At 38.7% G+C, this 71728-nt stretch overlaps 4 protein-coding genes and 3 pseudogenes across 5 annotated transcripts; 2 read left to right on the plus strand and 5 right to left on the minus strand.

Annotated features, from left to right (window-relative positions):
• Nucleotides 1-4353: 4353 nt before the first annotated feature.
• Nucleotides 4354-4986, minus strand: LOC148728874 (uncharacterized). The gene has a single exon (XM_088725049.1). The coding sequence runs from the start codon at nucleotides 4984-4986 to the stop codon at nucleotides 4354-4356; it is 633 nt and encodes a 210-aa protein (XP_088581175.1).
• Nucleotides 4987-13504: 8518 nt separating this feature from the next.
• LOC148728875 (uncharacterized) lies at nucleotides 13505-21443 on the minus strand. The gene is made up of 3 exons (XM_088725448.1): nucleotides 21181-21443; nucleotides 14489-14775; nucleotides 13505-13875 (listed from the first exon to the last, which is right to left on the minus strand). Exons 1-3 carry the CDS (start codon nucleotides 21308-21310, stop codon nucleotides 13738-13740), a joined length of 555 nt encoding a protein of 184 aa, XP_088581574.1. The 5' UTR covers nucleotides 21311-21443; the 3' UTR covers nucleotides 13505-13737.
• A 13025-nt stretch (nucleotides 21444-34468) lies between these two features.
• On the plus strand, nucleotides 34469-37512 carry LOC111346746 (uncharacterized; annotated as a pseudogene). The gene is made up of 5 exons (XR_015988673.1): nucleotides 34469-35159; nucleotides 35253-35744; nucleotides 35897-36438; nucleotides 36554-36725; nucleotides 37297-37512. The product of XR_015988673.1 is annotated as an uncharacterized LOC111346746 (transcript).
• A 486-nt stretch (nucleotides 37513-37998) lies between these two features.
• On the minus strand, nucleotides 37999-39553 carry LOC111346744 (P2X purinoceptor 7-like; annotated as a pseudogene).
• Nucleotides 39554-41003: 1450 nt separating this feature from the next.
• LOC111346745 (uncharacterized) lies at nucleotides 41004-54655 on the minus strand. The gene is made up of 7 exons (XM_088725293.1): nucleotides 54532-54655; nucleotides 52911-53188; nucleotides 52536-52650; nucleotides 47906-48028; nucleotides 47406-47448; nucleotides 43653-43785; nucleotides 41004-42683 (listed from the first exon to the last, which is right to left on the minus strand). The coding sequence occupies exons 1-7, from the start codon at nucleotides 54602-54604 to the stop codon at nucleotides 42165-42167; spliced, it is 1284 nt and encodes a 427-aa protein (XP_088581419.1). The 5' UTR covers nucleotides 54605-54655; the 3' UTR covers nucleotides 41004-42164.
• On the plus strand, nucleotides 44152-46938 carry LOC148728876 (uncharacterized). The gene is made up of 2 exons (XM_088725327.1): nucleotides 44152-44433; nucleotides 44519-46938. Exons 1-2 carry the CDS (start codon nucleotides 44320-44322, stop codon nucleotides 45536-45538), a joined length of 1134 nt encoding a protein of 377 aa, XP_088581453.1. The 5' UTR covers nucleotides 44152-44319; the 3' UTR covers nucleotides 45539-46938.
• Nucleotides 54656-62080: 7425 nt separating the features above from the next.
• On the minus strand, nucleotides 62081-64359 carry LOC148728877 (putative skeletal organic matrix protein 5; annotated as a pseudogene).
• Nucleotides 64360-71728: the final 7369 nt, after the last annotated feature.

Genomic DNA, 71728 nt, shown 5'->3' on the forward strand with positions numbered 1-71728 from the left:
AACTAAGACTCAAGTAGCCCCCGTGCTCAACCAATATGGTACTGTCATTGGCCATAACTATTCCTTTGGCAAAAACATTTATCACAGCAGCTGTTACCGGGGCACCTTTTAGTCGCAGGGCTTGTATCGTTTGCATGGTCTTTTTCATAAGGTCTTCAGGCAGTAATGCAAGTCGCCCATGCTTTGTGAAGCTAATTTCGCTAACAGGCCCATCTGTTGTTTGTTTGGCTTGAATGAGAGCTTTCTTGAAATCACTGACCATTTGCTTAGTAGGTCGAGAATATTTTCCTTTCAATAGACGCTCTGTCTGATTGACTCCGTGCCTTAATAGCAATAAAAATAATAATAATAATAATAATAATAATAATAATAGTAATAATAATAGTCTAGTGACTACCAGGCTGGAGGATGAGAGTTTGAGTGCCGATGGGTGTTTCTGGTGGCTCACAGAGTGGAAGAACTGCCCATGTTAAGGACATTAGCCAGAAGGCTCATTTTTTGATTGATTATTGATTAGTTCACTAATTTCAGAATGATCTTAGATAGCCACATAGTTACAATGCTTATCTGTTTTTCTGTATTTCTATTGGTTTTGTAATCGGACCTTTCAGCGTCACCACGCGCATATAAAAGGCAAATTTAGCGTCCCTTTAATCAGTTCTTCGTAAGTTTTGATTAGCCTTGGTGAACTTTCGCCCTTTCGTTTTCTCAACCTCTGGCACAAGCGGGACCGATATGTGAGTACCTTTGTAACTTTGTTTTTCCCTCTCCAGTCTTTTCAGTGTTGGGCGACAATATACAAACAAATATTGCAATGATCTGTATAGATTTAAGATTTAAAGGCCAAATTCGTGCCAATTTGCGAGTCAGTCAGCCCATCATTTAGATAGAACAATGGGCTGTTTATCAGTCATCAAAACTCTTTTAATTTGTTTCCAAACTTTTGTTCTGTTTCACTTGTATTGTTAATCTCGTTATAGACTTTAGAGCCCAGTATTTAACATGCGATTCTTTGATCATGTATTCCGCGGCTTTTCGTTAGATTGATAGAACTTCGTTGTATTGTTGTTTCAGTTTACGATCGATCGTTCGATAGATTGATTGACTGTCAGAATAATCGTTATTTTCGTCATTGCTTGTGGTTCGTGGTCGATTGCCTTTCAAGAATAAAGATTCGTGCAAACAGTCAACTTTGGGTTGTCATTTCGATCAGTAAAATAGTCCCAAACACCTCGCTAACCGCGTTTTGGAGCGACACGCCCTTGAACTTGAGAATTTAGATTTTGGTCGCCGTAAACGCTACAGCACATCACACACAATTGCTGGACTCGTCGAGCCATACGAGCAGCTATAGCCAACGCGAGTATACACGAGTCAGAAGACCCACACAAGCGGGGAAAGCGAGGTGAGGTGCAGATTATGCGGCAAGGCTCCAGAGAACGTGGCTCATATCTTGTCAGGATGCAGTGCGCTGGCCCAGAGCAAGTATCTCTCCAGACACGACGCTGCACTGAAGGTACTGTTTTACGAACTGTTATATGATGAGGGAGTTATAGACGAGATACCACCCTGGTACTCACCCGACAAGCCGAAGCCCGTGTATGAGTCAGAGAATGTTAAAGCTTATTGGGATGTCCCCATATATGCTGATCAACAAGAGATCAGATGCAATAGGGTGGATGCACGCATTGTAAATAATATGTGCTAGAGAGTTCTGCCGCTGGAAATGAGCTGCCCGTGGGTTAACAATCGGACAAGAAAGGATAAAGAGAAGACACTGAAGTACGGACCCCTTCGCTGGGAACTAATGCAGCAGTTCCCAGGCTACGAGGTGAAGCAATATAAAATCATTATGGATGCCCTCGGGGGGTGGTCACGGGAGCTGGATGTCATGATGCGCGAGCTGGTGGGAGGCAGAAGCACAGACGTACTGCGAAAGATGCAGAGGGCAGTGGTCTCAGGCACGCTGAATATTGCCCGGACTTTCAAGGTGGCAGTTTGAGTTCCTGTTAGAAGGAGGACCGTAGACACAACGGAAAAGCTTTTAAGGATTTGTCAATGTACATTTAGTTTTTAATCCATGGCTCACAGGCTACGGTTTTCGCCCTGTGCTGCCCGATTAGAATGTAGCATTCAGTTGATTTCTCTACGATAATAATAATAACCTTTATTTATATAGCGCTCATACCCTGACGGACAGAAGAGCTCGCTCGAGTTTTAACGTCCGGGAGGAGAAACTGTCGCTGGAGTGTAAAGTGTCTGTAGATTCCGCTTACATTTGCAGAAATTGCCTGTCGACTTTAAAGAAACGAAGGGCTCTTCTGAGGCTTACTGTACTTTGCGAAACCAAACCAAACCAAACCAAACCAAACCAAACCAAACCAAACTAAACGAAACCAAACAAAACGAAACCAAACAAAACGAGACCAAACAAAACGAAACCAAACAAAACGAAACCAAACGAAACCAAACAAAACGAAACCAAACAAAACGAGACCAAATAAAACGAAACCAAACAAAACGAAACCAAACGAAACAAAACAAAACGAAACAAAACAAAACGAAACCAAACAAAATGAAACCAAACAAAACGAAACCAAAACAAAACGAAATCAAACAAAACGAAACCAAACAAAACGAAACCAAACAAAATGAAACCAAACAAAACGCAATATATGATTTAAAAATCTTTCTTACCCCGCTGGATCTCTGAAGAAACCTCTTTTCCGTTCTCACCCCCTCTATCGAAGTTTTCTACTGTAAGAAGGAAAATGGCATGAGATTGAGGGCACTACACAAGTGGCAGTAATCCTTTCCTGCCGAGGGAGAATGCGTGACGCTTTCGATATCTGGTCACATGTTCTACTTTTGGCGGGAAACTTGTAGGCGCTGCCAAGTCAAGGCAACATGGCGATAAAGTTGCCACCGTTTGGGTTGCTTGAGCGCACGAAGAGAAGTTCGGCGTTCAGTGATTTCCCTCAGTTTTCGTGGAGCGATCTTACTGACAAGGAGGAGATCGGCAGAGGAAGTTTTGGGTGTGTGTTCACTGCGAAAAGAAGTGATGGAGAGTCATTCGCTGTAAAGCAACTTCTCCGACAACACGCGGAGCGGGAGACACCTTTATTTTTAAAGGAAGCTCGAATCCTGAAATCGCTGCGCCACTGCACTTTGTGAAACGAAACCAAACCAAACCAAATCAAACCAAACCAAACCAAACGAGATCAAACGAAACCAAACCGAAACTAGCCGAAAGAAATTGAAACATAACCTATGTTGTTACCTTGTTATCAATTTCTTTTTCAAGTGCTGGGAAGCCTGTACCTCACTAGGGAGGAAATAATTCGCCAAGTTCGCGAGCTTCCGAAAGCTCCTACATAATGTGCGCTTTAGCGGAATCATTGTTTCAAATTCCTATGTTTACTTTTTGCTCGTATATTATCCATTTAGCGAATCGTGGGGAGGTTAAGAAGTATATGTGGATCTGACCTTTTTTGTGAATGAATTGTGAAAGTTTGCGACTACAACCTACCCAAAAAGACTTATAATCTTTGTAATCAGTCTTTTATTAATACTTAAGACAAACAGTAACAAAACGGATCATAGCATCAACAATTGCAACCTCAAGCATGACGTTTACGCCAAACGGAAGAAACTGATTTCAATGTAGATTAAGCCTGTAGGAAAAATATCTCCTAAAAAGTGTAAAAACGGCTAAATCTAGACAGAAAATGGTTGAATTTTTACCGTTTGACGTAAAGGTCATGTTTTGCTACTTCTTTGGTGATGAATACATTAAATAGGCATTCCGCGGTTACACGTATCCTGGCTTAAACAAATGGTATCGGGGTACCGGGAATATACCTTCAATCTTTATTGTTAACAGTAATAGCAAAACGTAAATAACTGTTCTGCCAGGATGTCGCGGCCTGTCGGCCTCAAGTGTTTGACATCCTGAAACAACTGTACTATTTCCACAACTTTTGGTCTGTTCGCAGGACAACACGTGACACACTCGTTCAGAATTCTTTCCATTTCCCACCAGACTGTTGACTGTAACTTGCTATACTTAACAGACCAAGCAGGCAACATGTTTTTCCTTAATTTGCGGGCCACCTCGTTTTTTAAACTGTCAAGCTTTTTTTGCGGAAGCTGATCAAGTTCATATAGATAGGGACATTCTAAATCTGGATTTAAAAGCAAAAAAATTATCATACCGAGTGCCCAAACATCATAAGCCTTTCACTGAACAAGAGACATGGGTTCACCCTCGGAAGCGGACAACTCAGGTGCCATATAAACAATAGTTCCTCGGTCCACGTTTGTGGTTCTTGTGTGACACATTGTCTCAGTCTGCTATAAAGCTGCTCTGCTTCCTCCAAAGTCAACAAGTTTGCATGTAATTGGATTTCTGGCCCAAGCTTCTTCAACTTCTCTCTCGTCATCAAAATGGTAATGTTGATTAGAAATTAACACAATTCCTGGCTTCAAATCTCTGTGAGAAAAGCTCTGATCGTGCAAATACTGTAAACCGAGAGCTGTGTCCTCTGCGATCTTGATGTGTAAACAGGCGAAAGATGATACTATTTCTTCCTTGGTAGAAATGTAATCTAAATAATCTTGCAGAGAGCTTACCCGACCTTCCAGGCCAAAAGGCGCAAAATCAAAAAGCAGATACTCTAGCATCATGGCAAGAGGGTTTTCACAAACAGCTTTCATTTCGACGATATATTTGTGGCGCAGCGATTTCAGGATTCGAGCTTCCTTCAAAAATAAACGTGTCTCCCGCTCCGGGTGTTGTCGGAGAAGTTTCTTTACAACGACTGACTCTCCATCACTTCTTTTCGCAGTGAACACACACCCAAAACTTCCTCGGCCGATCTCCTCCTTATCAGTAAGATCACTCCAGGAAAATTGAGGGAAATCATTAAACGCCGAACTTCTCTTCGTACGCTCAAGCAACCCAAACAATGGCAAGTTTAACGCCATGCTGCCTTGACTTGGCAGCACGTACAAGTTTTTCGCCAAAAGTAGAACATGTCACCGGATATCGAAAGCGACACGCATTCTTCCTTGGCAGGAAAGGGGATGAGTACGGAAGAGAGGTTTCTTCAGAGATCCAGCGGGGTAAGAACGATTAAAAAAATAAAGTTTTTTAAAATTGTTTAGATTGAATCATATCTTGCGTTTTGTTTGGTTTCGTTTTGTTTGGTTTCGTTTTGTTTTGTTTCGTTTTGTTTGGTTTCGTTTTGTTTGGTTTCGTTTTGTTTGGTTTCGTTTTGTTTGGTTTCGTTTTGTTTGGTTTCGTTTGGTTTCGTTTTGTTTGGTTTCGTTTTGTTTGGTTTCGTTGTGTTGGTTTCGTTTTGTTTGGTTTGGTTTCGTTTGGTTTCGTTTGGTTTGGTTTGGTTTGGTTTGGTTTGGTTTGATTTCGTTTGTTTTTGTTTGGTTTGGTTTGGTTTGTTTTGATTTCGTTTGGTTTCGTTTCGCGAAGTACAGTGAGCCCTCTTCTGACGAATCTTTGTATTGTAAACTCCACGATTGAAAGACTATTAGGCTTTTGTACATTATGCTAGCATTTTTTCGAGCATTTTAGTGAGGCAAAAGCATTGAGCATTATTCGAGCATTTTAGTGGCATTTTCCCGGAAAATTATTTTTTTGCGAGAAAATAAAATAGAAATTAACTTTTTTCAGTCCCGCTTTTAATTTACGAAAAAACCTAATACAGCTGAGTGGAGCTGGAGACTGAGGACAAGTCAGCGGTTTTACTTTTCGAGACTCAAAAGGCGGCCATGTTTGTTTTCTTCGTGACCCGTGTAAGTTACACGGGTCACGAAGAAAACATAAACTTGTATACGTTGTCGTTGCTTGCAACACTTGTACGTAAGTGTAAACTTTCAAATAAATTTAAAAAAATGTTTGTGTAATGAGCATTATCCGAGCATTTTAGTTACTTTTTTAGGGGAGACCGAGCATTTTAGTGGGAAAAACGGAGCATTAAGGTGGAGCATTTTAGTGAGGAAACAAAAGCATAATGTACGAAAGCCTAAAGACTATCAGCTCGAAATCCTCTTCTTCTTCCGTTTTCCTGTCACTCGTCAAAGCGAATGCTACTCCTCGTTCAACTATCACGTTTGAAGCGGTGAAATCATAATTATTTTACTACTGCCACGTGGATGGGAGAGCAGCTCATCGGTGACGATTGGGGCTGCATAAAAGATTGTCGGAAACAGGATAATTAGTATTGTAATGATCAAAATTATCTGCCGGAAATCGAGTGTCACGATCTGTCCGCTCCGATAAATCAGTTTGTTTATCTTTATTGGAAGAACTTTAAAGCCAATCAAATTACGTTTTGATCAAGGTGTGTTCATGAGATAATAATATTGTTCTGTCTGCGTTTTGAAAATAAATTCTGGGAGAGAACAGTGACAGTGTGGGCCCCTCACTAGTTCCCCACAAGATTAATGATTTCCCGTATCCAGTGGGAAGACTTGCATACACGTCTTTTCCTTCAAAAAGGGCTTGGAGACATTTTTCTTGCGCGGTATAGAGTGAAGCAATTTTGAAAACGTCGCAAACACTCTAAATTGCTCGATGAAAAGTAGTCACATTGAACGCCATTTTGAAAATCAGAATGAGTTCAGATAAACCACGAAAATGTTGGTCAGCGGAAACCAGTTATTTAATTTATGCAAAGTTATTCTCACACACGGTAAATCACAGACGCTCCCTCCCCGACTTTTTCGAGGGGATGTGGCGGCTGTACACAGGCTAAGTTATTTTAAAACCTTGAGTGTTGGTCTGGCCGGGGCTTGAACCCTGGACATCTCGCACAACAGTACGGCGCTCAACCAATTGAGCTAACCGGAAGGCCTTACAGCATGCTGACCTATTTCTGCTCTTTCCTCGGCTGACCCCTTGATGTATTTTCCTCGCTTTGTACTTTTGTTTTCTAGCACAGTGATTTCTTTTGTTAGTTCTTCGGTTTCTCTTGCAGTGAGGTTTACAACGTCTATTCTATCTTCTTTCAGTGCTTGTAGAGGGGTTTTCGGTGCCTTTTGAAAATAATTTAAAATAGGCATCTCTGAAATAAAACTGATCAAGGAAAACTTTCGAACAATAGGAAATAAGGTTCGCTCAAACCTACTGACACAGTCGTGAATTGCGCCAAGACGTGAAAAGACGGGGGGAACGTCCTCAGAGAATGTTATTTCGCAATTAGTCTGTGAATGTATTCAGCCAGGCGTTAACGACATTAAAACGAGCGAGATTCAAGAATTTTGAATTATTCAAACTTTAAAGACAAATGGAAATTGTCTTCAAGCCCCTGATTGCTTGCCGAGGTTGGCATGTTTATGGTAAAACTGTCTGGCCAAACCCAAAGAAAGGTCAGAGATTGTATGGCCAAAGAGAAGGAGACGGAGACGCACTTCTTGTTGATCAGCACGCTGTCGGCTGGATGATGAAGAGCAAAGAAAAACTTGTAGCTGATGTTGTCGGCCACGTTCCACAAGAAATATCACGTTTTATGTACTTTTTTCTACATCACGGTGGCAGCGTCGATGCAACAGTCGCGGATAAAAGATACAGGCCTTCTCCAATTGCAAAGGGAGTGCTTGAGATAGTCCTCCGAGCTACGTTTAAAATTGAAGATAGCAAGCGGTTTCTTCTTCTTCGTCTCTAAGAGCTTATTCAAAAGAACTATGAGCTTCTTGATCTATCACCTCGGTCCCCGACAGCTACAGATGAAGAACGACACGCTAGCGACAATGAAGAGGACCTTTCAATTGTGTTGATTGATGATGATGAATTACTATCATAAAACTGGGCTAGGGTCGAAGATTAAAATATAAACTGCAAAATGGAATTTATCGATGTTTTTGTCTTTCATGTCTTTCTTTGTGTTTCTTAAAAGAAAAAAATATTTTCCTTTCCAGTGATAAAAAGAACGACTGAGCAAAGCCGCCTAATCCGAATTCTAGTCATATCATGTATATTGGCGTTGATTATGTGATGACGTCGCCCAGATAGTAATAGGGAGCTTAAGCAATCACGACGACGAACGGAGGACGACGACCGGAAGTAGCAAGAACGTCACTACGTAAGCGCGAACCAAGAATTCCGTCGTCGTCTTGTCGTCGACGACTTGAGAAGGACCTGTTTCACGTCGTCGTGAACTTCCAAACTTCAAAGCAGTTTTTCTCATCAAAAGGTGCGGGTTTATTGTCAGTTTTTAGACAGTCTATGGCCGGTTGGAGTTTTTATTCGCTTCTTCGTTTGATTTAAACCACCCTGTTCGGTTTTCTAAGCAAATAAAATTCGAAAACCCACCAACTCATATTCCTTCCTCCGCACACAGACGTCAAGTCAAGCGGTGAAAGCGGCCACGTAAATTTATTTGAGTATATTTTATGAAAGAGTGCTGTTTATTATTTTTATTGAATGAAAAGTTTTAAATGGCAGTGTAATACACCTCTGCGTTCGGTCAAAAGTTGTGTATGGAACTGCCGGATTATTGCTACTTAAAAATTTTGCGTGTTGCTGTTCTTCAATCGAGACGCTTTAAACAACAAAGAATTCTTCAGATCGGTGTGTTAACATGAGCTTGAATACCTGTCAGGTTTTCCGAATCTATTTTCAAAATGTTTGATATAGATTTACAGCCATAAAAATTATTCCGACAAAATCACACGGGAAAAAATAGTATTCTTGGGTGAAGCGCGACGACTGCTATCTGTGCCGATCGCTAGCTAGCATTGATTAAATTGACAGACTTACGTCGTTTGCTCGCCAAAGGAAGGAGCATCAAAGGTAGAACATATCAGGCTAAAGCATGTTGAAAATCAGACAAACCTTGTGCAAAATACGTTTGTTTATATCAGCAACACTTAGAACTGAATTTAAATCTCAAACAACTTGCGTAAAATTTAATATTTTAAACTTTTTCGATGCGTAAATTATTGTAAATAAAGCTAAAGCTTAATAGTTCCTTGGACTGTTGATGTTCAAGAATTGAATAACCTACTCTCGAACTTTCGATACATATGTGGAAATTTGATCCATGAGTGAGAAGAAGGTTTTGGACGTCTATGAACGATGTCATTTCTTAAACTGACGAAGCAAGAATAAACAAAAATTTCAGACGTCGTCGTCCTTGAGCAACTTCACTGCTTAAGTTTCATTTTCCCGCTAAAAACGACGTCCTCGTTCCAGACCCTCCGCGATTACTTGACGTCGTCGTCGTCCCTTTCGTCGTGGTTGCTCAAGCTCCCTAATAGCGAGCTTAAGGTGGCTCGTACCGGTTTTCGTCTTTTTAATGGTTTGTAACTTTGAAAGAATACAACAAAAAGACTGACCAAGGCCAGTTGAACACTTTTACGGAGTTGAATTATATAATCATTGGTTATCCAAAAATAGGTGTCATTTCGTCACTAGCAGTTTCCATAGCAACGTTTTCATAGGCTTATTCTGACCCATTTTTTAGCTTGTGGCTTAAATAATTCGAAAACGAACCCGGTGACCCCATGATCTTTTTCAGTGATTGCTTTTGGCACTTGAAAAGGAATATGCACAAATATTTTTAAAAAATTCTACGGAGCGGAATTTCAGAAAATCTAGAAAAAAGGCAATTTTCAGACATCGCAAATTTCCTTCCGTAGAATTTTCTAGTTTTTTTTCTGATGATTCTTTTCGACGTTATTATCATATTGGAACAATAAAAAGAAGGGGTCACCGGACTTGTTTTCATGCAATAGCTTTCGTGAGTTTAGCAATTTTCACGCGCGTTCTCGTGCATTTAAAAATCTGGATTCTATAAGATCGACATTTGCTCATGATCTGTTATAGCTACCGCTGACAATTGCGTGTGCTCGCGCGCTCGCCTACGATCTGATGTTTACAGACGTTTACTGCTAATTAAGAAAATCATTAAACAGCTGTCAAAGAGAACCTCCCGGGCTCATCTTAAAAATTCTACACACGACTTCTGGCTATATTATATTATTTTCCTTTAAGTTTCAAAGTCTTCTTCCACTTCAGGTAGATTATCCTTCATTTGAGTTCTTCTTTTTTCGCCGTCGCAAGATTTCATATCGGTTGTTTATTTCTTCTAAATGTGAAGTGAAGCAACCTTTACTTCTCCGAAAATCGTCTTCTTTATCTTAGTTTCTATCTCCTGCATTCACAGTAGCCGCTCAACACATCAAATACAAGCTCTTAGGTAAACTTCTCACAAAAGTAGAAAAAATTCCACGCACCGCCATCTTTGTTTTGAATTTTCATCTTTTGATCTCGCGCTTCTTTCGCACGTTTCTCTCGCGCGGGTCACGCGAGAGTGACCTGTTCCCCGCGCGAGGAAACTGGTACGAGCCACCTTAAGATCCGACGACGGCAAACATCTGGCACGGTAAGCGGAAGTGAAGTTACCGCCAGAATTACTTCCGTTTGCCGTCGTTGTGAGGTTTCCCGCCGTAGCGGCCTTGTCTGTGACGTGAAGAAAGCCATTTTGCCGTCGCGGCTAAAACGTGAGTAAACCTTAGCAAAATAACGCCATTTTAACTTACTTTGGGCGAAAATTGTTGGCAATTTTAACAGTTTACTGTTATGAGAGGATGTCTGTGAAATGGCTGAGCAAAAATAAACGATTTGTTTATGGAAATTTTAAATAATTCGTTTGCCTTTCTCATAAATAGTCCGTCACTAAAACTAGCTCGATGTCAATCAAGCAACCCAGTAAGTTTTACAATCTCACCATTTCTCTTTATTTCGATGGAAAATTCGTAGACTAGTTCGGACATAAATTGATGGCCATGATATTATTCCAGGAGTCTTTTCTGGAGTCTAACCGACCACCGTGAACTATGGTTCATCTGAGAAAATTTTCATAGTCAACAGTTTCGGTAATGTTTTTCAGCCATAAAAAACGTCCTTGATTAAGCGTGAAAAGTTTACTTCAGGAAATTGGTTTAACATTTATCATCATGATAAGATTATACCTGTATTATGCTGCTTTGCATACATGTCTATGCGGTGATTCAGACTTTTCCTGTGTTTAAAAAGGTCACTTGCGAGTACCAACGAGGGTACGCTATCTTCTCAACAAAAGAGAAGGGAATTCAATTCTATCACACAGAGTCCCTTGTTCACATGTATACGAATCAAGTAGCCCCATTACGTCTGCGAGAATAGGTATGTCCCTTTTTCGGTAACGAATTTCTGCCAAGCACTCACTTCCGTCGAGTCCTTCTTAGTCAAAATGTTTGAATTCTGGTAGGGATAATCGAGATTAATTGAAATGCTGGCATCATTCAACAGTAAAAATTCATCTTCTGAATGTCACCATCATCGAGGCTTACGATCGACAATCCACGAACCTTTCTATAGGTAGCCATTGCTTTTCCTAAGCTTTGAAGAGGAAAGCGAGTCAAGCCGCTGTCGCGCGCTTTATCTTAAGCCTATTTTTCGTGCCATTGCGACTGCGATCTCTCTCCAAGCCCCCTCGACCAAGTCTGCCGTCCCAGATGTCTGCCGTCGTCGGATCTTAAGCTTGTTAATTTTAAAGTTTTATACTATACTGTAAAAATTTCGGACGGTTTTATTTTCGGACACTACTTTTGTCCGAAATTAAAATCGTTCGAAATTTTTTGCAACATTTGACTCACGAATAATATTGAAGAGAGACAAGATACCTTGTTGCCGTCCATTTTCATTACCATCGTCCATCCACCGTCCCCGCAGCCGTCCAGGTTAGTCATGTGACAGTAAACGTTCAACTTCCCATGATCCACTAGAAGTTGATAAGCTCCATTCTCTTTTGATCTAAAGTAAAGCCCACGTGTTAATTTATTTATTAGTTTAGTTTTGATTGCGTGGAGTAATAAGAGTAACAGCTATGTTCCTATGAACTGGTTGGTAAGGCCGCACGGGAAAATATTTGGCTCGAGTCATAGTTTAGGGACCGAGCGTCGTTCTTTCTACGAGTTAATTATTTGTTTCATAGATATAATAATATAGTGGTAGCGTCGGACTGGAAAATATTTGGCTCCAGATTATGGCGAAGGGACCGAGCGTCGTCCCTTCTCAATTTTTTTCCTTTTTTCAAATAAATCACAGCGCAGGACTGTGTGGCTTCCTCCAATCCTAGTAATGGTAAGTATTTGATATGTTTTCACAAAGCATAAGTATCCATTATTTCGTAACAAAGCTTCTCAAGGTCTCCTTGGTAAACCTGATATCTGGGAAATGATTAACAAATTTACAAAATGGGTAAAGGGGCTCGCACAGGAAAATTGGACAGATTCATTTAGCTTACGAGAAAATACATCATGGTTGTAGGTTATTTTAGCTAAATGCATTACATGGCTCGTTCTTTCTTTAATGGTAACAATTTTCTTCTAAACGTCAATTTTGGGTTTAATTATTTTCATAGAAACAAAATATTTTGCAAGAAAAAAGTATCTCTCTTTTGTAAAAGAACAGATGCAATGTTACACCACTGGCTAGCGTTTTTCTAACCTAACCCTTACCCTAAGCTTAAAAAAATGATCAATTTTGATGTACCTTCGACTTTTGTAGATTTCTGAACACGAATGAAACAGACCTGTAATAAGATGAAGTACAGAATTACAAAGGCATTTCACATATTGTTAAAGTATATTTAACAATTATTCCACCAGCGCGCGTTGGATATGGGTGATAGATAGCCAACGAGGCGTATAGCGCCGAGTTGGCTATAATCATCTCATATCCAACAAGCGCGAGTGGAATAATTGTTTTATTAAAAACGCCCCCAAGATATTAGACAAATCTTACCAAGTCTTAAATTTTTTAGCTCCCTTTTAATTTTAACCCAACGAGTACGCTTACCATATTTGTAGATTATGGTATATTGGCTCATATACCATAATGGCTAAGCCAATAAAAAGTCTTGAATTGCATTATACAATGATCCAGTTTTTAATAATTGCATAAATACCACCCCAATCTGATGATATACATGCCTGCTTAGGACATATTAAGTAGGCGTCATTAGTTCAAAACTTACGAAGAGCTGTTATTCAGAAAATGTCAACTATTTGATTGACATTATGCAGTAAAGCTTGTAGCTTGAGAAGCTATCTTAATAAATTTGTTACAATATGTTACTTATTACATAAAAAAGAAGTTGAGCGGAGCGAGGAAAGGCAAAAAAGGAACACTTTGGGTGCGCAGTGAACAAAATACTAGACAAAAGCTCGGAATGGTATTCTCAAAGCAAAATCCTCGCTATTCGTTTCAAACAAATTTTTAATTGATAATCTTCCTGCTGGCTCAATTGGATTAGATAGGATCAGCGCTCGAGCTATGTCATCATATCACTCATACTTTGAAAATTTTACCTTCGCACGTCAATCCATCTCCATGGTATCCAGGTTTACAGGTACAATTGTAGGATCCCTTGGTATTGTTACACACAGCATTTACGCTGCAGTTGTGTGATCCCTCAGCACACTCATCGATGTCTGAAAATAATTCTCCTCATTTTATCTGTCAATAGCATATGTAATAGTTTCCAACCTCATGATCGCGTAAGTTTTTTTTTTAACTTTTCTTCAGCCTTACCAAACCCAGGATATAGAAGTCCTCCCTAAACTTGTTTACGACCTTAAAATTCGGATTTCCGTGTATTTCGTCACGAACTGAGATTTGTGCGAGTTCTTGTTTGTTTTTTTTTCTTCGTATTTGTATTTGTATTTTTTTTTTTAGTATTGAAAACGTGTCATACCTTCTTCACAAGTCTGGCCCCTGAACCCATTAGAACACAGGTAGTGGTAACGTTTCTTGGTAACATCGCTTTGACAAGCGGAGTTGTTCTTGCACGGATTTTTCACATAAGCACTCTGAAGGAAAAAAAAGAAATATGAATTCTTCACGCAATAGTTAACCAAGTAACTTCTATCCTTTAAGCCTTCACCTTTCTGAAAATATAAGATTTTTGTGAGACCCCTCCTCCAAAACGCAACAACTCTAAATCAAAACTAAAACGCCGGAAAAAAAAAAAAGAATCCTTTTATTGTGAAATGCATTCAGTTATACTTACGTCTTGATTTTTGTAAGTGGTTAAGTACATTTGTACAACTTTTGTGGTCATTTTTCTCCATACTAATTTCTCTCATAATAAGTTGACGGCAAACCGACAAAATCAAGCAGCCACCAGAATAAGGAAGAACAGTAGGACTGGGATGCAATGGATAAAAGAAAAACAACAACAACAACAACAAAAACAATTTTATTGATTTTACAACAATAGAATGATATTTAATAGGTTGTGAACGTTTTTACCACGTGCTCGTGTTCTTTGTATGTAACATGCGCTACTTCATTTGTATTTGTATTTTCTAACTGCATCTTTCCCGCCTAAACTGTAATACATGGTCTGGAAAATTCTTTATTGGGACTTCAGTGATGCAAATAAGCTATCATTATGAGTTAAAGGTAAAGATAGCCCCTCACCTTAAAGTGAATATGATGCGAATTCTTGTGTTCCTTGTACTCGTTAGGATTGTTGTATTTAGAAGATGACAGTAACTCGCACCACAGTTCATCTTCAGCAGCCAAGTTTACGGAAACACACAGAGGATGGTAAAGGCATTTAAAAACACATTCAAAGTCGTCGTAGGTAATAATTCCTTCAAGTTTAGGTACATGGAGGTAGTGAAACTTGTCTAACGAAAGCAAACTCTGTCTGAACAGCTGTAGTGAAGTTTCTTTATTATCCTCGGGCTGCACGCTGACTGCTTCTGTCGGTTTAGGGGAAAAACAGATACATTGACACTTACCCGGGAAATTTGATTAGGATGCTTTGATGATAATATCACAGCTTAAGCGATGTAAGCACGTATACGAGAGGGTTTCACTAGGGTTAGCCGTCAGCCGTCAGCAGTCAGCCGTAAAACAGCAGTTTAGCCGTTAGGCGTAATACTCGACCAATCTTAACCTATAATCGTAGGAAAGTAATCCGTAAAAATACTTCTTTTAAAACAATGGAAAGAAACGAATCCTTAGCCATTAAATGGCAAAAATTTTAACCGTTAGCCTTTAAAGCCATAATTCTCCTAAAAGCATCATATATAGCGTGTATGCTGATCCAAAGAAGGAATGCGATATGTCAAATTTAGATTTGTCAACTTAACATTTTGGATTTGAGGCACGATATTGGTGGGCGCTTTTCAAAAGGGTTGTAGAGAGGTGAAATGTTTGCGCCTAATGCGAACTTTGAAACATGGAAAGAGGCAACGTGATGTATTTCAAATAAACAAAAACTACGCTGTGAAACAGAATAATGGCACAGTGTTTTAAATGCGCAATTCTTTTTTTGAAAGCTGGGAAAATTATGTTTAGTCTAAAGAATCCTCACAACGCTTTGTTTGAAAAGTTTTAAGTGCTTCTTTTTCCATTATCAGGCGTCTTCCAGATGATTCCATGAATGATTTCATTTTTCTTTCTTTATTTTCGCAAAACACCAGTTGTTTTTCGTGCCTTCCTTTGGCTTTTGGGAGGGAAAATGAAGCGTGCCTGAGCAATATTTTATTCATGAGTGCATGTGCGACTTTTGACTGTATTATTTTATCCATTCAAGACGTCCTTGCCATCTTAATTAGAATTACCTCCTGAGATGAATTTTCCTCAGAAATATCTTTATTATAAAAATAGCGAGGTGAAGTTCAAAGACAGATTAGGAATTGCTTACAAGCGGTACAAAGTGCGAACTTGATCGAACTGAGCTAATGATTCACGAATATTCCATTAAGTGCGGAAACAATGTTTTTGCTTCCTGCTTCATTTTTCGAATGCGATCGCCTGTTCTAGGTATTTATCCTCCAGGAAACATCTACAGCATTTCTAATCATTTTAGCTTTTAAAACCCCATATTCGTATTCTGTTCTGTACTTCCACCAGAGTAAGACTTAGAGGATTCATTCGCTTCATTTAATGGAAAAACCTACCAAAGTATACAAGAATCATATATTTCATAGCCACAAAATTAAAAAAAAAAATAAAGGAGAATTTCAAACTACGAAGTTCTACTTTTGCTCTGCTAAACGCTTAAGCTCTAAATTTTAATAAAGGGGACTGAAGAGAAAAGTTATTAAAACTAATAGTGAGTGCACTATGGTGGCACCAGCTAGTATGGCTGCCTGTGGGGCAGCACCTTTCAGTTTCAGTTCACTTTCATTTCACGCAGTTAAACTGAGTCTCGTAGTAAAGTAGGTGCAAGAATTTACCAATGGGTCAACCGATACATAAGACCACATATTAGAGGAGCGGTCCAACAAAGGGTGCGTCCTTTTAGCAGTTTAGGCGACAACATCCACAAATATGAACCTTTCTCTTTATACGAATCCAAAAGAATCCAATACATACTGAAAAAGATAGACTGGATGACAAAAGAAGGGGTATGAAAAACATGGAAAGCACATGTAAAACCATTAACTAATGCAGAACCATCTCTCCGTCCATGCATCCGTCCAACTATAATTGACTTGGTTAAGAAGTTTAAAGAATTGGCCTTTCAAAATGACGGTTGTTATGCTGACACGTAGCTAAAAAATATGTATGGATTCTGAAGATGAAAAACTAACAAGACATATCGCCCCAAAAAACAATAGGTATTTAGTCCAGTTGCGATATAGAAGATCACACTCCCCAACAGTTTTCTTCATGCACATTGGAGAAATAGTGGAACTAACCTTGCGATGCGACAAATGCAGTCATGATAAGGCTTAACAGCAACAGAAAACACATAGAACATAGAGTTCTCATGGTGCGAATGTGGGAATTCATGTGAATAATCTTTTAAGAGTTTGGTTAAAACTTCTGTCTAATTAAAAAGGTTCTTGTTCTCCTTTAACCAATAAAACCTGGATGACTTTGTTTTGTTTTCTTCTTGATACCAAATTCCCTTTTCATTGGTGCTTACAGGAGCTTAATTCAAAGGGTGTGATTGAATTATTCATATTACTTCACCAGTCGTCCTTACAAAAAAAGTTAATACTTAATGAATAAATTTAACGAACAATGAACATTAACACGAGTCTGAATATATCCTTTTTAAGACTTAGCAAGAAAGTAAACGGAAAGAAATTAAACTTTAGTATTTGCTGATGTGGTTAACTTTTAATTTTAAACAGGTGCCAAAACAGCCTAGAGCAGAAAATTAGACCATTTAATGTATTCTACTGAATCTCCAGGTGGCTTCATACAGTTTAAGTTTGATTATGACACGCACGTCGGCGTTGTTTTCATAGAGAATTTTTGTTTTTCTACCTTCAAGATCACTCAAAATGACCAACATATTACGATCAAGGGTCGGACCATTGTTTTTTGAAGAAACTGTTAAGTTAAATATAAAAACTTTCTTTCGTAAGCAATTTATTTTTAAAGAATGCTTTTCTCGAACAAGTAAATTCAGAAACAATAAAGAGAAGCAATTAACCCGCATTTCAGCCAAGTTTCTTACGAATGAACAACAGATTACGCTACCTACTTTTGTTTTTCGTCGGATAGCAAATGCTATGTTTTATTCCACTAACAGCTCTCGATGCTAAACTTGCTGAGGTTGAGCCACATAAATTTGAATAATAACTAATCCCTGAAACTTCAATGATACCAGTCATGGGTAAAATTACTTGTGTTACTGCCTCTTAAATAAAGGAATGCCTGTTAAACGGACACGGATGATATTGATTTCTATGGTGACTTATATCTCATTTGAAGAGATGACAGGTGTTAAAAGCGAATGTTACCAATGGTGAAACATTTGGTGGCAACAGCCAAAAAATCGATTCGGCTCATATTCTCCATATTACATCCAATCTTCAGCTTATTTAGCATAATATCATCTTACCGTCCATATTGCTGTATCACAAAAGGGGATCGCAGTCCTTAATTTGTTGCATTGCTCTCTCAATAGCAATAGAACTAGGCAGGATAGTCAACACCTCCTAGTAATGATTGTTTACAAAGCGTATCTCGGGCTCCTCTATTCCCATTTCGTTGAAATACTTTGCGTAAGAGATGTTTGTTTAAATATAAGTCTGCAACCGAACAGCGAACCAAATGTAAGCGGAATGTTGCTTGTTCAGAAACATGTTTCTCGCGTGCAGAATAATGCTAATTAATTGAAAGTGAGGTCAACTGAAATAAAACGCAAACATAAAGCATTGGACTATAAAGCACGTGGCTACAGGAACTAAGGTCGTGCGTTACATATACGAAACAGGCGCAAACAATTAGCTAACTCCGATCATAATTTAAAGCTAAGTAGTGATCAATTTCCTTCAAATGTGGTCGGGTCCAAGGCCATCAATGCATTATATGGCGAAATATTATAGAGCGTGGCTGATGCGTAATGAAAAATTTAGCATAAGGGACCGTTCATTTTTTACAAGGTAGGGGGGGTGGTGGGATTTGGGGAGTCACCAAAATAAAAACCGCCTTAAAGGGGGAGCCATCTAAAAAAAATAAGGCAAAAAGGGGGGGTCACGTAAAGTATTTTAGTAATGCCTTAAGATGGGATATATTTTACACCGAAAAAATATGCCCGTATTGGGAGAGAGGATCATGGAAAAAAAATTAAACGAGGGGGGTCATGCAACGAGGGGGGTCATGCAACTTTTTAATAAAAGTTTAAAAAATCCCACCAGTCCCCCTTACCTCGTAAAAAATGAACGGTCTCTAAGCCTGTTGTCTGGTCAGACCGGAATGTTCACGCCCACCGAGAAAGGATTGACATCTAGATTTAACCAGAAAGAAAGAAAGTAAACAAAACCATGTTGTGCCTATCTCCTTAATCTTTCCTTCCAAGATAATAAATTTAAGAAGTGAATGACTACTTCTTATAGAAGTCCGAAGCCAATCAATGCATCATATGGCGATATATTATTGAGCGTGGTTTGATATATCAGAAGGAACTCTGCGCCTCGAACTAGAGCCTCTCCTTCACCCCAAACCAAGCTTTGCACTAAACGAGGGACAAATTGTCATAGAATGTATGTCAGCAGGAGGAGAGGATATGGCTGTACGGCTAAGAACTAGGTCAACTTCGTCATTTGGCCCGGCCGGAAAAACCGATACTAGCGAAATTGCTTTCAATCCGCCTTGAACAGGCAAGAAGAGGTATAATTACTGTTTCCCGTTTTTTTGATCGTCTGCCGAGGTCACAGTGCACTCTTACTATAGACCACTTTCATAAATGGCTGCCGGATTACTATTCTTTTGTTTAAATTTAAATTAGCCCTTCTGGCCTCGCTTGAGATAATGTATTCTTTTGAATTTTGTACTAGAGGACGAGGCCAGAAGGGCTGATTTAAATTCAAACAAAAGAATATTAATCCGGCAGCCATTTGAAAGTGGTCTATAGTTTTGAACGAACGGCAGATGTCCCTATGGGGATAACGACACGCAATGCTGTTGCAGGGTTCACATCATGATCTTCTCTCTGCAATTCGTTTTATAGGTGAACGAAAATGCCAGTTTCAAGGTAATTTCTGTAATTAATCGGACAATCAATAGAGATTGAAACAGTAAGGAAGAGGAAACAAATACGATTCAATCTTTCAGCGTCGTAAAAAAATACTTACAAATTATTTAAAATCCTTACGTACCTCTACTCGAGGCAATTGTCATCTCGACCGGTTCCTTCTTACACAAAGTAAGCAACAAGTGTTTCTATAGATACTCAGTGTGGTTTCAGCGATTAACGATAAAAACACCCCTCTGAATTTCATTTCGGGTAGGTTTGACTGTAACTCGTTTTGAATATCACATACCGTCAACAGAAGAAAATGTAGTTAAAGTGTTGCTAGGGAAGTTGAAAACTGATCAACAGTAGAATACAGTAGTATTGTTGCAAGCAGAAGTTTTAATCACCGAACTAGGTTTATCTTTCGTTCTTTTTGTCCTTAAATGAGCTTTAGCAACTTAAACATAAATTTACAAAATAAAAATATGGACTCAATAAGGATCGGAGTTAAATAATTGTTTGCTCCTGTTTCCTTTATGTAACACTCGAGCTTAGTTTCTATAGCCACGTGCTTCACGGTCCTAAGTTGTATTTTTGCGGAGTTGTCGATTTCTGTGGACGCTAATTTTGAATTAGTTAGCGTTATTCCGCACCTGAGAAACATGTTACTGAACTAGCAACAATTCGCCAACATTTGGTGCGTGGTTTAGTTTAAGACTTATATTTAAACAAAGATCTCTTACGTGAAGTAATTACAGCCTCCTTTTCAACGAAATGGAAAGAGAGAAACGCTGACTCAGAGATACGTTTTGTAAACAATCATTATCAAAAGGTGTTGACTATTGACACTATTCTGCCAAGTTATATCGCTATTATGGGAGCGATGCAACAATTTCAGGACTGCAATCCGCTTTTGTGGTACAGCAATATTCACGGTAACATGATATTATATTAAACAAGCTGTAGATTGGTGTTAATTGCGAAACAATCGAGTTTGCAAGTGAATGTGCACATTTTGGAATTACTGACGGCAACGTCAAATCAGCTCATTTTATCCAACCTTAAAACTTGATGAAATCGCCCTGAATCATTTCCCCAAAAAAATCCTTTGGAGATCGAAAAGAACCACACTTCGCCTTCCAAAAGCCAGATTTTCAGTCGATCATTTTGTATAGCACATAGTCAAATAACGGGTTACTTTTAACCTATTTTTAATCTTGTGGGAAGAAAGTCGTATAGATTCAATTAGGATGTGTAAATAAGTGATCAAGAATTGCCCAAATTGCTGTCAAATTATGTACGGATGTTGTTTGTCAAGATTTGGTAGTTTTTAGCGGTCCAAGTGTTTTCAATTCGTGGCGCGACGCTGCGAGATTCGTCTGAAATTTTGAGCTTCAAGAGCGGCATTTGGGCGAAACTCAGCTTTCATCGATTTTCTCGAAAATAAATCGATATTCGGCCAAACTAAATATGCAGTGCTTTGTTTCACCATAAGGCCTACCTAACTTGAGAATATGAGCCGAATCGATTTTTGGGCTGTTGCCACCATATTTTGAAAATGTTCGATTTTTGGCCACATTTGCTCTTAATCACCAAGTACAGTTGACGAGAAACGATATTCTTAAATTACTATTTTACCCTCACTATCCTTCGTTCAAAACTAGGCACTGGAGAAACTAACCTTGAGACGCCGAGACAGAGACAGAAAACAAAAGGTATAACGGTAAAAGAGGACTGATCCAACCATTCATGGCGTAGGTTGAATTCTGAGACCGAGTTCCTCTGAGATGAGCGAGCTGATCTGTAAACATTTAGGATTTTTCCCTTTTTGATTAAAACTTTCTGTTTCTCTCCCAACCAATAAAACGTGAAGGACAATCTGTTGTTTTCTTTCTTGCAGGCTATACATTGTTATAGTGCCAACAAAACGGGGTTTTTGTCTTATTTTTGAAGTATACAATTCATTGAGGGAAAATAGATTATTCAAAACACTTTGCCAATCATCCAGAGCAGTTAATTAATAATAAATAACATCTGCCTAATAGCAGCCACAAGTCTGAAAATCAATTTCCCGAAGTTTAGCAGCACAGAAGAAAAATATACTCCCTCCAACAATTCACAGGCATTACGTAATAGGTACGGCCATGAGAGACTTATTTCTCTTCATTCCCGTTCAGAAATGAATAACGGCAAAATTAGCCTCACGACGAGACAGAGGCTGACAACATTAGGTGGAAAAACAACAAAACACCGATAAAATTCGAATTTTTCCCGACGCGCATCGGTGACTGAATAACCGAACGATATAAGAGCTGTTGTGAAAAATCTGTATTATAATTTTCCCATTTGACTAAAACTCCCTGTCTCTCTTTAAGCCGATGAAACTTAGGATTGGACCGTTTTATTTCTTCTAAACATGTTATCTTTTCTCTAAATATGACTTATTTTGTGATAGATAAACATTTTCCTTAAACCACTGGACGTCACTAAGTCTTACAAATTGTTGTACGAAATAACATATCTTAAATTTTAACTAAACAGAGATGATGTCTTTTTTCCCTGTAAAACTTTTTAATTTTTTTATTGAATTCTAAGGACCAAATTCTATGTATATATATTCGATGCGAGTTTGTAGTCTTGTATTTGCAAATACCGGGTGAAGTCTGGTTGCTGTCATTGGTTTTTTATCGTTTTCCTCTGTTTTTATAAGGAAAGCGTACCCATGACATGATTAGATAAGTTACAGCCCGTTCTAAATTACATACAGATTTTTGTCGTTGAGAAAGTGAGTGGTTTGCATTGAGGGTGCGTGAATTGTTCTAATTTTATCGATAAATCATTGACTTGTTGATCACAAGAAAAGTCTGGTATGAATTAATAATCGTCTTGGAGAAGCTCATAGTATATGAGATTCACTTCCCATGGAGTTTCTTAATAATTATTGGGCCAACGTCACGAAAATTGTTTTGACCATTTTTCTCTACATCCGCAATATCATTATGCAATGTTTGACTTATGGTAGAAAGTTCTGAATGTTAAATACAGGTTATAGTATGACCAGTTCCTCCTTTTTGGTGAGGTCCGTCACGTGAGTTAAAAAAGAAAATCTGCGAAAAAAGAAATTGACGTTAGTGCATCGCGGGGAGCTCTCGGATTGAAGTCCACGCGCCGCAGGAGCTCCATGGGTGAGGTGCCCGAAAAATATGGACTACGGAATAAGCCCAAGAGTTTGACCTTGCATAGCTGAGTTTTTTTAAAGGTGTCGAATTCAAATCATAATAAGCCGTGACTTAGAATAAGATGTGAAAGGACTGCCCGTAGCTGTATACGGGGAAATTTGCACTTTCCCTACGGCCGCAATAACTTTTGATTTGTGAAAATTATTCAATATAATACTTGCGTGGATGGCAATAATACTTGAGAAACTACTAACCAGTGAAGTGGTGGTAGGATATTAAAAGCAATGGTTACTTGAGCTTCCGTAGCTTCCTCAAGTAACCCTAATAAAGCTCGGGTTAGGGCTTTAATAGTGTCTAGTTTCGCTAACACTACGATTTGAATAAACAAAACAAAACATGTTTGGACAGAGCATATTAGGATGGAATTAAAAATAGAAGATCTAGACATTACTCAATGTAGATGCATAAGCGTTTCTGTTTTACATGTAGCTACGATCTTCGAAACAGACAGCTTTCTTCTGACACTTTGGTGTTTGTATTTGAGAGGTTGGCTATTAACGAAACGTCAATTCTTTAATAAAGCTGGCTTTTAAATGTAAAACTTGCAGATAAAACTTGGGAAAGGAACGTGATCAGTTCAATTACTTTGTAGTCCTTTAGCTACATCTACAGGTATCCAATACATGTTTTGTTTCGACCCTTTGGCTTTAATGTCTTTGTCTCCAAGATATCCATTATGTTTTGCTCTGTTACCACAAGTGTTGTGTTCACCGCTTCACTTTACCGCACCAAACCCAATCCTTGAATCACAACAATCCCTGGCCACCACTCCCTGCCAGGGACTACTGCTGCTACAGATTGTTTGGCAACCACCACCAGTAGGAAATGGTACAATAATTCGTGGAAACCACGGATGGCCACATGCCTTCTCTTTCAAGGGTTTATTTCGTTTGTTTTGTTTTTTAGGTGCAATTCCTTGGCTGGTTAGGGGCTATGATTATTGTTTTGGTTTTAGTTTTATGTTATGATCACTTTTTTAGCATAGTTTTTTTTTTTTCGTTTAGGAGCTACGAATATTGTTTTGGTTAATTTTACGGGGCTATGACTATTGTTTTGCTTTTAGTTTTATCTTGTGATTACTGTTTTCCTTTTTGTTTTTTTTTTTCGGTGCCTTCCCTTGGCTGGTTAGGGCTATAATTATTGTTTTAGTTTGTTTTACTTGGCTATGACTATTGTTTTGTTCTTATTTTTATGTTATGATTATTTTTTTGTCGGTGCCACCCCTTGGCTGGTTAGGGAATATTAATATTGTTATTACTTTTTCATACATATGGATTGGGAAGTACTGTGCAGGTGTGCACTTTGTTTGTTTTTGAGCGGGTGTGTTTAACTTTTGGGAGCTAGTGTGTTCAATGTTTGCCAGGTGGGGTTCGATTCACCAACGAAGTTAGTTGTAACCCTTGGTTTGTGGTGAACCCAGCCCTGAGGAATTGCTCTCCAGCCATGGGCTGGACAAAACTTTTTGTTCAGCAGATATTGTACCGCCCTCGCAGGAGCCTGGCCTTTCACCTCAAATATAAAAACAAACAATCCCAATCCTCGTGTTGCCAGACTGAGCAGAGGGACTCTCTGCATTGAAACCTTCCTCGTTACAATTTAGTTGTAGGAAGCCGTGAGCTAGTCAGCGCCTTCCAGTGGTCGCGATCTAAGGAAGTTAAGCGGAATTTCCCGTCGGCGATCGGTGACAGAAAAACACGAGACACCTCCCTCCGAGAAAGTAACAAATGTTTGAAAATTTCTCCTTGTTTCCCCTCATTATTCTCAGCTCTCAAATAAAAAATGGTGGAATTAACCATACGACGAAACAGATGCGACCAACCCATAATGGAAAAGGATAACAGAACACCGATGAAAATCAAATTTTTCATGACACAGATGTGCGACGTTTTGTAAAAAGTCTTTTTCAGAATTTCCTTTCCTAACTAAACCTGTCTGTCTCTATTTTAACCAATGAAGCTTAGGCTGGGTGCCACTTAGTCATCCAAATTACAACACAAGGCCATTTTTCGAGTCAGTTAATAGCTCACTTAAAAATTTAGCTTAACGAAAGACACCTTTTTCTTTCTGGAGAACCGGGAAGCTCAACTACAGTATATGCAGCATAAGCAGTAAACCACACTTTCTGACGAAGGGCTAACGCTCGAAACGTCAGCTTTTGTAATCGTTACGGTGGCCAATTTACCATTTCAACTTTGTTGATATATCCAAATTATCTCGTTACTCTCACCGAAGCAGTCCCAAAAAGTTTCTTTCGAAACTATCAGCCTTCATTTCTGTCGGTTAACCGGCGTATATAAACCACATGAGATGTTCGAAGAGGTCAAGTGTAAACTTTTAAGGAATATTGTTAGTATTAACAATAATTTTGTGCTCCATAGCTTTTTTGTATTATCCTGCGTATTGCTAGGATTTTTTTGTTAATATGTGCTTATTTATCTATGCAGTGATGATCATGATGATAGTTATGATAGTACTACTGGTGACTGTTATTTGTTTTTTACATAGCCCGTCTGTTATTACAATGGTCTCAAAAAAAAAAAAAAAAGAAATTAACGCTGAGTTTGCTAGTCGTGCACCATGAGATTTATATCTACTAATTTTGGGATTAAATAGGAAGTAAGTTGACAGGAAAGCAAAGTAAGGTTCACGTTAACCTAAAGTACTCGTGATTGCTCTCGTTTGGGAGTCCATCATCTGACCATGGCATTTGTACTTGGACTCGCCCATCGACGATTTCAGTTGAATTTGCAATTGACTTGATAAATTTATTTGCTTTTAACTCGTTGTCTTTACACGTGCAAAGCTATGTAGGCTTCACTCCTAGCGTGTCTCGGACAAGTAGTTTCGTTATGTCTCCCAATGCACTGACCGTTCCCACGTCAACTGATTTGATCACAGAAGATTCGTCTCCTTGATCAGAGAATTTGCCCATGACATACCATTCGAAACAGTTACTCTTTGCTATTGGTTCTCCTGGACTTCCAGAGATAACGTGAATATCAACAAATGCATCAAGAAAATCTGTTCCGATCAACAAGCCAACTGACCCACCAGATAAATAGAGCTATAGGAAATTGCTTTTAAGTGTGGATAGCTATTCACAATCTTTCTTTTTCTGAACTGCACGATTTGTATATTGCGTAATCCTGCGTGGGCTTCTGAATGGTTTCTTCTGATATGGGTACAACGGTAATGTTGACTAACTCTTATTCCTCTGACTTCTTCTGACCACCGGCCAAACTCATAGTTAGGTGCACTTTAGGGCCACTTAAACCTAGTTTCTTAGTTACATTCTTTGAGATGAAGATCGTGTTGGAACCACTATCTAACATCGCGAGGGTTTCGAAATAGTTTTCGTCCTTGTCTTTAATCTTCACTTTCTGAACAGGAAATTGTCCGTGGACGTTCCTCGCTTGTTGAACGTTGAAGTTATTTGCTTGTGTTTCTGCCCAATGACCCAGGACGTTACTCGTTCCCTACATACTGTAGTTACTGGCACCTTGCATGGATTTGGTATATGGTGCAGCTTGAGGATTCAAATTGGAATTAGCTGGAACAAATTGCTCATTGTGAAGAGTGCAATGATGTCTTCTTGTGCATTTGTCGCACGTCGATCGTCTGGTTTTTTACATACGTTTGTATGGTGTTTTCGTAAGCATTGAAACAGATTGAGATTTGGAAAGGTTATTTAGGAGGTTGGTATATTTAAAGAGGAAGAGGAAGGTAAAAGCCAGTCCCAGAAACTTTGACAAGTTTTTAGCGTAAGAAGAGGTTGTAAAAGGAAAATTCCAAAAGGTTAAAACCTAGTGCCGCACTAGAAGCTAGTAGTCTCTGTGTTACGTATGACAATTTTTCCTTTCAGTTTTTCAGTTTTTCCTCTTTTTCCATACGATGCCAGGTAGCCAACCACCACAAAGTATTTTATTGGTCTCATGGCTTTTTCTCCTTTGCCTTACCCCTTCCAGTAACTGACAACGAAAGGATAATTGTGATCAAAAGGGGGATTCTGGAGGTTCTTTTTGGGAGAGTCCTAAGGAAGTGATACCAGATCAGTTTAGATTCGGTTTCTTATGCTACATCTTCATATTCCATGTATCATCAAGTCCATTTCTTGGAATTAAATTTACGTCCGTGTCATTGTATCAGGAAAGGCTTACAAGAATGAAAGAATAAGCCATAAACTCTGTTGAGAAGCAATGGATAAGTTATGGTAACTGAATTACCTCAATGGGGACTGGGATAATATTTTCTGAAAAAAAATTACTTTAATTCTGTACTTAAATATGGTGATCGTTGCGGCAGATGCGGATGAATCAAGAGGATGGTTTTGACGGTGTTAAATCCCTGATGAAAGGGACTTCCACAAGAAAATAAGCTTCTGAGTTTCATCGAGACGAAAGGATATTTCGACTTTTCTATTTATGTGTTTTTAAGACAGCAATAAGGTAAAAAAATATTATCAACGAACTTACGATTTACTTTGAGTTTTCTGGAGTTGTGAACAGAAGCTGTTAGCAAGACTGAAGCAAATGCTATTTTCAAGAACTGATTTATTTTCTAACTTTTGATTGACTAAAGATTTGAGAGTGACTGAAAGTAGTGTCTAGATTTCAGATGTAACACTACACAATATTTAACTGATGAGTGAGGGAAATCTCAGCTAAACTACTCAACAGAAACTAATTAGGTTTATTTTAATTTGCTTGTTTCGGCCGAGCACCAGCGTACAATAATGAAGAAACACATATAGAAAACCGTTGCATGCTCGGTAATAGTTACCAAAGTACACGACAAAAAGACATACAGAGAGCTTAGCAACCATTAACAAACACCGTGGTTAGAACGGCGGCCAGAAATAAACCTGCCACAAAAAACCCCGTAGGGAAAAAGAGACAGGAAATCTGGGTAGAAGCCAGGCCCAAGCTCACGTAATTTTCCTACTAGGCTATATGTATACTTACAAAAAAAAAATAACAAAGTTAGCAATAGCTGAGAAGGTGTCGGCCTAGAATGATTGCCCACGTGCAATCACAAGCTTTAATACTCGTATCACTCTACCCATAATGCATATACCCATAATGCTATACTTAAGGGCCCAGGCTTTTGTCCTGTCGCTCTCGAGCCGCAGAAATATTTAATTCCCGGCTTATTTGTTGGCACTCAAACGCCAGAAACTCCATATTTCAGCTACACTACTCAGCAGACACTAATATAGTGAACCGTTAGGTTTATTCTGCATGTTTTGGCCGAGTACCAGCGTACAATAAAGAAGAAACACATATAGAAGCCAAAGAAAGGGCTTGAAGAAGTTGACAATTGCCTAAAAGCCTAAGGATTTAGAGACTGAATTTCTAGATGCAATATCATCTTTAACATAGCCGTCCTTGGCTGAAACACTCTTCCATCGCCCATGCCTCTGAAAAACGCGATCACCCACTCCACTATTGGCAGCCTTGGAAGCCCCACCTGACCCTAAAGAATGGGTGCCATAAACAGAAGGGTCAGGCACAACACTATGTAAACTCTTTGATAAGTGATCTCCGAGGGTAGAATAACTAATTGGCTTGTCTTTGCTAACCATGTTATAAGACGACTTGGTCTTGACCAACTGCCTGAAAATTAACTCATCCGAATGAGGATCAATGTTCAATCTACTCAAATAATGTCGAAGAATGGAAACTGGACAAGCGCTACCTCCTGAACTCGCGATAACAACTTCATCTCCTTGCCTAAGCTGATCAGTTTTACTCTTCTCAACCTTAATTATCATGTGGTCTTCAAGAAACTTAATATGATTTCTTCTTATTCTTGTGACTTCCTCCGACCTAAAAAATCCTGCTTAACAAAGCACATAAAGACATACATTTCTAAGTTGAAGGGTATTAGACAAATCAGAACCATCGATTACATCCTTGAGAATTTCAATGGAAAGAGGTTCTTTTCTATTCCCCGTTTTAGTGACTAAAATTTTCTTGGCGACCTCCCGCACCCTGTTAACTAAAGGGTTCTCCGTTGGGGATACAAGACCCGCTGACTCGCAGGCCCACTTGATACTATAAAAAGCAGTATCAACAGAGGCACTCGATCTGGTGGATTCTAAAACATGCTGTAAATAAACGGCAACGTGCATTGGATTAGCAGGGAAATACGACAGCTCCTGCTTGCGCAAGGCGAACTCCTTCCACTTCCTAAAGGCTCTAACATACATGTTTACCGTCCCAGGAGCCCTCGCTAACAAAATGGTCGTCTGGAGCCTGGAGCTAAGGGATGGTAAATCTGGATCCTTAAACGAAGTATCTTTCAAAAGCCCTCTTGGAAAATCTCTATACAGAAAAAAGAAAACAAAACAAAGGAGAAATCAGAAGCAACAAGATAACTTTATTGTGAGTACTAAAGTAACTAAAAAATCTGAAAATAATGCTGCCTCCCATTTAATACAATTCCGAGGAACTCCAGCAAATAATAACAAACAAATAATGGCAAACGTGAATTCAGACCGTGGAGTAGCAAAAGACTCCAACTAACTGTGTACAAAAGACGCTAGTTGTTGCGACATATAAAACAACAGCCACTGTCATGAGTGCAAAATCCTTCTTGATTTCTCCTCTCAGGCAACTTGAAACTAATACGCAGTGCGACAACTGCAAAAGACAACTCTCTTGCGGCAAACACGTCATTCTTAGCTTTACCTCTCACAAAGAGTTGCTTAAATTTGGGCAGCACAACCCAATCATGAACAAACGAGTTCCAGTGTTCTTCCATCATTACACAATAATACCCAAAATTACGAAGACTTCCGCATAGGAATGACAAGTGTACCCTCTGCATTACACAACTTCAAATGATCAACAACTCTCGCAATTTGCGAAAATGGATGGAGTAAACAATTGTTTTCAAACTCCCAGTCTTGTAAAAAAGCATCCACCGCCTCAGTACCTGGCTGGTAAAATCTGGAATTGAAGCGGGAAAGCTTATAATTGTAACTACAGGCGGATCTGTCAATGGTATGCGGTCCCCATCGAGCATCCAAAATTTGGAAAACAACATCATTAATTTTATAATCATCAAAATCCATAATCCTACATAAATGGTCAGCAAAAGAATTAAAATCCCTGGGAATCCACTTCATCTCGAGTGAAATTCCCAAACTAACGCAAACGTGAAAAATACGGAGCACTAAACCTTGAAGCCCTGTAACCTTATTGCCCGAATGAACGATGCTAACAACATTCGTGTTATTGGTAAACCATGCAATCTTCTTACCTAAAAGACTAGGAGCAAAGCCGATCAAAGCTAACTCTACAGCTTTAAGCTTCCTCCATGTGGAGCTGTTATTGCTTTCAATAGTAGACCAATTTTGTTGAAACATTTTGCCTTCACTATGAATGAAGGATCCACAAGCGTAATCAGAAGCATCCGAGTAAACTAATTTAGCTGGCTGAGACAAAGGCAGCCAAGGACAACGGCGATTAAGAGAGTCGACATTCTGACTCCAAAGCATTAATTCGTTACAAGCCTTCATAGTCAATTCCACAGTAGAATTCCACGACACTTTCGTATTTACAACAGCATACAATGATCTAGTCATGATTCTTGTCACACCGCCCACACAAGGCGTTAATGATATAATCTGGCCTACAACAGTTGCCAAGTTTCTCACATTCCCAATCATAGAGTCTTCCTTGAGGACAGAATCAATATTCGCCTTCAACTTTGAAATTCTCTGTTGGGTAACAGAAATAAAACCTTGATTAGTTTCCAGGACAGTACCTAGCCAGGTAATAATCTGCACTGGCTCCCATATGGACTTCTCTTCATTAATAGCAAAGCCAAATTTTAAAAAAATCAGCATGAACCGTCAAACTATTAATCTTAGCTTTCATTATGCCAGCGCCACCTCCCAAACCGTCATCAAGAAAAATTACCACAGGTATGCCCTTACACCTCCATGAGGTAATAACCGGACGTAACAATTTGGTAGGGAGCGGATGTTTGAAAATATACAGATTAATATGGCTCAAATCTAAAATTAACCTTTTCTTGCCTGAAGACTGAATAGAAACTGAAAGTGGATTAATTATGGCAGGTGGGTAATCGAGAACCTCCACACATCTGCTCCCAAGAAGATCAGAAATAGCCTCGGAAACAAACTCTTTTTCCTTCAGGGCTGAACCATTGTTTGGGCAGACCTTGGGGGGTGGAAATTGAATGAAAGGAATTTTGTACCCATCACGTATAACACTCTAAATAAAGCCTGAAGCACCAATTTTCTCCCGTTCTTGATAACACTTTGCTAAATTCCCGCGAACCGAGCAAACTTTATACTGGGATGAATTAAATTCACTCAGTGTCAAAGACTTAACAGTGACAAACAACGACGAATAATCTGAATAAATAAGATCGTCCTCGAGACCAATGCCTACGCCGTCTAAAGAACTGGGAAAAACATTGCAAAAATTAGAAACAACTACACCTTGATCTTGTCCATCTACGAGGTCGGCTAGTCGTTGACCGGCACGGGACTTGGCAGCTTACAGCGGGCATTGCGCTCTCCAGTGGCCTGGCTTATTACAAGCGAATCAAGATCCCGGTTTCGTTTGATTTGATTAGAAACAGCCGCCACTGGTTAGCTCTTAGGAAACTCCCGTCTTGAAGCAGTCATTCTTGACTCGGCTTTCTGTGAAATCTGCCTGGTTCTCGCTCTCGATTCTGCTCTAATAATCTTTTTTTCATCGTCGGAATCGTCAGCAAGATCGTTCTCTTTATATTCTTGTATTACCATCCAGCCATGATCTGATTTGTCCGCTAAATGGATATGTTTCTGTCTTTCCGCTAACAAGTTCTCACCTTTCTCTAGCGACTCTTTGACCTTGTCCAGGTTTTGCGTTGAACACGAAGATCTCGCCTCATCTAGAACGTTCGTCAGTTTCGAGTTGAATCCGTACTTATCTTCATTGGCCTTCTTCTTGAACCGGCGGGGTTCTTCGAAATTCAATTTCTTAATTTCACGAAGATGCGAGTCAGCAGTGCCAGAGTTAGCCCTCTTAATGTCGGAAAGGGAACTGTTGAGGATTGACTTCATTGAGCCGAGAAGAGTCTCGTTGTTCTTAGCTATAGCAGCATTGACGATTTGCTCAACCTGAGATTGTTCCATCGCGATTAAACTTAGCAATAGCTGAGAAGGTGTCGGCCTAGAATGATTGCCCACGTCACAAGCTTTAATACTCGTATCGCTATACCCATTATGGATCTATAGTCAAGGGCCCAGGCCCTTGTCCTGTTGCTTTCGTGCCGCAGAAATATTTAATTTCCGGCTTATTCGTTGGCACTCAAACGCCAGAAATTCCATTTAGTTCAAAACTGACAAAGAGCAGTTACTCAGCAAATGTCACACCCTGCTGGCTAAATTGGATCAGATGGGATCAGCGCACGAGCTATGTTTTCATATAATTAATGCTTTGAATGTTATACGTTCGCACGTCAATCCATCGCCATGGTATCGTGGTTTGCATGTGCATTTGTACGATCCCTTAGTATTGTTACACACAGCACCAACACTTTAGCTGTGTGATCCCTCACACACTCATCAATATGTGAAAGGAAGTTTCCCTGTTGTATTGATCAATGATATATATGATAGCATTCAACTTAGAGAGAGATGGAACCTCTTCAGTTGCCATCGTGTTTCATTACTTTGTGGAGGAGGTCAGCTACATTACATATATTGTTTTGTCATTCTTACACCTTGATTTCAACAAATGTATTGATCATAGCTATAGTGCGTAGCCTTTGAATTTCAAAACTTTCATTACAGGAGGAAAAAGGAAGGCCTGTGAAGAGCAGAATAACAATGGTAATTTGCGTATAAATGAGGCATATTTGCATTAGTTGATAAATCTGTATTATATTTATATGAATTCTTTTAAAGTGAGGCTGTTTACCTGTGGAGCTCACCAATCATGCTTATTGGAAGATAGTCGTGTTTTGACCGCATGGTATGAAAGATTAGATGGAATTCGAATCACCACTAAACATGTCTAATTTTCTGGGCTGCAGTCGTTCAACGCAGTTCGCTCCAACTCTTTTTTTGACTGCAAAATGTCTGCTTTGAAGCCTCGTCGATTCAGCATTATTCCGCTGGTGTTATATGTACACCAATCTTTCGCACCTAAGTCCCTATCCGCTGGAATTTTCCTGAAAGTTGATCCATTATGGGGGAGTGTTTTGCTGTTGTCATAACAGAGCGAACAATGATATAACTGAACTTAAAGTTGGACCGTAAGCTGCATGTTAATGTTTCATTCTGCGCCGTGCAAATGTACATCAATGTTAATAGACACAGTAGCCGCTATTTACCTTGAAAATGTTTCCAAATATTTTTTCTTGGAAAATATTTTAACTCAGTGGGCAATTTTCCGAGCTTAGTTTTGAAGCAAATGGAGGCCATCGTTTTTATTATGGGCCCACAGTTGCTTGCACTGATTTGTAACTTTTGACCAACTATTTAACTAGGTTTACCTTCGTCACAGTTTTGACCTTTAAATCCAGAAGTACACAAACAGCGATATCCTTTGTCGGTAAAACAGCTTTGACAAGAGGCGTTATTCTTGCAGAAGTTTTGAACGCAAGCGCTCTGAAGCCGTAAAGAGAAAAATTGAAAACCACTAAAATATTAGTTTTTCCGATTGAACCATTGAATTACGCCCAAGTTTGTCTCTTACTTTGAGATGAGAGCAAATCAAAGAATCTCATCAAAAACTGATGGGTTGCTAACTTGATGTAAATGTAGAGCATAAACCAGAAAGGATAACTGTAGTAATAAATATAATAAAAGATAAATATAATCAGGATTGCAATAATGGTTAGAGAGTTTCTGTGAGGGGAAAGTAGTGAAAAAGCGATATACATAACGGCTTTCAACATGTCACGTACAGAGGCTATACAGTTGGTGCTTTATTAGAAATCTCTATGGAGGATGGTCAAACATCTTACGTTCAATACGTTTTTTATGTCACTGCCTGACCTAAAGTCCTCTAGAAGCTTCTAGAGCTTCAGTACCGTGTATCTTAATGTTATGCATATGACAGAAGCTTATGACCTAGAAGCGTCTTAATTCCCCTATACTGTCTAAAACAGGCTGGGGTTTACTAGCCGACCGATCAGAAGCAAGGGTGCAATATTTGCGCAAAGTGTGGAATTAGAGATTCAAGCTGTGTTTTCCTTCATAAAAACTCACAACTGATTACAGAGAGAGATTGAAAAGCTTGCCAGAATGAAAGATTGAGCCATAAACTTTATTGGGAAGCACTGGATAAGTTATGGTAACTGATTTACCTCAAAGGGGACTGGGAAAATATTTTCTGAATCAAAATTGAGTTCAATTTCGCACTTAAATATGGCGATCGGTGATGGTGCGGTAGATGCGGATGAATCAAGAGGGTGTGTTTTCAAGACAGTAATAAGATGAAAAATATGATCATCGTATCTACGATTTACTTTGAGTTTTCTGGATTTAAAAATAGTTGTGAAAAGAAGTTAGCGAAACTGAGGCAAATGCTATTTTTTTTAGAACTAATTTACTTTCTAGCTTTTGTTTGACTAAAGATTTGAGACTGACTGAAAGTGGTGTCAGGATTTAACATGTAATTCTACACAATATTTAATTGAAGAGTGAGAAAATTGCTAAAATGCGGCTGACTACGTTAATGTAACACTTGTAGCAAAAGTTAAAGGGATACTCTACACCTCAAAAGGACATTCCCAAAGAAGACACCTTATAGTCTGAATAAAAGATATTCGCAAAGAAAATCTGTCAATTTTTCTTTACTTTTAGTCAAGAGAGAAAAGTTTCGGAACGTGCTATTCGAAATCGGCGCTCTCGGTCAAAACCGGAAATGACGTAGATATGAGAACTCCCACCTTGTTTTGGCTTCAAATGTTTTGAGATCGCCCGTGAAAATACTAAGATCAGGTAAATTTTTTGCTTGTAAAAGTACCTTCTAACTATATCATGCCACATCGCTGTGTAGCTGATGGGTGTTCGAACACTGCAAAAGACGGAGAGAGTCTCCATGGCTGGCCTTCAAATGCGCGACGTGCTCGTGAATGGACGAATGCTTTGAGAAACACGCGAGCAAATTTTAACCAGACGGCCTCGAGCAAACTTTGTAGTTGTCACTTTTCGGACGATTCATTTGAAACACAGTCAGTGATTGCTCATTTGTTAGGGTTAAACATGAAAAAAATTTTAGAACCCGTTGCTGTTCCGACCATATTTAACAACTGTCCGCCACAAAAGAAGCAAAGACGGGACAATAGCAGAGACCGCACAGAAGGGTCCTCTTCGCCGGTGTAAGGGTCTCGTGCTCAGCAATTTCAGAAGTAGCTCAGGGGAGCCTATAGAAAAAGAGAAGCTGTCAGGGTACGTATTGCAGATTGCTTACAACTGGCATTAAAGTATTTGTAGCCCACGAATAAGTAATGTATACTTACTTTGTTTTTTTTTTTTTCAAAGATCGTCGCTCAACATGAAAAGACAACTCTACGGTATCCTGTGAAGACATAGTCAAAGGGCATGAAATAGCAAGTGGAGCTGAATCTTTAGCTTGCGTACAGGAGGCAGCCACGCAGACACGGTCCAACAAAAAAAATGTTTCTGTGCAATTTCGAACTAAGAGTACTGTAAAAGGCAAGTTTCTAGAATTGTGTTACGAAATCAAAACAAATATGGTTCTCCGAAATAACCGTTTGTTTACAAACGTTTTGGTCATGATTTCTTCAGGTATTCAATGTGCTGTACCCACTAAGAGTCAAGGAACCTAATGCATTCTTTTACAAGAGACGTTTGTTACATCGACACCTTGTGAAAGTGACGATGGGCCATCAGATTCGAAAGAGGAAATAGATGCAGACGACGACCCCTTGTATGTTCCCGACCCTGAAGATGTGAGAGATGAAGATGAAGATTTTTCTGATTTCGACGATTGTTTGTACGAGTGAGTGACATGTAAAAACAAGTGATCATTTAACTTTGTTATGCATTCATTACAACGATAAAACCTTATTAATGAACCAAACCCACTCCAATGAGTACAATCCTTGCATTTACCTGGTAAACATATCTCACCGGAATAAACACTTGAAATCTTACTTTTACAGGCAACCCTCCTGGCAACACACCTGCCCACGAACAGAAGTTGTTTCTTGTAGCAGAATCGTCGCTGTTGAGTTTATTTGAGTTTTGCCCTGTGTGTCGGACAGAGTGTGACAAGCTGGTCAACTCTAGGATTGGTACCAGAATAACAGTGATGCAAAAATGTCTCTCTTGCTCATTCACCAGAAGTTGGGATTCTCAGCCATCCATTGGGGACACCCCTCTTGGCAACATTATGATGTCATCAGGAATTCTGTTTGGTGGGGGGAGTCCAGCAAAGGTGCTTAAAATAATGGGCCACATGAATGTAGTGACCATTGGGTACTCCACATTCATGAAGCATCAAAAAAAATATTTACATGCTGCAGTTGAGAGAACATACAGACAACAACAGTCCTCATTACTGGATAGCATCAGAGCTGAGGGGAAGGAGCTGATCTTGGGAGGGGATGGTCGCTGTGACAGCCCAGGGCATTTCGCCAAGTATGGCAGCTATTCTCTTATGGATTTAGAACAAAACAAAATTCTAGATTCTCAGCTAGTCCAGGTTGGTATTTATATTCCTACATTCAAAGTTAGAGTAATATATGACTAAGAATAAGTAGTTTACTTCAGTATCTGACATATCTTTATTCTGCTGTTTAATTTATATTACTCTATAGAGTAATGAAGTAAAGAACTCCAATGCAATGGAAAGATCCCTTCAATTTCTAACTGCTCAAGGTCTGTCTGTTCACACCTTGATAACAGACACACATGTCCAGATTAGAAAGCACATGAGGGAGAAATGGCCTGCTCTTAAGCACAGATTGGATGGCTGGCATATTGGCAAAGGTTAGTTGGTATAATTAATGCCATAAATTTGAAACTGTAATAATAAACAATTATTCCATGAGCACCCATTGGATATGAGATGGTAAATAGCCAAGAAGGCCCATAGGGCGAGTTGGCTATAACAAATCTCAAATCCAACACGTACAAATGGAATGATTGTTTCATTCAAATGTCAACCTACGGTTTTGCTGAATTTTATTTCGGTTAAAGAAATGGCCAGAAATTGATGTGACAGTTGCCGCATCCATTTCTATATAAGGTCAAATGCAAGTATAATGGCTGGTAATCGAGATCTAGTAGACCAATTGGAAAGCTAGAATTGTATTATCTGAGGTTGAGAATTTCATAATGAACAATTAGTGGATGCGGTTCTAGTGATATCCAGAATAATCAAGGTCAAGATCAGGGTTATCAGCTGGAGTCCAAAGGCTGGGGCTGATAACCCTTACGAAGAACTTGATTATTATGGATATCACAACGAGCTCGGCCAATAATTGTTTATTATTTTTTGGTAACATGTTCACACAAGACTGCATTGGTACTTCCTGTTAATTAGACATAATTGTTTAAGGTATTAATCAAAAGATTGACAGCCTTACAAAAAAGAAAGACTGCTGTGGTATCAAAATGGAAGAAGAGCGTGGTCAACCACATGTTCTGGTGTGCAGCATCGACTGATGATGATGATGATGAAGATTTAAAGGAGGCAAAGTGGGTCTCAATCACTAATCACATCATGAACAAGCATTTGGGGCATGAAACAAATTCCCTTAGTAATGTACTGTAGTTGGCATTGTTTAAAGGGTACCTTATTAGTTGTGGGAGAATGAAGGAAAAAGTTTGTTCCATTGTTTCGAAAATGATGTAACTCAATTTATTGGCTCCTTGCTCTCTATAACAAAGACCAATAAAGCTAATGCCTTCACTAGCAATCTTTGGTACCCTTTAAACAGTGCCAACGACAGTACATTACTAAAGGAATTTGCCCTTAATCATGGCCAGTTGAACTTCTCTCAATCGTAAAGTAGGTCATACAATAGCTTCAAGTTTATGATTTTCCTTATTGTTGAAATTGCCTCAACCTGGTATATTTGTAATTTATTGCAGTAAGGAGAACCTGTTAGCTTAGGGTAACTACTTAGAGGTAGACAATCACAGAATGATCCAGGCAGTTATACTTAAATTTAATCTACAAACTTGGCACTCACGTAATGGCTTGGATAGTTATCACATGATATAAGTAAAGCCCACACCAAGTAGCTGATCAACACCCATGAAGTAAAACCACTACACAAAAGGGATTCGTACACTCCGAGTATACAAAAAATTAATAGAGTGAAAATGATTACAAATAATGTTCACCCTACCATTGAAGACACTTGTTGACTTATCACCTGTAAGTTGGATGGCAATAATCAATCTTGACTTGCCAGAGTATGTTACCTATAATAAATTTTTTAGGTAAACCAAAATAATCTATGAGAATAAACGTTCCAATAAGCACAAAGTCTTTGATCTACTCGTCGGGAAATCGAAATCCTTCAAATACAAAATCATCTTCAGTTCCTGGGGGTGGAAAGTGTACCCGAATGCAAAAAACTGCACATGAAGGGAGAACCACTCTTATTTGCTTCCCCAAAAGTGCCCAGCACCACCTTGCCAGCTGCCTGTAGGCTATGTGCCCCGTCTGTTTGTGATCTGGATCTTCATAAGGCATCGGCATATTGCTGTTTATATTGAAACCATGCCGTTTGAAGAACCCACCGATTCAAGCAAACAGCGCTAAACCCTGGGTGTTGCGTAATACACACCGGGGGCTCGTCAAGTCCTTCGGCCTCGACCGCTTCGTTGTTTTTTGCCAACACTGTTGCAGAATTCTCCACTGCGTTAAGGAAAATCTCTGCGTTCCGCAGGTTCAGCAATCAATAGGACTGTATCTTTCTGGTTTATCAAGTTTATTTACGAACCGCGTACGCCTCTACAATCTCCGTACAATCTACGTTCTGTCGATCTCAATATCTATTCCGAATGCCCTCAATTACAACATGCCATCTCCATCTATCACAACGGAAATACACACCTAGCTACGTAAATCCGAGATTCAAAATGCCTATTTGCGCTTTACTAAGCCATTTTCCTGTCGCACAGTTTGACTTGCGTCCCCACCCAGACTAATCCAAATAGCCCCTAGCAATTAAACCCACACCCACTATTTGTCACATATTTCTATGTGCTACAGGATGTTCCAGCCCAAACGCACGCCTTAAATTCCTCTAGATTATTCACTTGCGTGTATAAGCTAACATTCTACCGATTATTTATTTTATCTATCTGATTTTTGCTATTATTGATTGTGCAATAACACGTTTCACAACAAACACACAGTCAATCTCAGAACAGCATAAGCATTCAACCACTCTAGTCATGCGCTGACAGTTCCCACAGCTACACCTAAGTGAACGTTTTGATGTATTGTATTGTATTGTAATCTTTATTTAGACACGATCAATTCATCAGCCTATAAAAATACATATCACATACGCTAAGATATTTAAAATTAAAATTTAAAGGTTGGGAAAGTTTACAATAATCAAGTTAAAAAATCAATTCGCGAGACGATTTGAAGCTTACCAGTCTGTGTTTTGTAAGCGCTAAAATGTCTCCTCCTCGCTGGACTGATTCGAATCCGTACCAGAGCTGGCTTCGCTATCATAAGGTTCAAAGAGGTATGGTTGGGTGCCTGTACACTCCACTAAAGCAATTTAGTCGGCACTCTCATAAAAAGAAGGCGGCGACGAAGAACAACTTTGCGAATCGTCCGAATCCATTGCTCTCTTGTTTTTACTTTGAACCGAAGAGCAAAGCACACGAGTTCTCACTTCTACGTCATTAATCACGTGTTCAGTTTTAAGTGAGTTTCACTTCCGGTCTACGAAACAGGGCAAAGTTGGGCTTTTATTGCGTTTTTTTCGCTCTGAATCTTCAATTCTTCAAAGTTTTCCTCATTTTTCAGATATCATGGGACAAATACTACCTTTTAAAAAAACCTTCCTCTGAAGCATAGAGTATCCCTTTACAGGGCTCACAAAGTTGTAGTGTATCAACTTTATGTTACAAATGTTTTTTTTTCAAAGACGAAAGTTGTAGTCTACAGGAATAAAGTCATGATTTTAACCCTCATAGTTAATTTGATTTTGTGCCAACTTTAATTCGCAATTTGCAAGTGGTCGGTTCCTTATGTAGACGTATTTGTGTCAATAGATCATTGGGAAAGGCTGAATCATTTTGTGATTCAGTGTGTAGGCCTTATCTTGCATTTACTCTCTTGTGAAACTGAAAGCAAGCTGTCCCCTACTTCTGAAAATTTAGGTAGAATATTGTCATAACTTTTTGGTAGAAAACTGTTTATTTCTTTACAAAATATGTTTGCGTCCTTTATACGTTTGTCACAAAGTAAATGGTTCCCCTGTTGCCTGTTGAACGTTGACATATTATATAGGACTTTTACGGACTGTTATGGGATAACCACATAACCTAGAATTTCCAAAAACTGAACTTTTAGCCGAAAAATTGATTTCTTTTGTAATTAGACGAGAAAAGGTCGGGTGATAACTATTAGCTTGGATATCTGTTCTTTTGCTGGATAAAACAAAGTTTTACCTCGGAAAAATTCGAATTTCGAAGGACGCCACTCAAGGCATTGTATGACTCCTTTAGCTCTAAATGTAAAGCTAACACGTGGAACTTCCTCGGGTGTCGTTGTGTTTTGTCGTTGCGATTATAACTTTTAACAAAGACTTGCCTTTGACTCTCAGAAATTTCTTACGCGAAAGGAAAGAAAAACCTGTAATGAGATAAAGTGCAGAATAACAGAGGTAACTTCCATATCAATTATCAACTATTCCCCGAAAGCGAGGTGAATATTGTTGATAATCCCTCAAGGGGTTGCAAAAACCTGATGGCTAGAAGTGCACTGGAAGGCGGGCATCGTTTTGGTATTTGATAAAGTCAACTTATTCAGAAACAGGGTGGGGGAGGGGGGAGTGGGTGGGGAAGGGGGAGTGGGTGGAAAGGGGGGGAGTGAGTGGAGGGGGGAGTGGGTGAAGAGGGGGAGTGGGTTGGGGAGGGGGAGTGGGTGGGGGAGGGGTGAAGGAGGAAGGAGTGGGTGGGAAGGGGGAGTGGGTGGGGGAGGGGGAGTAAGTGACGAAGGAGGGAGTGGGGTGGGGGTTATGCGATTTTGAAATTCCATGATGAGCCATTGACCAGTTTTATCGAAGGAAATATTTTAATCAATTTCATTTACTTCTGAGAGATATTTTTCTTGTTTGACCAATACTACAAAAATTGACATTGTTACTATTATGTTACTAATAAATACTGCTATTTTTTTGCCCTTGTGTAACGTATCTTTTAACAAAGTGACTCTTTACGAAAAGTTTTAAACATTATTCATAAGGAGGCTGGCTCTTTGTAATCAGGGCATCATCATTTGGATACTAATTACATTTAAGAATGCATTCATGTTTTCCGGTAATCATTAGTAAACTGTGAAATCATGGAAGGGACATCAAGCTAAAGCAGATGAAGACTGAGACAAAAAGAAAATATTATTAACTGTGTTACAGCGACTCTCTACGAAAAGGTTTTAGAATTATACATAAAGATTGTACTTTCTTATCAGGACGTCATCTATTGGATGACAATTATATCTAAGAATGCTTACATTTGGAAAGGAGGTCAAGCTGAAACAGTGGATTGCTGTGCTTAAGTAGGCTGAGATCAAAAGTTATTGACTTTGTGATGCAGACAATTCTAAAAGATTCCTTGGACAGAGAACAAAACGAGTCAAAGAGAGGAAAAAATGAAGTACTTGACAATAAGGAGTCAAAGGGGAAGTCGTTTACTCATTTTAAACTGATTACCATTGAGAAAGATTATCTCACAGGGATGTGTGATGGGTAAAGAGGGCGAAGGAGGAGAAGCTTCCTCAGACAACTTTCACAAGCTTCTAAAGAAAGGAAAGATTACAAAAGATTATTGAAGGATCAACACTGCATGACATTCTATTAGTTTTTCCCCTTTTTACACGAAATGCTACACTGTTAACCATTTATACGCATTTGATTGGCCTAATTTATCTAAGTGAACTAGAGTAGGTATAAGCTACTATCCATTCAATTACCTGAAGGGCTTTTGTTCTCCCATCCCCCCTCTCAACTCTCCCCCCCTCCCAGAGACAACAAGGCGTTTTTATCTGTCGGAAATTATTAAATTTTTTTTTTTGGGGGGGGGGGGGGAAATGCTATCAAGATGAAACAAAAAAAGTTCAGACTCGGTGACTAATTTCTTATTGAGACCTCTTTTGCTACAACTATCTATTTACAAGTCATTTAGAGTTGGTTTCGTGTCCATTTCTTTAGGATTAGATGGATTTCCTTGTCACTGAACCAAGATGTACCCCATGGCTTTGATGTGTCTCTCTCCATTATCTGGAAAGTGCGTTGCTTCGTTCCCACACGTGTTGGAGTCATCTCCATACCCACCTGTGCCAAAGCCAATTCTGGAATCACATCCGCGGCAATGGTTTTCGTTGTTAGCAATGATACCGATTCTTGCTTTTGAAGTATGAATTTTCCCCGTAACAGCATTGAACCCTTCCTTATTACAATTCGACTGTAAGGATGCCTCAGAGCCAATCAGTAACTTCCACGTGTCACGACCCAGTGACGTGTCACGATATTGCCCGTCAGCGATAAGTGAGTGCAAAGACCTGGCTTGCTTTTTGATGAGAATGAATCTGGATAGATTACCGATGTTCATCCCTAGACAGATCTTGGAGAAGGATGTGTTCCAGTAGGTCGGTAGCTTGGTCTCTTGAAAGTCAAAACCAGTCCCCCCTCCTTGACGATTGAAGTCACTCATGTTACTCCAGAGTTTCGAATCGAAGTGGAAGGTTGACTATGTAGATAAAAAAGTTTAAATGAGTTGAATGATAATTTAATTCATATGCAGAAAACAACTAAAATGAGGAGAATGGTTCGAAATATTCTACAGCGAGACTGGGGAACGTGATTTGTTTAGTTTACGAGAATCAGAGGCCCTCGGCATTGAGTCTCTAACACCTTTTTTACGGCTGCTTATTTTGGATCTTTCTTTCAGGTTGTTAAATATAAAGGTTAAAGGTATAGCCGAGTTGGAATAAAAATCGTCTGAGATCGATTATGCATTTGTTCTTTATGACTTTGCAAGTCTACACTTAGTTCACGCAGACATCCGCCTTCAGTTCACGCCAGCCTTTGCATGGAAGATTCAAAAAAGAAAAGTGCCATCCATGTAGTAGTTGTTTCTGCATGGTAAATATTTTAGTCATAAATTTGCTCTCGCCCAAGATGGTATTAGAAGGTAAATTAAAGAAAGTCTCGATGCATTAAAAAAAAAGCGGAAACGGATTCCTGCCAAAAGTTATTATCCAAGGACAAAAGGCAGAAGAAGTACAATATACATAATAGTTTTAGAATAATGGATACTGGGGATATTGTGAACCAAATCGTAGCTCAATAAATTTTTATCACACTGACGTTTTAAATAGTCTCAAAGATATTTCGATCGTTTTCTAGGTCTTTCCACCTAGAGCTCGAAAGAGTTTCTTTTACGATTTTACAAGCATCTTCATCCTCTTTAATCTCTCGTCTGACGATGATGATCCCTTTAGGGCGACGTAATGTAGAAGGTTCAGTTATGGAGGGGTTAAAGTTATGGAAATTTTGAATAATGCCTTTTGTGAGTATGATGACCATATTACGAGATAGATTCCCCATATGTAGCGCATAAAGATGATATCTCCTTTCGTGAAGAAGTCACATGTCAAATTTTCCCTTTTAAGTAAAACATTCGACTCACGGGCAATAGTGAAGAAAGACAAGATACCTTGTTGCCGTCCATTTTCATTACCGTCGTCCATCCATCGCCCCCGCAGCCCTCAAGGTCATCAGTCATGTGACAGTAAACGTTGACCTTCCTATGATCCACTAGAAGTTGATAAGCTCTATTCTCCTCTGACCTAAAGTAAAGCAGTTTTGATAAAAAATAAGACACAAAAAGCAGTGACAAACATATTGAACTTGCACATTTAGATTATGACTTGACGTTTCGTATGTACTCCACATACATTTTCAAAAGTAACCGTTGAAATTTAAAACAGCTATGTATATATAACTAAGGTTAGGGGACTGGAACCAAGATTAAGCAAAAAACTTAACAATAAACAATAACACTAGAGAAGATTAATAAAGCAACAGCTTTTCACTTCCGACGTTCACGTTGAAAGCTGGCTCAAGTTCTTGATTAAGTAAGGACTCTTTGATTTTACAACGGTAGTCTGTTTTGTCTTTTGTCAAAATATCAAAATAATACACCGATTGCAAATATGGCGGCCCCTGCGCGAAAGCGAGGCTTTTCGGTAGTAACCGTTGCTAAGGCCAATTCAGCTCTGTTTATGTGCTCCATTGATTCAAGTAAACTGGCGAGTAAAGAGTTTGCATCCGAAGCAGAAGTCAAGGAAAGCTTAGAAAAGATTTATTCATAGTTTCGAGGTATGCCAGATAATTGTTGCGTACCGTTGTGTCACAAGTCAGGATACAGAGTTGGACCAGACGGCAAGAAGGTCACTTATCACGATCTTCCCCTGAGAAATCCTAAGAGGCTGAAGGTATTTGATAAAACAACCGATTATTGAATTTATTTGCCTATTCGAGAGCAGGTGTAAACAAAGACTATTTCCCAATCTTTTGCAGACTTGGTTGGTTAAAATCCGAAGAGATGCCTCGAAGGATTTCAAATTAACCAAGCGAACTAAAATCTGCTCGTTACACTTCAAAGATTCAGATTTTCGTCTCACTTTAAAAGGTCGCCGGTACATTAAAGACGATGCTATCCCATCCATATTTGCGGGGTCAGTGGCATCTCCAAATCGAAAGTCGCCGCGGAAAAATCAAAATGTCGTTGAGATGCCCTCTTCTTGTCCGACGATGGATAATTTGGCGACCAATGAAAACAACAAAGATGATACTCTGGACAAAGAAATCGCCGATATGAGGGCACAAATCGCCATATTACAGGAGGAAAATTTAATTCTTCAAGAAACCAACAAAGATCTTATGAAATCATTTGATGAACAACTGAGAAACCAGTTCGGCAAAGTTAAGTTTAAAGAGTCAGATTCAGACATTAACTTTTTCACCGGACTCCCGAACTATCAGACCCTGCTGACCTGTTATAATTTTCTAAATCCGGGTTCCAATGGAGGAAACATTGCCTACGTTTCCAGTGTAACAGATGAAGTGGACTTCATGTGTGCTTCAAGCATAGAAAGCAAGGGAAATAAGCCTGGCAAGCGACGAAAACTGGGTGCATTCGACAAAAGTTTTATGGTGCTTGTGAGAATGAGGCTTAGTTTGTTTGAACGTGACTTAGCTCATAGATTCAACCTCCATGTGTCTACTGTCAATAGGATCTGCATTTCATGGGTAAATTTTATGTACCTGAAATTCGGGTACCTGAACATATGGCCAGATAGAGAGGCGATTGATAAAGCAATGCCCCAATCCTTTAAGGAAAAGTACCCCAAAACAAGGGTTATTATCGATGCAACCGAAATCAAGTGCCGAACTCCATCTTCACTGGTTAAACACAGTGAAACTTACTCCTCCTACAAAAGCCACACAACCTTCAAAGGTCTCATTGAAATTGCTCCCAGTGGCCACATTACATTTGTTTCACAACTGTATGCTGGCAGCATTTCAGACACTTCCTAGAGAGATCTTAGGTTATATCCATTTTATCATAAAATCTTGTTGCAGTTGTTTGGTTATATGAGTAGGTAGGCTGGCTTTCCCACAAAGAATCCAGTATTTTAGTCAGGATCTTTTTGTTAGGATATTAGATAAGAGTTCTAACATAAGAACAAACCAATGCTTATCAGGCCAAAAATATTCCTTGAATGCATTCTAATTTTACTGAACACTGAAGCTGCCACCTCTGATGGGAGCTTATTAACTTATGGACTGAATGTAATAAGAGATTTCCCTCCTTGCTGGCCTGCATCCATATAAAGAACCACTTAATAACATTGACATCATAAAGTTATTAACAAGTTCATCCAATGGATGTGCCACTAACAGTTGATGTGCTGGCAGTTACTGTACATGTTGACACCACATTACCTGCAAGTGTAGTTTTGCACTTAAAATATTTTGCAAAATGCTTAAAGAAAAATTCCTCTACTTTTAAGAGCATGTCTGCAAAAAGTCTGTGTCAAAACAAATGCGCTCAAAAACCATCCCTTTAAATGTGTATGTTATGAAGTCACACCACTTTGCCTCAGATATTCCCATCTGGCCTTGAACTTGCTTATAGTATTTTTGATTTGCCTTGAGCACTGGAAAGTCATCTATCATTTCAAGATGGAACTGACGATGACCAGAGCATGTTGTTTGAGGGGCAACATTTCTGTGTTTGTGGGGGCATTTGATTCAAGTATCCCATATGGGCTGTCCTCAGTTTCATCAATCACCTTGCCATCTGGAGAGCAACCAAGGAATGGATATGAAGGGTTTACAATGAAGCCTAAGGTAAAAGTCCTGATAGGATGGCCATTGTGCTTCATATAGTTAGTATACTGTTGCAAGGCTGCACTTTCATGTTCAATACCATGTTTTAATGGCTCTGGTAAATTTTTAGTACTGTTCAGGTTGCAGTCATTCACAAGTCGTTCTAGAAAAGGCTTTGTAATCGATTTTCGATCCAAAATACCGCCAAATTGAGATGCAGTAATCCTTGGTCTCCTTTCTTTCCACCATCGATTGCTACTGCGCTGTGAGACAGTGTCCTTTTCAAGTGCGGTGGCATCATTTTCGTTAAGTTGCAATGATTCGAGAAATTGTTGATGCTTTCACTGTCAAACCTTTCAGGCTGGCGTTATGGTCCCGAAGAAACTGCCTCAACTCGTTAACATGCATTTTCTCCACTGGCCTGTCCATGACTTTCTAATTTAACGTTCAAACTCTATAGAGAGAGAGCTCTGAAGACTTACAACACAAGCAACTGTGGCATAAAATTCACTCGCATCGACAAAGGAAACAGAGACGAACTGGCCCTTAGCAACGGTCACTACCGAAAAGCCTCGCTTTCGTGTAGCGGCCGCCATATTTGCAATCGGTCTATCCCACTTGATATTATGTTCAGTGGCCTTGACGTGGTCGGCAATGGCTGAAGTATTGTCATTTTTAGTAAGGGCCTCAAAAGGTTCGGTTTTTCTTTTGTGAAGCCGTCGTTTTCTTATTTATGATCAGATTACGATGGCCCAAGAACAAAAGCATTTACGATAAAGCAGTTTTTTTTGGACTTGTTAATCATTTGTTTCATATATTTACTGATTTACTTTTGATTACGTAGCGTAATAACTGTGTTCCTATAAACTTGTTGATAGGACCAGATGGGAATACATTTGGCCGGAGATCATGGCGCACGAGCCGAGCCGTAACTTTTTCTCAAGTTTTTCTCCCTTTTCTCAATGAACTCATAGCGTGCTGGGCTGTGCGGCTTTCTCTGGCCCGAATTATGGTTTATATTTGAAACCTAGCCCTAACTTTAGGCGTAAATGAGTTATCAATTTTTATTTACCTTTTACTTTTGTAAATTTCTTTACACGAATGAAGGAAAGGACCTGTAATAAGATGAAGTAGAAAATTACAAAGGTATTAATTATATTTCTGAGCTCTATTTTTATAAACATGCACCCTAGTCTGATGATGTATACGTTGATGCCTTGATGAGCATACTGCCAAGGATAAGTACAATTAGTTCAAAACTATCAAAGAGCAGTTTTGAAGCAAATGTCCCCTATTTGATTGGAATTGGGAGTAGAGCTGGTTGCTTGAGAAGCTATTTTAATAAGTTTATTAAAATTATTACTTAACTTATTACTTAAAACAAAGTCGGACGGAGAGAGGTGTACAGTGAACAAAACACCATTCCAAATCTCGGAATGGAATTCTTACAGAACTCTCACTCCCAGTTGTAGAGAAAGTTTTGATTGACAAACTCCATGCTGGCTCAATTGGATCAGATAGGAACAGCGCACGAGCTATGTTTTCATATTATTCATACTTTGAATATTATACCTTCGCACGTCAATCCATCTCCATGGTATTGTGGTTTACATGTGCATTTGTACGATCCCTTAGAATTGTTACACACAGCATCAACACTGCAGCTGTGCGATCCCTCAACACACTCATCAATATCTGAAAGGAAGTTTCCCTGTTGTATTCATCAATAACATATGTAATGGCATTCAACGTAGGGAGAGTGGAACCTCTTTGATTGTCGTTGTGTTTCATTGCTTTGTGGAGGGGGTCATTCTTACACTACGATTTTAGCAAATGTAATGATAATAACTATAATAAGTTAATAATGATAATGAATTTATTATACATAGAATTAAAAAGGTTGACACTAATTTACATTAAAGCTCAGTGTACAGAATAAATTATAATCTACATATAAATAAATTAAATTGATTAAATAAATAAATAAGTATGAAGGCTAAATATATATACAACTAAAATTACATACAATCATTTCGCAAACCAATGGTTTGAAGTAAAACTCCTTATCGATTCAGAATTCTTTACATGATTTGCTAAATCATTAAAAAGCTCAGCAGCTGCACAAGAAAATGATCTACTTCCTGATTTAGATGAAATCCTATTACTACGTCCCCTAGTATTATAATTATGTATATCCAAATTACGAGAAAAAAAAATTCAAGGAGTAGGATGGACAGAAACCATTTATGCAGCGGAAAACTTGAAGACATTTGTGTAAGCTCAAGTTTGTCATTGCGCTTAGTAGTTTTCATGCGCTAGTTTAGGGCTCAGCCCGCCGCAACTAAGCCACAGGTGTTATGCTCGTTATTTTTAGTGACGACCTTGAGTAAGTCGAGTTGATTTAAGTTTCTTAGTGTGTTCTACGTTTTATCGGAGCAAAACGTGTTTTGTAAGTACTATTCCTATCGCTTGGTTCGTTTTAAAATTCAGCGTTTCCTTTCTCTATTGCATCTTTTGTTTCAAATTCCTTTTACCTTTTAGGAACTGTGTAATCCTTCGAGTAAATCACCGTGAAATAAAAGAAGGTTGGTACGCGTTCAAACCGTATTTATGTCCCTGACAGATTTAAAGTGTTTTAGCTTCTACAATTTGTGGATAGTCCATCTCTCAGTTAGTGGTAACCAACCTAAATCCTTAAAGGGTTGTTCAGAGCTTACTTCTCCAATCTTACGCTTCAGGATAATACGAGCACCTCGTTTTGTAATCTTAACAGCCTATCCAAATATGTTTTATCTGAATTGGACCATACAACATCGCAATACTCGTATAATGGTTGAACAATTGAATTATGCAATTGCTTACAAACATCAATGCTAATATATTTTCTAAATCTACTCAAGAGTACGAGTCTACGAGAAACTTTCGAAGGTATAGTATCAATATGTCCATGCCAGTTCAAGTTCGAGTCAAAAATGACTCCTAAGTATTTAGAAAAATCTTTTACCGGAAGAAATGATTCTGACATTTTTAAGACAGGCCTACTAGCTTTAGCCAGACGATGACTTGTGCCAAACACCTTGATATTTGTCTTGGAGCAGTTAACTATCAGACCATTATCACGGAACCAATTGCTCAAGGAGCTAAGTTCTTCTTGAAGAACACGCTCGATGATCTCTTGTTGGCGAAGAACAGTGCTGTGCCATCCGCATATAAAACAATCTTGCTTTGCTTGACAGACTTTGGAAGATCGTTGATAAGGATAAGGATTAACAAGGGTCCTAAAACGGATCCTTGTGGTACACCAGTGTTCAAATCCATGGGCTCAGAGGTGGTTTCATTGACGCACACAGACTGAGTTCTACCAGACAGAAACTTATCAAACCAGTGTAAAGAGTGTCCAGTTATACCAACGTGAGCAAGTTTAGTTTTCAAGATGGAATGGTCAATCAAATCGAATGCCTTGCTCAAGTCCAAGAACACACCACCAGTAAGGCAGCCTTGATCCATATTGTTCAAGATGAAATCAGATACATCGAAGAGGCAAGTTGTCGTAGAGTGGCCTGGGGTCTAAAGCCTAATTGATGGGATGATAGCAGCTTGTTTGATGATAAATGCTGATATATCTGACTGTGAACTGCTTGTTCGAAAATCATTACCACTGGTAAGACGGATATGGGTCTGAAATTATTAGGATCAGAGACAGAACCATCTTTATGAAGAGGTGTCACAGTGGCAGATTTCCATGACCAGGGTATGATAGCAGAATGCAGCGACAGTTCAAGATGTAAGTTAAAGGTGCGGAAATGACGTTAGCTCCAGTTTTTAGAAACGAGTATGAATATCTTTGAGGCCTGAAGACTTGTTAACTTTCAAAGAAGATAATTCCTTACGCACAAAATCAACTGAGATGTCGTTAAATTCAAAGTTTTTTACTGAAACCAAATTAGGTGCACTGGAATCATTCTTTCGATGGACTTGATTGGGTTGCGTAGACTTGAGACGTTCAACCACTTTAGTGAAAAGCTTGTTAAGGATAGTCGCCATTCCCTGTGTAACTGATGTTATCGAGAGTGATTTCTTGAACTGACACTTTCTTTTTCTTCGGTAATTAACAATTTCTTTATAGTAGTCCATATGATCGAAGTATCCTTAGTGTTATTAGTTAATAAGTTGTTAAAATACTCACGCTTGGCTACCTCGATTAACCTTGAAACAGTGTTTCTTAAACATTTAAAAGCGTTCCAGATGTTGTCTGATTTCGTCTTGACGGCTTTGCGTTTCATTGCATCGAGCGATTTCATTGCAAACCAAGCATCCTCCGGGGAATCAAATAAATAAATTATGTCCAAGGTTAAATTTCGGAGGTCAGAAACAAATGCCAGAGGGTCAAAGTTTTTAAAACTGCGTACGTTCAGGACCTTCGGTTTAGATCTAGGCAGTTTACAGGACCAATGATAGCAATATATCATGTAATGGTCACTAAGGGACAATTTAATTAGACCTGACTCTGTAACACGATAGTGAGAATTGGTGAAAATCATATCAATCAGGCTAGAAGATGCTGATGTGACCCTAGTATATTCTTTGATCACTTGATTTAAACCGATATCACTCATAGATTTGATAAATTCCTTTCCCTAGGCTGATTTAATTGGACAGTTGAAGTCTCCCAGCGGATATAATTGTGAGTTCACGAAGTCTACTTTATCCAAGAGATTCTTGAAATTGGAATAGAAACTGGAGTCACTTGGTGGACGATAAATACTGCGAATTATAAGAGGACAGGAACGTTGTAATTTCAGAGTACAAAGAACCATGTCAAGTTGATTGCATAATGAAGTACGATTGGATGAAAAGCGCTCATGAATGTGAGTTACTGTTCCACCTCCATTTCTATTTCTGTCATGACGCTCCAAACTATAATTTTCAATGATAATTTTTTCCTTTAAAATCGAGCAATCTAGCCAAGACTCGGATAAAGTTATGATGTCAGGCCCGTTAGCACAAACGAAAAGGCGAAGTTCATCGATGTTTCTCAGGAGACTTCTGACATTTAAATGAACCATTTTAAGGCCCTTTACACGCTTCAATGGGCTGTCAATGGCGGCAGAATTTAAATTACCATCCATCACTGTTCCATTTCTGATTGAAAAAAGTGTATAGAAGGACCAGGGTTTACTTCAACATCGTTAGATAGGAAACGGGTTGTGGTTATCAGATACTTGTTCAAAGAAATACCATGATGTATCGATGAAGCCTTTGAATTGCAACTTTGCTTCACCAAATAATAGATGCGAACAAGCCTCATCAAAACTTCTTGTCGCATAACTACACTTGGTTGCCAGACAAACTCAGTAGAGATTTCACAAGTTTCTAGACCGAATAAAGTAGAAACGGTGCCAAAGCATGAAGGCACAGTAAAAGAGCATAAAATGAAATATAGCTGAAGAACTAATAGAGCGCCTCCAACCGCCATGATAAGTTGTCTATGAATTTCGAAAATTTCGTTACACCAAAGAAAAGGAAGGCCCGTGATAAGCAGAATAAGAATAGTAATTTGCGTATGAACGAGGCATGTTTGCATAAATCGATAAATCTGTATTATATTTATATGAATTTTTTATAAAGCGAAGATGGTTGCCTGAGGAGCTCACAAAGCATGCTTACTGGATGATAGTCGTGTTTGGACCTCACGGTATGAAAGAGATTGAATTTGGATCACCATTAAACATGTATAATTTTCAGGGCTGCAGTCGTTGAACGCAGTTCGTACCAACTCCTTTTTTGGTTGCAAAATGTCTACTTTGAAGCCTCCTCGATTCAGCATTATTCCACTGGTGTATATTTACTCCAATCTTTCGCACCTAAGTTCCTCTCCAGTAGTATTTTCCTGAAAGTTGATCCATTATGGGATAGTGTTTTGTTGTTTTCATAGCAGAGCGAACAATATATCTCAAATTAAAGGTGGACCGCAAGCTGCTTGTTAATGTTTTGTTCTACACCCTCGAAATGTATATCAATATTAATAGACACAGTAGCCGTTATTTAGCTTGAAAATATGCTCAAATATTTATTTGCAAAAAAAATGCGGGGAATTTTGCGAGCTTATTTTTGAAGCAAATGGAGGCCATCGTTTACATTATGAGCCCACAGTTGCCTGTACTGATTTGTAACTTTTGACTAACTATTTTACTAACTTTACCTTCGTCACAGTTTTGACCTTTGAATCCAGCAGTACACAAACAGCGGTATCCTTTGTCGGTAAAACCGCTTTGGCAAGTGGCGTTATTCTTGCAGAAGTTTTGAACGCAAGCGCTCTGAAGCCGAAAAGAGAAAAATTGAAAACCGCTAAAATAATAGCTTTTCCAGTTGAACCATTGAATTACGCACAAGTTTGTCTCTCATTTTAAACTGAGAGAAAATGAAAGAATCTCAGCAGAAACTGATGCGTTGCTAACTTGATGTAAACGTAGAGAATAAGCCAGAAATGATAACTGTGGTAACAAATATAATAAATGATAAATATAATCGGGATCGTAATTACATTACTGGAACCATTGCATAAAATAACACTGACCTCAGTCGCATGATAAAAATAATTTTCCTCCTTTATCAGCTCGCGTTCGTGTCCTTCATGAGTAACATTATTTAATTCACATTTGTACTTTCCGTTTCTTCTCACTCTGTTATCATAATTAATGCTGACGCAATCGGGTTCCATGAAACACAAAGCTTCGCAGAACTTCTTCACCTTGACTTCAACGATGCGAATGACGTGGTTTACGAGGCGTTTACCATTAAATGCTTTTTCAGACGTGAAGCCCAAAGTACGACATTGATCTGCTTCAGAGAAGTCTTGAAATAAAAACAAAGAAATAAATAAATCGAAAAAGGATATGTGAGATAAGGGTTTTTTCCCCTTTTTTTTAAATATACAAGTCGCATTGACCTATACTGCCAACAGCATTAGCAGGAAACTTCCATTCTTCCAAAGAGAAGTGGGTATCTTTAGCTAAGAAGTTTAAGATCGGAAATGATGCGATTCTATCCCAATACCTCATTGTTTAACCGAAAATATAAATGTCAATAGAGTAGAAAAAGTCAAAAAGTAGAAGTAATTATTTTACTCAGTCAGGGAGCAAGCACTTACTTAAGTAAAGAGGACTGAATTTAAGAAGAGATCACAGAAGAACCACATGAGCAAGAAACCGAATAAAGAACCCTCCAAAATGCATTCTTCAGCAGTAACTACAAAGAGATGACATAGTGACTAGGGTCGCCATAATTTCTAGACAAGTGATCATCCATACGTGTTAAACTTCCTTCTATTTTTTTAACAGATTACGCAAGCTACTGTTTCGCTTTGTTTTTTTTTTTTAGGTAGAAAGTGTCCTATCTTAGTAAACTCTCGGCTTAAACCTGTATTTAGGGCCGTAGAGGGGAAAGGCTAAGCTACCCATGGAACATTGCAGAAGAGCTTTACTAGACTGGAAGTCCTCATTTCTTACAGCTGATCAGACAACTGCTCAAAGGCTACATGTAGATCCATAAACTGGTTTGTGGTCCATTTCTTAGTCTTTAGCATTTCTGATCATTTAACAATTTCAACTGATATAGTCAACTCGCAGTTGCTAATATATGCTGCCATTGTTAATAATAATGTCGGTAATTTGTGCTTTTCCCTTGAGCATGAAAGTTTTATCGACTTTTTGTCGAAGAACGGGGTTATTATCTGAAATATAGGTAATAATTCACCAGCGGGTTAACCGATACGGTGGACACACAAAAGACAAGTGGTGCAGCAAGAGGATGAGTCCATGCATTAATTCAGATGACAACATTCACAAATAGGAACCTTCATCGTGAACAAATCCAAAAGAATCCAAAATATACTAAAGAAGATAGGCTAGATGGAAAAGGAGTAGTATGAAAAACATTAAAACACACGCAATTTAACTACAAAACCTAACATTCCATTTAAGTTTACTGATACAGAACCATCTCTCCGTCTAAACATCCGTCCAAATATAATTGACTTGGTTAAGAAGTTTAAAGAGTTTGTATGAATACTGAAGATGAAAAAACTAACAGGACATATCCCTCATAAAAATATCAGTTACTTAGGCTAAATGCGGTCACGAAAGATCAAACTTCCGAACAGTTTCCTTCACTCTCAGAGGAGTGATGGTGAAACTAACCTTTTGATGTGACAAAGGCGGTCATGATAAAGCTGAACAGCAACAGAAAACATATAGAATTTGAATTATCCATGGCGGAGATTACTTTTCCAGCATAAATGCCACAGAGATGTGAGAACTTATGTTAATTATCTACACTAGACTTTAAACTTCTTCTTAATCAAAAATTCCTGAGTCCCTTCTAACCAATGAAACTTGGATGACATTGCTTTGTTTACTTCTTTGTATAAAAAGCTTCTTTGTCAATGGTGATAATAAAAATTTAATTCAAAGGATATGACTAAATTATTCAAACTACCTCGCTAATCTCCTTTAAAAAAACAATTCATGATTAATGAATGAGTTTAACGAACAGTGGCACGAGTCTGAAAACATTCTTCTTGGGATGTAGCACGATACTAAACGGAAAAAAATTAACCTTTAATTTACTGATATAGGATAAAGCAAATTATAAAGTCGAAATTTTTATAAAGCATTTGGCTCCAATTGCGCTCAAAATTGCCCTCAGCCTTGAAATGAACTCGGAGAAAATTGGATCATTAAAGGTATTCTACGGAGTCTCCAAGTGGCTTATATTGTTCTTCCAGCAGGCTTATATTGAAAGTTGTAATGGCGTAATTAAAAAATACAATGCCCCGCGGCAGGTATGATAAAATTTAATTGAATTGGACTTTAATGCACACTCCCGAAAAAAGTTTTTAGCAAACTATGCGATCATCTAATACAATAGAGCAAAAACACGATGTCTAATATAGAAACAGCAATGAAACTCCAGGTGAGCTTTCGCGCAAAAACGTGATATCTTCACACGTGAAAACAATATATCATCACATATGAAGGGGATACCATTACTATGGTAATTCAATAAATCGCACCTCTTGGTAGGGAAAGTGAAATGGTGGAGTCGATCTCTCATAGTTGTTTATATAGGAAATTGAATATAACAGGGCCGCTTGTATATACGAAATTTTTCATCTCGTGTTGAGCCATGATGTTTCACTCGCTCGCTTCGCTCACTCGTGAAATATTTTTAAACACTCTTTGTATGTACATCGCAATGTAACAAATGTATGTTGTATAAAACTGTGTAACAACCAGTATTGTTTTAAAAACTCGTCAAATAGAGAGAAGCTAGCAGGCTCTTTCTAAGCAGCTGGCTCTGTCTGTTCTTTTGGATGATAATTATATTTAAGAATACTTTCAAGAATTCCTCTAACTCCTGATAAGCTACCAAATAATGGGATAGGAAGGGATGTCAATGAATTTCTGTGCTTAAGAAGACTGACTAAAGAGAAAAACTTAACCAAGTCTTACAGAAATATTTCAAACTTGAAGATTTCTCGGATAGAGCACAGAACGAAATAGTCAACGAGAGGAAAAACATTAGGTACGTGACTATGGCTAGACTATTTTGTAAAAAGAAGAAAGTGAAATCAGTTAATCAGCGTGGCGTTGGGAAATAGCAGGTTACATGGATCTGTTAATTAATAGGAAGGAAAGGAAAAGGCTACCTCTGGCAACTTTAACAAGTTTCTAAATTGAGGAAAGATCATTCATAATTCATAACGTGCATCGGCCATGTAACCAAGCTTTTGCCAGGTTGTCAAGGGGAATCAGGAATACTTCGAACTTCAAGATTCGAGAAATCACGTTGGTTGTAACTTAAAACGAGAAAAATGAGTAGTAGTGAAGAGTTAAGGGAAGAAGATAGCGGTTTAAGATGGTTGTTTTTAGAAGGGCAAACGGTTTTTCGAATACCGTGAACGCGTGGTCTCAATACGTAAGTATATAGAAATAATAGGGACCTTACGATGGAGGTTTTTTGGCATTTCCCACAAACCGCGAATGTGAAGAAGTCACGTGACCAGTGTCTTGTCACGTTTGCAGTTTCAGGTTTACGGTTGTACGGCCGAACCTAGATCTAGAGGTATGTGATTACCACAAGGTTTTTTGCACCCTAAAACATCACAATCCCACGTTTGAAAGGAAATACTACTTTTTAGATCTCTTTCGCCTAGTAATTATCGAATTCTTATTCTTAGAAATGTAATTTTGAAGAGGATTTGTCAACTAAAATAGAAGTGAACGAATGAATGAAAACATGCATGGCTGCCGGCTATTTGTTATTAAAACTGTTTTGCCAGTCAGATTACTTTGAGGTAAAAAAGAAATGCCAATTTCTGATGATATGTGAATGCATGAATGTTTATTTTGTTATGAATGCATGAATGTTAATTTTATAGAGGATCATGCTTTAGTGTTCTCCTCTCCTTATCCACATCTCACCGTTGGGCAGCAGCCAACTTGTTTTTGTACTAATTTTACATAATTCATCAGTGCTACCATCCGTGAATCTTAAGTCCCGAGTATGGGCAGACAGCTAACGTGAAACTGCTAACGGCAAACCGCAGTTTGCCGTTTGCGGCAAGATGGCCAAACCTCGATCTTAAGGTTTCTAATACCCTTCTCTACGCAAACTGTAAAGAAGCGTAGAGACATGTAAATGATACATTTGCACAATCCATAAAGAAACGCAGAGATGCCTAAATGATACCTTTACACCATCAGCAAAGAAGCGCGGAGATGCGGAAATGATACATTTAGGTAATCCGCAGAGGAACGTAGGGATGTTTAAATGATACCTTCACGCAATCCGTAAAGAAGCGTAGAGATCCGTAATTGATACCTTCACGTCATCCGAAATGACACCCAACCACTGAAAAGAGATAATGTCCCGAATAATTCATCTGGTTCGAATTGCAATGCACTGAGCACACAGTTACTAATTGTACCTCGCATACTTTGGAATTTACTAGTTTAGCGTTTCAAGTTAAGCTGGTAAAGTTGTCGAAATGAGAAACTGTAACTAAAAAAATGAAACGACCAAATGATTTCTCTGTGACATTTTTCTTTATTTACATCATGAAATAAGCAGTGATTTGAATTGACTTTGTCGACGCATACAAGGTCTCATTGCACTATGTGTACAGTAAACTACACACACTAATATACATTATTAGAAGGGAACAGACGTATATTGGTAAGTATACAAACCGCCCCCGCAGCACACAAGGCCATCAGTCATGTGACAGTAAACACGAATATCCAGGTGAGCTGGTAATGTCATTGCGCGCAAATGGAGAGAAAACCTTAAAGGCGTATCACACAGGGCAGCTCGCACGTTTTTATCAATAGAAGTTGATTCACGGCGGTCATGGCCGAATCGAGTATTGTTATCGATGCTTTTCAGAATTTTGCTTCCTATTCTTGTACCTCCATTGGATCTCTGAGTGATTGGAGCTGTACGCTGGAGAGTTTTTGATAGTTATCTCAACGATTTTGTATGTGCCATTCCCCTTATTTAACTTTGGTGTTAGATCCCGTTTGGCTAATGTATCTTACAATGTAGTGGACGAATTAGTGTAGTGGTAATAGTGAAGTGATAATGTTATCGAAAGTTTTGAACTGTGCACGTTGTGCATGATGGGTACATTAAGAAATGCTTAAAATTACCTTACTACCATCGATTTTCATGACAAGCGTCCATCCACCGCACCCTGCAGGCCTCAAGGTCATCAGGCATGCAACAATGAACGTGGACCCTCTCATGATCCAGTTGAAGTAAGTAAGCCTTATACACTCGTGATCTGATGAAAAGACCGTTTTCACTTTGTGTTATTTATTTTCGTTTTTGGAACGAAAATAGTCAAAGACTGCTATAGAATTACCTCATAGCCGAGAATCTCCCAAAATTGAACGTTTGGCTGAAAAAGAAATTTCTTAATTTTGTAAGTAGACAGGAAAAGTCAGGTGATAAATGTTAGCTTGGACATCTTTTCTTTTACTGAATATATCCAAGTTTTACATAGGAAGAATTCAAAGGACGCCACTCAAGGCATTGTATGACAGTCCTTTAGCTGTAAATGTACAGCTAGCTAATGACTTTATCGTGGCACCACAGGAAGAGGTGGAACTTCCTCGGTCGTCGTTGTGTTTTGTCATTGCGATAACAACGATCAATAATGACCTGGCCTTGACTCTCAGAAATTCCTTACGCGAAAGAAAAGAGAGAACTGAAATGAGATAAAGTACAGAATAACAAAGGTAACTTGCCGAAGGCGAAGTGAATATTGTTGATATTGCCCTATGGGGTTGCAAAAACCTGCATTGCGGGCATTTTGCGATTTTGAAATTCCATGATGTATCATTGACCAGTTTTAACGAAGGGAATACTTTAATCAATTTCATTTACGTCTGAAAGTGAGATATTATTCTTGTTTAGCTAATGCTGCAAAATTGTCATTGTTACTATCATATTACTAATAAATACTGTTATTTTTTTACCGTTGTGTTACTCTTTTAACAAAGTGATTCTTTACGAAAATTTTTAAACGTTGTACACAGGGAGGCTGGCTCTTTGTAATCAGGGCATCATCATTTGGATGATAATTGTATCTAAAAATGCTTTCATGAATGCTGGTAATCATTAGCTATCTGTGAAATAATGGAAGGGAGATCAAGCAGAGGCAGATGAAGACTGGGACAAAAAGAAAAAAATATGAACTATATGTTACAGCGACCCTCTACAAAAAGGTTTTAAAAGTATACATAAAGATTGTTCTTTCTTATCAGAGCGTCATCTTTTGTAAATAATTATATCTAAGAATGCTCACATTAATGCAACTCACTCTTGTGGTGTTTAGTCTTTAATTAAATACAATATATTACAATACATTACAATATTACAAAAAAATAAGCACTGTCCGCAGTTAGCAAAGGCTAGTCGAGGCGGGCAGTGTTTAATACGTATATTATAAAATAAAAAGATTTACAGAGCAAGAGCTTCAAAATTCTAGACAAATTACAACTACATTAATACATTTAAGATACCGCAAGAGAACAGAACAAGCTGGGGTCTTATAGTTGCGCTATTAAAGTAGACAAATCAATATAATCATCACTAAGTATTGTTAAACTGTGAAATAGGACAGGAGATCAAGCTGAAACTGGGTTGCTGTGCTTAAGTAGGCTGAGATCAAAGCTGTTCACTATCCGTTGCTGAAAAGTTTTGTTCTGTTCTCTGTCCAAGGAATCTTTTAAAAAGAATTCCTTGAACAGAGAACAGAACAAACGAGTCAAAGAGGGAAAAACATTAAGTACTTGACAATGAGGAGACAAAAGTCGAAGTCGTTTACCCATTTTAAACTGATAGATAGATAGATAGATAGATAGATAGATAGAAAGTTTGTGAACGTGTCAAACAACCTTCTAGTTTGGGAGATATCCTATACTAATGTGGGGACACAAATAAAATGGATAAACATTATTTACAAAGAGTATTACTTACTTAAGAATAAAATTAAGTCATATCATGCATAAAAAAAAAAAAAATGAAATGAATTAAGAATTACATAGAGCACAGCCCCTGGAGCCATCATCTAATATAGAGCTGAGTTCACGCTTACGTATGCGGTTTTTGAAACTAGCTAATGTTGTGGCTGATCAGTCATGAGTTGTCAGTTTACTCCATAATTTAGGTCCTAAATAGCGTAGTGAATGTTTGCCGTAAGTTATTGTGTTATATATAGGAATAGAAAAGTTGGCCTGTCTTAAATTATAGGAAGAGTTGTGTTTCTGAAAGATACAGTAAAAACCCGCGTGTACGAACCTAGTTTTTTTTTTATGTCTGGAAAAATAGGTTCTTATGATTTGGGGTATTTACTGAAAACTTCGGAAAAACAGGTTCTTAATAGACTGATGTCATATGGACTAAGTGTGTCAGGTACATACTATTGTTTAAGCTAGGATATTATGAACACAGTCCAGCAAATACGAGATATCGTCCATTTTTCATCTCACATGATAACCTCGTACGAAGTTACGAGGCTTACATGAGCTACTTGACCTCAGGGAGCCTGCGCTCCTTCGTTAAAAGCTGGGTTGCGGTTGGATGATGGAAAGCTGAATGTTGAATAGCGCGAAGTACTGCATATCCACAACTACAAAGTGGAATTACGAGAAGTACAATGTTTTTAAAATACTTGAAACTTGGAAGTTTAATTGTAAAAAAGACAATGTTGAATCGGAAAAAGTTTCATAAGGAATAAAAACTTGGATGTCCAATCGCGAAATAAGGAAGAATACTAAAAGTATAATGTCAAATCGCAATGTTGAATTTTGGCCCCGATGGGACGCCAAATACAATACACTGTGTACTGAACAATGTACTTAATTATACAGTTTAGAAGTTTATACCCAGGAGTACATTTTCTTGAACTTGCTTTAATACATGACTGGGAGCCATAAATGCAGTGAGGAAACTGTATTGTGACATGTTTTATGGAAGTATCAAATGTATAGAAAATACTTATTTTATAGTTACAGACATATTTTGCTACAACATTGTTTCATTATCCAGAATGACTTTTCATATAAGAACCCTGCAGGTTTTGCTGGGTAAACACGTTCTTATATTTTTGGGTATTAACATCCAAAATTTCTGCCACTGAGAAGGTTCTTGATTACTACGTTCTTACACGCGTGTTTTTACTGTATTACAAATATTCAAGGGGCTAAGGTTGTGTTTAACTTTGTACATTAAAATGCATATATTCTGTAAGCGTCGGTTTAATAGCGATGGTAAATTAGCTTTCTGCAGCAAATGTTCATAGGTGGAGTGTTTATCTTTGAATACAGACCTATCACAGTCTTGGTTGCCGTTGAGAAAGATTAGGGAGTTTAAGAAAATCACTACGGCTGGCGCTGCTACGGCTACCGGAAGTAAAATTGTCCAGAAACGAGTCATTGCGCATGTCAGTGGTTCCCATCCAGCCGTAGTGGGAAATCCCTCTACGCGAGTGGGAAGGTTTCGGCGTAGTCTGTGGTACGTGAACTTATCTCGCTTCTTTCTTCGCTTTATACATTCTCCTGAGCAATTTTAACTATTGAAATACACTTAACATCTTTAAAAATAGCTTATCGGGAATATTTATCAAGCTTGCTGTCCCTTGCCGACTGAATCTTCCTTTATTTTTGCCGCCGGGTTTGTCGAAGGATCGAAGCAGTGTGCACATGGAGAACGCAGCGAACGCAAAGTGAAATGCGTTGGTAAAAAGTCTAACTTTTCCTTTTCAAACCTCAAAGACTACTTGAAATTCAAATAGCTGAAGCCGAGGAATGACGAGGGTTATGAGGGACCGTGTAGAAACTTTGCTTTGGTGTTTATAAGCTCCAAACTGGCAATTTTACAACACGTAAGCTTAAATATTTTAATTTACTCATTCACTGTGCACAAGATTGCTTACAATTTTTTTCCAAACGTTGGAATCCCTCGTCCCTTTCAACGAAGTCATTTTGAGTTTTTAGACGTGCAATAAACTACCGCGAAGACGCTTAATTTATTGGTTTTACACTTCTCAGCCGTACTAGGTTTGTAGTTCGCGTTGCTTAAAGTTGAATTTTGGCGGGCTACGGCGACGTACTCTCCCCAAGCCTCGTCAACCACGATAGCCGTAGCAGCGCCAGCCGTAGTGATTTGCTTAAACTCCCTATTATCTTGCAAGGATGTGTGATGGATAAACTAGGCAAAGAAGGGGAAGCTTTTTCTGGCAACTTTGGCAAGTTTCTTCCAAGAAAAGAAAGGAAAATTAAAGAAAAGATTCTTGAAGGACCAAACGCAGCAAGGCATTCGATTAGTTTTTCCCCTTTTCACATGAAATGCTAGACTGTTAACCACCTATAGGTATTCCATTAGTCTGAGTATCTAAGTGGATTACCGTAGGTGTAAGTCCCATACCCCCACTCATCCCTTCTCCTCCCAGGACTAGCAACGAAGCGTTTTTCTGTGTCGCAAATTGCACTTTCAATTTTTTTTAACGGGGAGTACCTATCAAGTCGAAACAAGATAAGTTTAGACTCGGTGTCCAATTTCTTTTTCAGACCTCTTTTGTTAGATTTCTTTATTTACAAGTCCTTTAGGGTTGGCTTCTTATTCATTTCCTGAAGATTAGATCGATTTCCTTGTCACTGAACCAAGATGTACCCCATAGCTTTGATGTGCTTGTTTCCATTATCTGGATCGTGCATTGCCTCGTTCCCACAAGTGTTGGAGTCATCTCCATACCCACCTGTGCCAAAGCCAATTCTGGAATCATAATTTTTGCAATCTTTTCTGTCGTCGGCAATGATACCGATTCTAGGTTTGGAATGTGCTTTCCATATCGAATCTACGTAGAACCCTTCCTTGTTATAATTTAATTGCAAGGATGCCTCGTAGCCAATCAGCAGCTTCCACGTGTTACGACCTAGTGACGTGTCAAGATATTGCCCGTCAGCGGTCATTGAGTACAAAGAGCTGGCTTGCTTTTTGACGAGAATGAACCTGGACATGTTACCGATCTTCACCCCTAGACAGATCTTGGAGAAGGATGTATTCCAGTAGGTCGGTAGCTTGGTCTCTTGTAAGTCAAGCCCAGCCTCCCCCCCTTGAGGATTAAAGTCATTCATGTTACTCCAGAGTTGCGAATCAAAGTGGACGGTTGACTATGTAGATGGAAAAGTTGAAATGAGTTGAATGATAATTGGATTCATATATACTAAAACGAGTGGAATGGTTCGAAATATTTTACAGCGGGACAGGGGAACGTGATTTGTCTAGTTTACGAGAATTTGAAGCCCTTCGCATTGAGTCTCAAACATTTTTTTTCGTCCCCTTATAGGGGATCTTTCTTTCACGTTGTTAAATATAACGGTTAAAGATATAGCCAGGCTAGAATAAAAATCGTCTCAGATCGATGAAGACTTTTCTCTTTATGACTATGCAGGTCCACACCTAGTTCACGCAGCCAATGTTTGGGGGATCCGCCTTGTTCACGTCACCCTCTGCATGGAAGATTAAAAAAGGCAAAGTGTCATCCATGTAGTAGTTCATTCTAAATGGCAAACGTTTTAATCATAATGAATAAAGGCTGATAGTTTCGAAAGAAACTGTTTGGGGCTGCGTCGGTGGGAGTAACGAAATAATTTGGATATATCAACAAAGTTGAAATGGTAAATAGGCCACCGTAATGATTACAAAAGCTGACGTTTCGAGCGTTAGCCCTTCGTCGGAGCTCCGACGAAGGGCTAACGCTCGAAACGTCAGCTTTTGTAATCATTACGGTGGCCTATTTACCATTTCAACTTTGTTGATATATCCAAATTATTATGTTTAATCATAACTTTGATGTCGTCTAAGATGGTATAAAGAGGAAATTACAGAAGGTGCATTACAAAAAAAAAAAGCGGAAAGGGATTCCTGCCAAACGTTGTTAAACCAAGGACAGAAGAGGGAAGAAGTAAAATATATACAATAGTTTTAAAAGAATGGATATTGGGAATATCGTGAACCAACCCGTAGCTAAATAAGTTTTATTACCTTGACGTTTTAAATAATCTCAAAGACATTTGGATCATTTTCTAGGTCTTTCCATTTAGAGCTCGAATGACTTTCTTTTACGATTTTACAAGCATCTTCACCCTCTTTAATCTCTAGTCTGACGATGATGATCCCTTTAGGGCTACGTAATGTAAAAGGTTCAGTTAGGAGGGTGGTAAGAGCTATATATGGAAATTTGAATAATGCCCTTTGTGAGCATGATGACTACATTAGATAGTCATTTCCCCACATGTAGCACATAGTGAAGATATCTCCTTTTATCAAGAAGTCACATGTCAAATTTTCCCTTGACTCACGGGTAATAGTGACGAGAGACAAGATACCTTGTTGTCGTCCATTTTCATAACCATGGTCCATCCTCAGCCTCCGCAGCCCTCAAGGTCATCAGTCATGTGACAGTAAACGTTGACCTTCCCATGATCCACTAGAAGTTGATAAGCTCTGTTCTCCTGTGACCTGAAGTAAAGCAGTTTTTTTTTTGTACTTGTTAGTTATTTGTTTCGTATATTTATTGATTTACTTTTGATTACAGAGAGTAATAAGTGTGTTCCTATGAACTGGTTGATAGGACCGGATGGGAATATAATTGGCTGGAGATCATGGTGCACGAACCAAGCTGTGGTTTTTTCTCAAGTTTTTCTTCCTTTTTTTTTTTTAATAAACTCGATGCGTGCTGGGCTGTGCGGCTTTTTCTGGCCCGAGTTATGGTTTATGTTTGTAATTTTTTCATATAGCAAAGTATACTTATTACAGAGCAAAGGTTAATTATAGCTGTGGGTAACCTGATATCTGTAAAATGATGAATAAATTGGCAAAATAGGAAAAAGGGCTCGTGGAGGGAACTTTGACAGATTCATCTAGCTAACGAGAAAATACATCATGGCTGTCCTAAATGATTCAAACGAAACATATAACATGGCCTCTTTGTTCTGTATCGGCAATATTTTCTTCTTAACGTCAGCGAAAGATGCTGCAAGACAAAAATGATCTTTTTTTTTGGAAAAACAGATGCAATATTATATCATTGTCCAGGGTTTTCAAACCTAGCCCTAACCTTAGGCTTAAATGAGTGAACAAATTTGATTTACCTTTTACTTTTGTAAATTTCTTTACACGAATGAAGGAAAGGACCTGTAATGAGGTGAAGTACAAAATTGAAAATGTATTAAGTATATTTTTGAGCTATGTTTGTATATACACACACCCTAGTCTGATGATGTAGATGCCTTGATGTGCATACGGTGCAGGATAAGTACAATTAGTTCAAAACTGACAAAGAGCGGTTACTCAGCAAATGTCACCTATTTGATTGCAATTGGGAGTAGAGCTGGTTGCTTGAGAAGCTATCTTAATAAGTTTACTAAAATTATTAATTAACTTATTACTTAAAACAAAGTGAATGAGTCACTAGTAAAAATCTCGGGATGGTATTCCTACAGAACTCTCATTCCTGGTTATAGAGACAGTTTTGATTGATAAACTCCACGCTGGCTCAATTGGATCTGATAAGATCAGCGTACGAGCTATGTTTTAATATCATTCATACTTTGAATATTATACCTTTGCACGTCAATCCATCTCCATAGTATTGTAGTTTACACGTACATTTGTACGATCCATTGGTATTGTTACACACAGCGTCAACACTGCAGCTGTATGATCCCTCAACACACTTATTAATATCTGAAAGGAAGTTTCCCTGTTGTATTCATCAGTAATATATATGATAGCATTCAACTTAGGGAGAGATGGAACCTCTTTGGTTGCCGTTTTGTTTCCTTGCTTTGTGGAGGGGTCGACTTTATTATTGTTTTGTCATTCTTTCACATCGACTTAAACACATGTATGGATAATAACTATAGTGAGTTGCCTTTGAATTTCGAAAATTTCGTTGCACGAAAGGAAAACCTGTAATGAGCAGAATAATAATGATAATTTGCGTATTAATGAGGCATATTTGCATAAGTTGATAAATCTGTATTATATTTATATGATTTTCTTTTTTAAGTAAAGCTGGTTGCCTGAGGAGCTCACCAATCATGCTTAGCGGATGACAGTCGTGTTTGGACCTCAGGGTATGAAAGATTAGATTGAATTTGGATCACCATTAAACATGTATGATTTTCGAAGCTGCAGTCGTTCAACACAGTTCGTACCAACTATTTTTTTAGCTGCAAAATGTCTACTTTGAAGCCTCTTCGACTCAGTATTATCCACTGGTGTATATTTAATCCAATCTTTCGCAACTAAGTTCCTCTCTGGTGGTATTTTCATGAAAGTTGATCCACTATGGGGGAGTGTTTTTCTGTGGTCATGGCAAAGCGAACAATCCATCTCAACTTAAAGTTTGACCGTAAGCTGTTTGTAAGTGTTTTATTCTGCGCCGTGCAAGTGTATGTCAATGTTGATAGACACAGTAGCCGCTATTTAGCTTGAAAATGTGCTCCTATTTTTTATTCTTGGAAAAGATCTTAAGTCCGTGGGCAATTTTCCGAGCTTATTTTTGAAACAAATGGAGGCCATCGTTTATATTATGGTCCAGAAACGCGCACTTGCCATTGTTTTTCCTAACCTTGCATATGCAGATGCGTTAGCTGCGTCTCGGATCGCCACGCTTGCGGATAGGCCCGAAGAAGCTTGTAAGAAGCTTGTACGTACCCTGACAGCGTCAAGTCCTTTTTTCAATAATGTCAAAAGCCGCCTCGCTCAATCAAGTAACAAGTACAATCTCAGGTCTTCTTCTACTAGTTATGTGAAAAGCACAAAAACTGACCGTTATGGAAGATTTAGATTTAGATTTATTTTTATTTAGGTTTATTTAGCTTCACCAACCGACAGGGACACCGAACAGCTTGCGCAATTACTGCGGGCCCAATAAACCCACCCATTCCACCCCAGGGGAGGTCATCCATCACACAGTAATCTCCTGTGTGGGAAATTAACGTCTCCTACCCCAACCCTGCAGGAGACGGGACCTCCATTTATTCGTCCCTATCCGAGAAGACCAGAATATCTAACCATTTCTTGATTTTATAGAAAGGCAGCAAATTCTTCTCAATTATTTTAAGACCCTGAGTGTTGGTCTGACCGGGACTCGAACCCTCGACCTCCCGCACAACAGTCCAGCGCTGTATCCATTGAGCTAACCGGGAGGCGTTTGGTTCGGAAAGTTTGTAACGAACAAGTTTGCCACTTATTTAAAGCAATATGTATAAAAACCTATGATTTATTATTGTATTTGGTAAGCTTACTTCCATGTATACAATTTGCTGACTATACCTGTAATTCAGATTTTTTGCAAGGGGTATAAATAAACAAACAAACAAACAAACAGACCCACAGTCGCTTGTACCGATTTGTAACTTTTGACCAGCTATTTGACTAAGTTTACCCTCGTCACAGTTTTGACCTTTGAATGCAGCAGTACACAAACGGAGATATCCTTTGTCGGTAAAACCGCTTTGACAAGTGGCGTTATTCTTGGAGAAGTTTTGAACGCAAGCGCTCTGAAGCCAAAAAGACAAAAAATTGAAAACCGCAAAAATATTAGTTTTTTTTCGGTTGAACCATTTAATTATGCCCAAGATTGTCTCTCATTTTGAAATGAGAGCAAATCAAAGAATCTCATCAAAAACTGAGGGTTACTAACTCGATGTAAATGTAGAGAATAAGCCAGAAATGATAACTGTAGTAATAACTATTATGAAAGATAAATATAATCGCGATCGTAATTACTTTACTGAAACCATTGCATAAAATAGCACCCACCTCAGCCGCATGATAAAAATAATTTTCTTCCTTTATCAGCGCGCGTTCGTGTCCTTCATGAGTAACATTATTCAATTCACATTTGTACTTTCCGTTTCTTTCCATTCGGTTATCAAGATTGATGCTGACGCAGTCGGGTTCCATGAGACATAAAGCTTCGCAAAACTTTTTCACCTTGACTTCAACGACACGAATCACGTGGTTTACGAGGCGTTTACTATTAAATGCTTTTCCAGACGTGAAGCCCAAAGTACGACATTGATCTGCTTCAGAGAAGTCTTCAAATAAAAACAAAGAAATCAGTGAATCGAAAAATGATACCTTAGGTGTTTTTTTTTCCTTTTTTTACATATACGATTCGCATTGATCTATACTGCCAACAGAATTGGCAGGAAACTTCCATTCTTCCAAATAGAAATGGATATCTTCAGCTAAGAAGTATACGATCGAAAATGACGCGATTTTATCTACCCATGCGATTTTTAGCTACCCACGGACCATTGCAGAAGAGCTTTACTAGACTGGAAGTCATCATTTCCTACAGCTGATCAGACAACTGCTCAAAGGCTACATGTAGATCCATAAACTGGTTTGTGTTCCATTTCTTCGACTTTAGTATTTCTGATCATTTAACAATTTCAAATGATATAGTCAAACGGGGGGTGACAACTCTAACATACGCTGTTTGAGCAGTACTAGGTCTTTAACTTAAGTCGTCCCGGAAATTTGGATCCTCCTCCCGAATTTTTGCGATATTTTCCCGGAATCTGATTTTTAGAATTCCCGGCAATTACTACTTGTGTAACCTTAAATATTACACGTTTTGCATGTTTAGCATTATTCTAAGCATGAATAGCGTCATTACAGTAAAGAATTTCAATTTGAATTGACAAAGAAACAAAACATCTTTAAAATGGCCGTATTTTCGTTGCATAGCATGCATCGTTCATTTCCTATAATGAGGTATTAGTTGTGCTAACGTGTACGAGTAAAAGAAGCCTGAAGTGTTTCGTCTACTATGTTGAGCAACGAGAAGCCTTCTGCCGCCTTGTGTATGCCGCTACAAGAGCGAGATCGACATTCTCTCTTGGGATCCACATTCCGGCACCGTCAGGCTCCTGTGTGCCCTTCACTTGGTATTCCACTCCGTCTTTGGTTACTCGATGACCAAACACCATCACACTTTTCTCACTGGCTTAGGATGATTGCTCAATAGACACATCTGGTTCTTTGCCTTTCGCCCTTTCAGCTCTTTTGCCTCCATTTTGTTTTGTCACAAAATCCAACCACTGCAACAAAGGAGCACTTTCTTGATCGTGCAATGTCACCTTGGCTTTTGGCTTTCGACAGTACAAAGGAAGAGAGCCTGGCCTCTGCTTGTAGATTTGTCTCACTCCACTAACTTTAACACCCTTCCCGTATACACGGCAAAATTCACGCCTATAGATAGATAAATAGGTAAATAAATAAATAGATAAATAAATAAATATATAAACTCATAAAAAATAAGTAAAGAACAATGTGAGCGGCGATTGTCCACTTAAGGGTGTTCATACGTCTTTCATTCAGTTTTCCTTTAGAGCAATCATTCTAATCATCCCTTTGAGTTTAAGAGACATTGAGCATTTTCTTATCATTGCTTTGGTTTTATGTCAAAACTTTCATTATCGGATCATTTTTAACCCCGGGGTATTTCATATTCAAAGTTTGTTAATTCATTGTTAATTTGTTCACTAAATAGGCCTTGTAGAGGTTTTCGGCGCCATCTTGACGGGCAGGCAAAGCGGTCAGAATTTACAGCGTTTGTATGGGAATCCGATGTCATATAACTTTCCAAAATTCAATTTTACGCAATTTATGGATCGCAACGTTAAAATACTAAGTAGAAGATTGTATTCACCAAGTTTGAAGAATGTAGGTTGAATAGAAGACGCTCAGTTAATTTTTCTAATTTTTCATACATTTTGTTTGTAATTTGTTTCCGCGCCGCCCCTTCTACCCTGCGAAAATTTACAGACAAATGTATGGAAAATTAGAAAAATTAATTAAGCGAGTCTTAGCCACGCTACATATCCTTCAAATTTGGAGAATACAATCTTCTGCTCAGTGTTTTAACATTACGATTCTTAAATTGCGTAAAATTCGATTTTGGGAAAAGTTAGGATGTTACTAAAAATGGTAAAGGAGAACGTAGAACGGAGAACGGGGAACGAGGAATGGGGAACGGGGAACGGCAAACGGCGAACGAGGAACGAGTGTACAGCGGTAACCCACCTGAGAATTCAAAATTTCGGAGTAAAGGGAACTAAAAGGGTCTGCCAACTAGTTTTAAGCACGTGCTCTTCGAACGCGATCGTCGGAGCAAAAAGCATGGACGCTAAGTGTAGGTTTTATTGAAGGATTTTACTTTGAAATGTTGAGTGCCTTATAAATTTAGTTTTTGTTTGGCACACATTGCAGGTTGCATAGAAATCAAATCTTCGGAGAGGTGAGTATCTTACAATTCATGCACAACATTTGAACAATCAACTCAGAACTACAAGCTCGCCGCATTTATTCTTATATTCATAGAGTAATTGTACTGCAAGGTAATGAAGTTTACCTCCAATATCTTCACCGTTACAACCTAGCAATATCAATAATGCTGTAAAGCAAACAGCTGAATGACTTTCACGCCCATTATGGGAGTCCCTTTCTCTTGATTATGATCAATGCAGTGTAAATATTATTGTAAGCATTAGCATGAATGTAAATTCATACACCTACATTCTTGAAGATATAACTGATGTTTTCCTGTTAAATTAAATGTTATTAAAAGTTCTGTCACTGTTTGATTTCTCTATTGTTTACATGGAAGTTTATGGGTCGATACAAAGATATGTTCCTGATGTTATTTTGCGGCAAGGTAAGCAGATATCTGCATGTAGTAATTTTAATAACTAAGCTGGTTATTACGTTTCCTAGCTCATTTCAGTTAATCTAAGATATTACCTCCTTGCTACTTATCTGCCAAAAATGCTGTTGGGCAATGCAAACAACCAACATACCCAAACTCTTCCAAAAGATGCCGATTTCAGGAAGGAAAAACCAATAGAGACGTCAGAACAAATGGTGGCAGCCTTTGCAGAAACGTTGACTTTGAATCCTCGCCTCGGAATACTAGGCTACGTGGCTTCGCCTGGGCAATAGTTAAATAAAAGCGAGTCGTCTAATTTCGCTGCAAGCGGCGACCTAGCGATAAAATCAGTGTTTGTAAACATCGTTTACTCCGCCATTTTGAATTCTCAGGTGGGTTACCGCTGTACACCCGTTCCCCGTTCGCCGTTCCCCGTTACCAGTTTTAGTAACATCCGAAAAGTTATTTGCCATGGGATTCTCATACAAACACTGTAATTTATGATCGCTTTGCCTACCCCTCAAGATGGCGCCGAAAACCGTGAGAAGGCCTATTATCAGCAACGTTTTTCATAAAATGCGAACTCTTACCAACAGCCTTTACTCCGATGTCTTTGAGGTCCGTTTTTAGAGTTCCATCTTTTAGCGACGAAAGCAGTGTGCTCCCATGCACTTTATTTTCCCTGAAACATCGACAATGTTCCTCCAAAAATGTTTTGCGTTAGCCAGCTGCATATATCCTCGACTTCCCATTCCTCAAATGACTTCCCAACTGATATAAAAAGCAAAAACAGTACTTTTTCTAAGCATTACGACAGTAATATAAGTAAAGTTGGAAAGCTTCCGGATAACATTAGGATATTTACTTCAAACTGTTTTCCTTACAATTTATTGGTCGTGCCTTGGTCGCTATAGCCTAAGCTTGCTCTTTTCGCCCGTAGAGTCCAAATTTGTTTCTGAAATGGACTTCACTGATGCTCACAAAGCGAGGAATAAATTAAAAACCGTCGCTAACCATACATGGAACCTTGTTTGATGCGTTTATACCTGTAACGGATCTGCACGTGACTGCTGTGAAGGTTGCACGTGGTTGAATGG

This window comes from Stylophora pistillata, chromosome 6 (assembly GCF_964205215.1).
Source record: "Stylophora pistillata chromosome 6, jaStyPist1.2, whole genome shotgun sequence".
Classification (NCBI taxonomy): Eukaryota; Metazoa; Cnidaria; class Anthozoa; order Scleractinia; family Pocilloporidae; genus Stylophora; species Stylophora pistillata.

What these genes read in the sequence shown, in the direction of transcription:
- LOC148728874 (XM_088725049.1), bottom strand. Translation starts at nt 4,986, where the DNA reads ATGGCGTTAAACTTGCCATTGTTTGGGTTGCTTGAGCGTACGAAGAGA.
- LOC148728875 (XM_088725448.1), bottom strand. Translation starts at nt 21,310, where the DNA reads ATGTTTACAGATCAGCTCGCTCATCTCAGAGGAACTCGGTCTCAGAAT. An exon ending in CTCTGTCTCGGCGTCTCAAG is followed by an intron (nt 14,776 to 21,180) that starts GTTAGTTTCTCC and finishes CTAAACCGACAG; the next exon opens with AAGCAGTCAGCGTGCAGCCC. An exon ending in CGCATCATATTCACTTTAAG is followed by an intron (nt 13,876 to 14,488) that starts GTGAGGGGCTAT and finishes TTTTTCCTTCAG; the next exon opens with AGTGCTTATGTGAAAAATCC.
- LOC148728876 (XM_088725327.1), top strand. Translation starts at nt 44,320, where the DNA reads ATGCCAGATAATTGTTGCGTACCGTTGTGTCACAAGTCAGGATACAGA. An exon ending in GAAATCCTAAGAGGCTGAAG is followed by an intron (nt 44,434 to 44,518) that starts GTATTTGATAAA and finishes AATCTTTTGCAG; the next exon opens with ACTTGGTTGGTTAAAATCCG.
- LOC111346745 (XM_088725293.1), bottom strand. Translation starts at nt 54,604, where the DNA reads ATGGATAATTCAAATTCTATATGTTTTCTGTTGCTGTTCAGCTTTATC. An exon ending in AGATGGATTGACGTGCGAAG is followed by an intron (nt 47,449 to 47,905) that starts GTATAATATTCA and finishes ATCTTATTACAG; the next exon opens with GTCCTTTCCTTCATTCGTGT. An exon ending in TGAAAATGGACGGCAACAAG is followed by an intron (nt 42,684 to 43,652) that starts GTATCTTGTCTT and finishes TTATCTACATAG; the next exon opens with TCAACCTTCCACTTCGATTC.